The sequence below is a fragment of the Fringilla coelebs genome (assembly GCF_963513975.1).
Source record: "Fringilla coelebs genome assembly, chromosome: 28".
Taxonomy (NCBI): domain Eukaryota; kingdom Metazoa; phylum Chordata; class Aves; order Passeriformes; family Fringillidae; genus Fringilla; species Fringilla coelebs.
In genome coordinates, this window is record NC_140054.1 from 318746 (window position 1) to 382500 (window position 63755).

At 55.2% G+C, this 63755-nt stretch overlaps 1 protein-coding gene across 2 annotated transcripts; it reads left to right on the forward strand.

Annotated features, from left to right (window-relative positions):
• Positions 1-1250: 1250 nt before the first annotated feature.
• On the forward strand, positions 1251-57926 carry PTPRU (protein tyrosine phosphatase receptor type U). 2 transcript variants are annotated; one of them, XM_084222856.1, is made up of 31 exons: positions 1251-1396; positions 16723-16851; positions 22302-22573; positions 22646-22727; positions 23410-23525; positions 23716-23890; positions 24798-25091; positions 25654-25962; positions 29377-29486; positions 29792-29993; positions 30845-30947; positions 31058-31331; positions 32933-32969; positions 33517-33655; positions 36336-36493; positions 38661-38851; positions 40040-40112; positions 40252-40328; positions 41060-41077; positions 41865-41901; positions 42209-42306; positions 42393-42509; positions 43086-43240; positions 44550-44685; positions 44778-44927; positions 45032-45205; positions 47583-47723; positions 49106-49231; positions 51581-51738; positions 52812-52947; positions 55131-57926. In XM_084222856.1, the coding sequence occupies exons 1-31, from the start codon at positions 1324-1326 to the stop codon at positions 55191-55193; spliced, it is 4323 nt and encodes a 1440-aa protein (XP_084078982.1). In that variant the 5' UTR covers positions 1251-1323; the 3' UTR covers positions 55194-57926. The 2 variants fall into 2 exon arrangements, with proteins under 2 accessions (XP_084078982.1, XP_084078983.1); XM_084222857.1 differs by lacking the exon at positions 41060-41077.
• The last annotated feature ends 5829 nt before the right edge of the window (positions 57927-63755 follow it).

Below are 63755 nucleotides of genomic sequence, written 5' to 3' on the forward strand. Positions count from 1 at the left end.
CCTGTCACCGTCCTGCAGAGCTAAGCATCCTGTCCCTGTCCCTCAGGGACATCCAGCCTGTGGTGGAGGACCAGGGGAGTTTCAGGGTCCGAGGACACCCTGGAATGGGCAGGAGGCTCTGTCCCCAGTGTCCAGCCCACAGGGTCTTCTCTCTGCCCCACAGCCTCGGGCATAGCCCAGGGGTGATGGGGGGCACACGAGGGCTGGGGAAACCCCCCCGAGAGTGGGTGTCACCATCACCTGCCTCTGTCCCAGCCTCCTCACAGCACCGGTCCTGCAACTGGAAACCCCGCAGGATCCACTTCAGCTTGGTGGGGACCCTACAACTGGGACCCCTGAGGACACCCCCTGCATTTGGGGGGTGGTGGGGACTTCTGGAGGCAGGCCCCCCCCCAAGCTGGGGACCATCCCTGCCTCCCTGCACACCCCGAAAACCAGGGATCCCCCACCTCCCAGAGCCTGGCAGCCTCCTGCCCGCAGGGAACCCCTCTTTCCCCCTGCAGCTGGGCCCCCTCCGCTGCAACAGGAGGCACCGCAGCAACGGGGACTCTCCGCACAACGGGATCTCCCCGCAGCCGGGGACCCCCGTGCTTTCTCCCGCATCCTTGCGGGGTCTTCCCATGCACCACCCCGTAAGCAAGAGGCGCTCCCGGGCAGCCCAAGCCGCTCTCCCCCGGCACCGGAGACCTCCCCTCCCTTAAGCGTGCACCTTCCTCAGCCCGTAATTCCCGGGACCCCCCATTCCCCGCCTCTACTGGGGCTCCCTCCCCCTCTCTCCCGGTACCGGATATTCCCCTCCTCCCACCCCCCGGTACGGCCGGCCCTCCCGCCCCTTACCCACGCACCGCCCCCCCCTCCCTTAACTCCCGGGACCGCCCATCTCCCCGCACCCCCCAGTACGAGTGAACCTACTCTCTTAACCGAGCGCCGCCCGTCGCCCCAGCTCCCGGGACCCCTCCCCCCCTCCTCTTCCCCTCTCCCCCGGTACCAGAGAACTCCCCCAGTCCCCCCGTAACTCCCGGGACCGCCCCCCCCAACGCTGCTCCAAAACTTCCCCCGCGGCGCCTCCGCTCGTGTCCGCCAGGGGGCGCCGCCGGCCCGCCCGCCGTTGCCGTTCCCGGTACCGGCGCCCCCCCCTCCCGCGCCCCCCCGCGGGCGGCGGTGACGTCACGGCGGGCGCGAGCCGCCGCCGCTGGTATTTGAGGCGCGGGGCGGGCACGGGGGCCCCGCTGCGCCCCCGCCGCGCCGGAACCGCGGGCGCGCTGCGGCGGCGGCGGCCACGGCCCCGCCGCCCCCCGCTCGGTCCCCGGCACCGGCCGCACCATGCGGAGCGCCCGGGCGCTGCTGCTCGCCCTCGCCCTGCGGGTCTACGCGCTGGACACCGAGACGCCCGCCGGTAGGAACGAAGCGCGGTGTGTGCGCCGGGGAGTGGGGTCCTGCTCGCTCGGTGCGGTTCCGGGGTTCCACCGGCCTCGGTGCCCGGAGGGTCCCGCCCGTCCCACCGCCACCTGTTCCTACCGGAGGGTGTCCGAACCGCCTCGGGACCCCCGTCCCTTCGTGAAACCACCGGAATCCCGCCTCCCTCTCCTCCGGGCACCGGTATGGGGGCTCCTCTCGCCTGCGCCCGCCGCCACCGGGGAAGTTTTCCCTGCCGGGGGTGCGGCGGCCGGGGGGTCTCGGCGGCGCCCCCCACCCCAAGGATGCTCCGCCGAGTGCGGCCCCATGGTTCCCGCTCGCTGCCGGTGCCGGTGCCGCCGTCCGATCCCCCCCCTCCCGCCCCACCCCGGGAGGGAAAACTTCCCCCGTGGCGGCGAGGGGAACACGGGCGAGAGGAGCCCTCAGGCCGGTGCCCGGGGCGGCGGGATCCCGGTGGTTTCACTGGCGGTTCCGGCGGGAAGCTGAGGACCCTCCGGTAGGAACAGGTGGCGGCCGCGGCGGCTTCGGTTGCAGCCTCCCGGCTCTCGTTTTGCTAGGGGGGTACTGGGAGAGTTGTACGGAGATACGATCGATCGATTAATTTGATTAATTTACGTATTTTAATTTTCCCCTCCTCACCCTGATCTACCCGGCGCTGAGCCCTGCGCCCCCCGGGACCTCCCAGGCAGGGGCCCGGGAAAAGCTGCTGCGGTGTGCGGGACGACGGCAACGACTTGCTCCCAGTCCCTTCGGGAAGCTGGAATGGGGTTGGATGCTGTGGAGAATGGGAATTTGGGGCTCCCGAGGTGCTACCGGGGGCCGCCAGCGCTTTTTTGAGAAACGGAGCCACGGGAGTTGGTGCCTCACTCCAAGGGGTCCCTGGTGCTATCGTCCCCAGCTCCTGGGTGATGCTGATCACATTAAAGTGTATTTTTGCCTAGTTCTTTGGTTTTTCACCTTTAAATCCAAGCTGTTCACCTGCACGCAGTCCCTACGGTGGTGCATTGATTTTGTTTTTTTTGGATAGTGGCATTTCTCCAAAGATTATAAATAGTGACACCCATCAGCAGAAAACAACAGCGGCTGACCCGTGCATGGGGGATCGAGAGATGATGGTTGGGGGGATGTGAAGCCATTCAGGCTCCCCCGGGTCATGCAGGCTGGGGGAAATGGGGAGGGCATGGGTTTGCATTTTGGGGGAGAGGTTGTGTGCTGTGGGAGCTGCTGCTCTGAGCTTTGGGGCTGAGCAGGGGGCGATGGGGAAACTGAGGCATGGAGCTGCTGGGGGGCTGGTGGAGTAAGGGGCCTCTATTCCCCCGGTTTCAGAGGGGGGTTTCGGGTTTGCTGCTCCCCAGCCCTGGTGTGTGGTGCTCTCCTGGCTCTCAGGGCTGAGCTGCTGCAGCCCGCGAAAGGCTGGAGCAGCAGTGGTGGGGATGCACTGGGGACTGGGGTGAATTTGTGGGGAGAGTCCCCTCCCAAGCAAACCCTTTTCCCTCGGTGGGGTCCCTTCCCTGCAGGATGGCATTGGCGAAGGGCAGGATCGAGCCTGCTCCTGGTGTAAATCAGGAGTGTGTTTGCTCCATTTCCCTGGTAGATGCAGAGCAGGCTCAGCTCCGCAGTGGAGCTGAAGGGACCGGATCCAGCTGGAGGTGAGGGGTCTGCTGCCGGCCCCTCCGCTCCACTGCCGGCTGCTTTTCACCTGGATCTGCTCTTTGATCTGCTGATGTGGCTTGGCCGGCTGTCGGGAGGTTGCCTGGCTCATCCCTGGGGCTGCACAGTGGGCAAGGGCTGGGAAAAAATATTGAAGCCATTTGCACGTGCTCTGGGCCTCTGGGGGGGACACACTGCTTGTCTCGGTGGATATTTTCAGAAGATGGGGGTTTTTTTTAGCTGTGCCCTTGTGAAGAAGAGGCGTAGGTGGTCCCTTCTACAGGTGGGGAAGGAGGCACAGGGGGGAAGTGGGGTGCCCTGGTTACAGCCCACCATGGCCTTAGGGTGTTCTTTGCGCCTTCCTGCAGCCCTCAAACTTCTTGTAATTCATGAAGGTTTTGCAGTGACTGAGCTGTCATTGCTGGCCCGTTGTGCTTGTCACGGAGGGGACCTGAATGGGGTTGAGAGGCACTGGCTGACCCCCAAACTGTGGGTGTGGGGGCTCGTGTAGTGTCATCAGGCTGGGATGGGGACCTGTGCTTGGCACCAGCGGCCATGGCAGCCCCATCTCTCCTCCCTGGGCTCTTTGCAGCAGGAGCCTTTCCCTGCTGGAAGGAAGCCCGTGGCCGGGAGCCGCCTGGCTCACAGGGCTCCGCGCTGGGCCCGGGGGCAAGAGGTTGTGCAGGCTCAGGTATTTCCCTCCGCTTTTTCCTTCCTGCCGGGAAGGGAAGGGAATGGGGAAGCGTTGGGGGCACGGCTGGACCCAGTCATGTTTCCCAACCTAAATGATTCCATGGTAAGGTGCACCTCTGCTTCTGGGTGTTGCACCCCAAGAACTCAGCAATGAGCTGCCCAGGGGTCCCAGCCCGCGCTCCGGGGCTCCTTTCCGGCCGTGGGGACACAGCCGCCTTGCTGCGTAGCACTCCTGCCGGAATTATGCGGAAGCTATTTGCGCTCGGCTCCGACTTCGTTAGCAGCAATTAAGCAAATAAAATATTTGGGTTTGCAGCTTCCAGTTGGGAGGTTGGGACTGCCAGGGAGCACTGGACTGGCGTTGGTGGCGTCTCCGGGGGCACTCAGACTGCCGGGGGAGGCGGCTGCCGGCTGTGGTGACCAGCTGGGGCCAGGCAGGGGGACGGGGCCCCCCGAGCGTCCCTGTCCCCGCGGCAGCGCTGGCAGGAGATGGCACGGGTGACCCTGCCCCCGACGCGGCGGTGCTGTCTCGGTCGAGTGAATGGGAGCAGCCGAGCAGACGCCGTTCCCGCGGCGAGGATTGGGGTCGGCAGCGGGGCAGCCCCCGCCCGTTAACGGTCACGGGGGCTCGGGAGGTGCTGGAGAAGGGATGAGTAGGGGATGCTCGGGGAAGGGGGGGTCAGGAGCAGAGATGTCCCCGGCTGCTGCTGGGGGACAGGGTCAGTGTTTCGTGCCCTCCGGGTGCTCAGGTGCCTGATGCTGCTCTTCCGGCGCTTTTCCCGGTGTTTGTTTCCCTCCATCTGGCTGTCTGTGAGCTCTCCCATGCCAAGGCATTTTTGTTCTCCCCACTCAGCCTCCGCTAACCACATAAAATGTGCGGAAACCTTACATTTTCCTTGTCAGCTTGTTTCAGGCTACGTCGTTTGGTGTTGTTTTTTTTTTTTTTCCTCTCCTCTGTCGTGTCAGGGAAGAAGCTCTTTCTCTTGTTTGCTCCTACGTGTGTTTTAATGCCCTGAGAATGCCATGCCCTTTCCCAGAGCGCCCAGACAGTGCAAACACCCTTGAGGCATTTGTGTCGAGATGCTCCGGAAAATCCTGTTGACGTGCCCAAGTGGGCCCAGGGCAAAGGTTTCTGGCTCCTGAGCCCTCGGCTCTCCAGTATGTGCAGAGGGACACTGGAGTGTGGTGGATTTTTACCATCCATGAGGGAGAAGCAGAATTTAGGGAGGCTCAGAGTGATGCTGATGCTCCTGGATGGACCTGTCCCTCTGGCTCTGTATTTGCAGCTTCATGGTACAGCCTGGCAATGTCTGCATTTTTTTCCTTCCCCATCAAGACTTGCAGTTGCATTTGTTTCATTTTTACCCTCTTCTTGTTGCAAAACTCCTGTTTTATGTTTTTCCTCTGGGTTCCTGGACCTGCCCTGGCCCGGGGAACAGGGATGCTGGTGAATCACCTCCTGGCTCGAAATGCACATTTTTCCCTTCGTTATCCAAACTAAGCCAAACCAGCCCTATTCCAGCTTCCTTGGGAGCTTTCCCAGAATAAAGTCTATTGGGATCAGGGCTCTGGGGGAGGAGGGACACCCCCTGGAAAACCAAAGCAGGTGTTTGTTGGTGGCTTTAACCCCCGTCCTGGCTGTGACCAACCTCTGTTGCTGCCTGTTGATGTTGGTTTTTCCCTTGACTGCACCTGAGATGGAACTTTTCCATCACTTCATTATCCAATCCTTGCTCTGCAGAAAGGGCTGGGATCTCTGAGCACCTCAGAATGCCCCATATGAATCTTCTCCTGGCTGCAGTCCCTCTGCAGGGATTTGCTGCTTTGCTTTGGGCAATCGAGTGAGGGTTAAGCACAGGGGGCTGGAGGCAGAGGAAGGCAAATCCCTGCTGCATCCCTGGGAGCTGAGAGGTAGCACAGGCTCTGGAGAGCCTTATCACCATGGCCCTACCATCTGCCTGCTTAAACCTCCATAAATAAGCTTTTAAATAATCTATTATTAACATGCAGTATAATTGTCTTATTAGACATGTCTGCAAACCTTTAGTTTCTGCGTGATTAAATGTCAAGATTCGCAAACCTCTTCTCCCCCATGGCAGCTTGGGATTTGCTTTGCAGCTTTCCTTGGATCCTTCTCTCTCATTTCAGCCTAGAGATCCCTCCTTGTACTTGGTGAAACTGAGGCCTTCCCCTCTGGACAAGAAGGATTCCCAGCAATTAATTCCCTGAAGCTAATCGCTTCCTCGTTGGCAGCCTCAAAATAAATAGGTTCTGGATATGGAGCTTTTCCTTTCCACTGCAGGTGGCCTGGCAGGAGCTGCTGCTGCTTTTACCCGTGCTGGGGTGGATGTGGGTGGGTGATGAGTGGGTAGGGGGTGCCAGCCTGCGTCTGCCTGGAGTGGTCCTGAGACACGGGATCTGCTCCTCTTTGCCAGGTGAAGGGCATTTCTGGGGAGTGGCTGTGGAGCTGGCAGGTGTCAGAGGGACTTTCCTGGGTGTTCCTGAGCTGTTGCTTTCCTGGCCCTGGGAGTGGCAGGTTCTGCACCCTCTGCCTGGATCAAAAGCCAAAGTCCAACTCTTCCAGCTGCTGGATGGCAAAGGCAGAAGAGCCCTCGCCTGTGGAGCAGCCCTTTCCCCCTCCCTGCTGCCAGCACTAGGGGCTCACATGTCAGTTGCCCTTTGCGGCTGTTATTTTATGGTTTTTTTTTAAGATCAGAAGTGTTGTTCCTGCTTGCTGGATGGTTGCTGGCTGCAGCTCATTCCCAGCTGCTTGTGTGCTGTTCCATGTCCTGCCTGGGTGTTGCAGGTCCTGCCTGGGCACTGGTGGGGGAACATACTTACTGCATGTTTAAGGGGCCCAGGCTTTGCACCCCAATTTCTCACACCTGGAGAGTGAATCCAAATGTGGATTGTGGTGAGGCAGTGGTCCCTTTTTCCTGTCCCTGGATGCCTCTGCCAGGCCCCAAATCTGGGTGCTGGTTCTATGCTCCTGCAGGAGCAGGACAGCAGAACTCCCCCTGTGCCACGGGGTACCGAGGGCTGCAGGGGCTATTCCTGTGGGTGCCTGGCCACTGGGATGCTGCTTGCTCCAGTGAGGAGGCTGGGCTGCAGTGGGAATGCCAGGAATGTGATGCTCCTGCAGTTTGGGGCCCAGTGGAGTCTCTGTGTGTCACCTTGACTCTGTGTGACAGATGCACAGCTGGCAGGAGCCTCTTGACTGGCTTTGGCCATAAATTTATTTCCTGACCTTCCTGCCTCCCAAAGTGCTGAAGATGTTGAGGAACAGGAGGGGAGGTAAGGTAGGGTGCTTGGTGCCCTTTTGGCCCCTGGCTGAGCCCAGTGTCCTGCAGCAGGGATGGTGGGCCCAGCTTGGGGGGTGGGGGGCTCTGGGCAGCCCTGTTGCTGAAGGCAGGGATGTGCCTGCCATGCCCCTGTTACCTGGGGACCCCATTGCCCACCCAGGGGGGGCCCTGACTGGAAGCTGGGAAAGCCCCTATCCCTGGCAGGGATGCAGTGGAGCAGAGCATGGCACTGCAGCTGGGGGGTGGGAGTATGTTGCAGCTGGAGCAACTTGTGAATATTTTTGTCATACACAATTTTTTGATGCCTTTTTTTTAATTGGGCTTGAAAAATGCTATCGAATCACCCATGACAGGGTAGCTGTGCTGGCACAGCCCCCCCCAGCTCCCTGCAGCCTTCCTGGACTGCCAGAGGATCCATCCTTGCCTGTTCCAGGGCTGTGCTGGTGCTGGGGAGCCCTAAATTGACCAATAACTGCTTTGGCTCTCCATGTGGATCCAACCTTTCCTGACATTGTTAAGTTAATCAGGATTGTGGCTGGGATGGGGAGGCAGGAGATGCTCTGAGGATGAGGGACGGGGACATTGATGACCTGATGACTCTTAACGAGGCCACTGTCCCCACGGCCCTGCTCAGGATACAATCCCTAGTGACGCCTGGGTGTTTGAGCCTGTGTGCTGCTTTGTGCTAGAGGCCTTCAGCCTAATTAGCCCAGTTAGCTGAGCCAAGGAGCACGTGTGGCTCCAGACCCTCAGCTGCTGGACACGCTGCCTGGAGCAGGCTCCCCCCGAGCAGGATGGCACCAGAGGCGAGTGAAGTCAGTCTAGAGCAGGAGATGAATCACTTGCTGTGGCCCAGCTGCTCCCCCAGAGCGTGAGGCTTGACTTTGGGGGGCTGCCTGAGGGGTCTTGCTGCTGTGTCCTGACAGGAGGTGTGGGAATGGCTTTTCTCCGGAGGGGACGGAACATTGTGCCACTTGCTTATGGAGGTGAGAACAGGTGGACTGATGGACTGCAGCAAACTGCATTCCCTTGCTTGGATGGATTTGGAGGTGTCTATGGAGCTTCTGTGGTTTTGGGGGTGCTCTGTAGGGCTCCTCACGGTGCAGTCCCTCTCTGTCCTGTGTTGTGGGACCCTGGAGCCTTGGGTTCCTCCAAAAGCTGTGACGAGGGAAGGTTCAACAGGAGCAATTTTCAGGGCTGGTCAGGAAGTCCAGGCAGATCTATGCAAGGAAGTGTCTCCTCCAGAGTCCTTCCCTGCTGCTGGCACACCTGTGGGGGCCAAGGACCTGTCACAGCCCCACACACTCTTGGGTGCCAGGTCCTCATTCCCTGCCAGCACATCCTGTCTGTTAGCAGAGGTATGCTGACACCCTGGGTAATTAGCTGTGTGAATGCTCTTTCTTTAATTACCAGGTGCTTCAGTGTGGTTAGTTGAATTAGCACAGATGGGTGATCCTGGGCACCCCCTGGCACCTTAAGGTCTTCACTGGGACATCTGGTTCTGTGGTTTTGGTGTCAATGGGGCACCTGTGTCTTCCTGTGGAGGTGGGTGCTGGGGCTTTCCAGTGTGTTTTTGGGGAAGGAGCAGCTTGGGAGTGACTTTGGAAGCCTCTCAATGCCAAGGCAGACTCTGAACTCTTCCTGTGGTGCAGGTTCAGCCACTGCCCTTCTGGGGCTCTTCCCAAGGACTCTCTTATTTCCGTTATTATTTCTTCTTATTTTTACTGTCTTTTCATCTGTCTGCTGAGTGATAATATCCCATTGATTTTCTGCAGCCAGCAACCAGCCTGCTTTCCCTGGATTATAACAATATTAAACCAAAGCACTGCATCTCCTCATTGGGTTATTTCTCTTTATATCAGCTGAACTTTTTATTTAGTCTCTCACCTAGGCTCCTGTCTGGGGACCTGCTGGCTCTGTGACATTTCTCTGTTTGAGAGGCTGTATCCTGCCTTCCTTCGCATGGAATGGTGGCTGCAGCGGGTTGGGGATGGGAGCTGGAATCTGTCTGGGGCAGGGAGTGTACAGGCAGGAGGTGGAAGGTGCTGGGTATTGTGGTTTCATGGTTCTCTCATGGGGTTGCAGGGTGTTGTGTGCACTTCTGACACTGCAAGGACTCTTCAGTTAGTGTTAATCCCAGAATTTTTGCTGGAATGAATTGAGGGTTCTCCAGGTCAGGATGGATGGATGCCCAAGCCAGTGCTGATGGGGGTGGCTGAGCCAAATTCATGGACTGGTAAAAATAAACTTGTTTTTTTTTCCTGGGCTTGATTTGCCATTTCCTTACCTTTGCCTGGCTGAAGGGTGCCTGGCATGGTCCAGCATGTTCCCCAGAGCTGTGACAGACCTGCTGGGCACACAGCTCCTTATAATTCCTCCCGTGAGGGCTCCTGCCTTTAACCTCCCTTACCACAGCAGAGGTTCAGCTGAGCCCTGGTGCTGCTGATGGATGTACCCATGTCACACGTTGTCACCTTCCAGCCCCGCGTCAGCCCACACTGCTGTTCCTGGCTCTGCTGGTGGCACAGGAGGAAGAGGAGGATGGTGGCCTGGATTTTGCATGGCACTGAGCCTTATTCCTCTTCTCCCCACCTTTATCCCACCTAGGGCTGGCTGGGATGCTGGGCACGGTGGGGATGCAGCGGCCCCGTCTCTGATGGGGGCCGAGGGCTCCCCGACTCTGTTCTCTGCCCTGGGATGCCATCAGTGACCCTCGGAGCTGCCTCCCAAGGCCCTCCCAGTGCTGGCACATGCTCCATCCTGGGAGGATGAGCCTCCCAGTTCCTTGCTCCCACATCCATCACTGCAGAGATGTGGGACCTGCTGTGGGAGGGGAGGCTGACGGTTACCCCCTTCTTATCCCCTGCACAATGGGGTTGGTTTGGAAAACTCGCTCTTTCCCATGATTTCTGCAGCTGATGTTGGAGTCCCCCAGGGCTTTGGTATGGTACTGATGTGTCCTAGGGCAGCTGCTTTTCCTGCCTGTGTTCCTGCCAAGGGAGCATCTCTGTGTCCTCAGGTATCCCCTGAAAGCAGTGTGTGCCTCTTGGGGCTCATGGTCCTGGTCTCTGTGTCCCTGGCATATGGAGTGGATAGTCTTCAGCAGAGACCTGGGGGACCTGATAGTAATAAAGGAGTGAGAGGGAGAAATGAGCTTGGTTACCCCTGCCTTTTCTAGTTTATTTTAATTGGTTCCCATTTTTTTCCGTGAGGTGTCGCACAGCTCTGCAGCCCGTGAGCTGTAATTGCACAGGGTGCGATCAATAACGGCAGGACAGAGGTTTCCAAAGGTTTCCTGCCTTGTTTTTTTTTTTCCCATGGAGTCCACCAGGCAGCACTGACAATGTTAATTAAGTGGTGGTTCACTATTAAAGCACTTGTGCAGTGGGTTAGTGGCCTCCTGGCAGTGCAGCTTTTTGTGTTGCAGGACCTCTCTTGAGCAGGGCTCAAGTAACAGAGTGATGCTGGTCCTTGCTTGGGAGCAGCACTGGCTGGATCCGGGTGCTGGGCCCCAACAGCCTTTGGATGGAATGTTAAATCCCCACATCCCCTCTGGGCATGGGGCTGAAGCCTCCTGGCCTGTGTCCCCCAGCATCTCCAGGGCAGCCAGGGAGATAGACTCCGGGGAGGCATTCTTGGTGCCACCTGCAGCAGGGTGATGCAGCACCCCGGTCCCAGGAATGCTGATCTCTCTGGAGCTAAGAGCACGTGGAGCTGCAGTTGGCAGCTGGGTTTGCCCCAAGGAATGATTCTGGCAAGATTAATTATTCCCCCTTTGCTTTTGAATGCATTTTTGCCATGCAGTGATGTATGGCACACTTGGTCCTTGCCCAAGCACGAGCAATCCCTGTGGCATTGCAAAGTCTTCGGAGTTATATTTTCCCAGTTGTATTTGCTTCAAAATGCCTGTAATGAATCCAGATTTGCCAATTCTCCCCCATCCCTGGGGTTTCTTGGAGGCTGCTGGGACTGGGTACTCACTGCGGGAAGTTTGACAACTCCTTGGGGACCTGCAGGTAAAAGCTATGAGGAGTCTTTACCAGTCAAGAAGAAAAAAAAAGGAAAAAAGGAGATTTATGTCTTCTGTAGTTGCTGGCAGATGGATATTGTTCTCTAGTCCTGCGTGTTCCAAACACTGAGGTTATCAGGCATAAGTGACTTATTATGCAAATCCTCCGTCTTAATATCTGGCTGTTCTCTCCCTGGAATTGCATTGGCCAAACCCCACACGTTCCTGGAGCTGCTAATGTTTACACATTAGCTTCTCTGGCTAATATACAAGGCTTCAAGTTGCAAATTGATGTTTCTTACAGCTGAGCAAATTATTTTTTCTATTAAATACAATATTTAAAATGATTTGGAGAACCAAAACAAACTACTGGTGAGAATTCTAATAGTGCTGCTTTCCATATTCTTCCAATCAGCTTTTGTTGGGGCTGAGAAATCAGTGATATTTCTCTTAAAAGTTTCTCTTTGGCAGAAGTGGGGAGCAGAGGAGCAGCGAGAGCATTTGTCATCATCTCTGGGGTGTGATGCACAGAAACACTTTCAATGTTGTGCCGGTGCCCCAGGCCCTCTGCATGTGCCAAGTGCAGCTACAGGGAGATTCAGCTCCCCTTTGCTTGGGCTGGAAGAGGTTTTCCCAGTGAAATCCTGGGGTGTTTGGGCTTGGCCATGGAGCTGTTGGTGTACCAGTGTGGCAGGGGTCCCCATCAGTGTGAGATGTTGGGGTGCTGGCACACAGGACCTCTCCCTGTCTGGATTTTCCCACTGAGCTGGATTCCTCAGTGCCAAACAGCCGCTGTAACATTCCACCCCTGGGAATTTGAGCACGCTGCAGATAGAAATGATCCTGGATCCCTTAACCTTGCCTGGGAGCCTGTGGGGTGCTGTGTTCAGGATCTCACTGGCTGAGAAGTGCATCTAATTTTAGATGAGTTGCAGAATGTGCTCCCTGCCCCGCCGTGTCTGCCGGCACCCGGAGGGAAGCAGCTCCTGGCGTTTCCTTCCTGGGGCACGTTCCCATAGGAGTGTGCCAAGGAAAGCACCTTTAAATAGCAGCTGGGATCTGGGAGGCGGAAGGCTGGCTCTGCTCCGGGGGTGTTGGGAAGGAATGGCACCTTGGTGGGATCTGCTGAAGCTGTGGTTCTGTATCACACCCAGCTCCCTGGGCTTTCTGCCATCCCTGGGGTGATCCCAGGCTGCCGGTGTTCCGGGACTTCACCACATCCCTTCTGTGCCTCGGTTTCCCCATTTGCAGCAGCTCATTTATCCTGTATAAAGAGCTTCATCCTTTTGTGCAGACAAAGAGCATCTTCCTCACGTGCATTTAAGAGGAGAGGTCTTGGATGTGATAATTTGGGGGTGTGAAACTGTAAAGCCTCCACCTCCATCCCTTCTTCTGGGAGGCAGTGAAAACTTTGGATTTGATGGCAGGAGAGCTCTGCTCACCCCCTGCCACATCTTGCTGTGGTCCGATGATGGTTTCACACTGTAGGGTGTTTGTACTTGGCAGCCAGGGCAGCATGTTGTGTGTCCTGTGGGTACCCAAATCCTCCCCATTTCCTGCTGAGAATTACTTGGTGTGGAGGACTGGAGCTGCTGGATAAAGCCAGGGATAAAAAATTTATTTTGTCTCTGAAAGATGACCAGTGTTATCTCCCCTGGCTGATGCCTGTGCCATGGGGTCCTGTGGCTTGTGCTCCCAAGATGCTGCACCCCAGAGATGACCATGGGGCTGATCCAGTCCTGGCTAAGCCAGGGTAGGAGCAAAATGGGCTTTTTCCCATCAGGACTGGGTGTCCTGAGTGGCTGCACTGTATTTTGTAGCTCCGGGGAAACAGCACTTGCTAAAGTTTTGGTTATGAGCCCATTTTTCATAAAGCCTGTCCCCCTTTTGAGACATTATTGGTGTTTTGTTCCCATCAGATGATACCCCAGAGGGTCTTGGGTGGGGGAGAGCACAATCCTGTTCTGGATGGTGCCAGGCTGTGGTCCCAATCCTGGATGGTGCTGGGCTGTGATCCCAATCCTGGATGGTGCTGGGCTGCCCTTTGGCACAGGAGTGTTCTCAAGGCTGCTCAATAAAAGGCGAGAGAAGACACGGATCGTGTCCCATGGTGCAGGAGGTTAAACAGGGAAGGTTTAAGTGTGTAATTAACTTGGAAGCGAGAGCAGTGTAGACTCTGTGGATGAAAGAGCACGGGGTGGGCTGTAGGCAGGCAGCCACGTTCCTCGGTGGCCACGGAGAATTAATTAGATGCTGTCCTTTGTACTTGGCTGTTTGGTCTTTCTTTTCCTCCCTTTTCGTTGTGAATCACTAGTCGCTCCCCTCCCCAGATTTCCTCCTCTTCATCCCTGTAGAGGGGGATGCTGGGTGGCAGTGGTGTCCTTCCTGGTGAATCTACTAAACCATCTCCTTTTCTTTCTTTTTAAGAATTTTTAGTCCATCTGGTGTTTAACCCTCACATTGGTGCCCGTGCCTCTGCTCTCTGTGTGCCCTGCTGCAGTGGTACCCAGGGGAATGCTGAGCCTGCTACCAGGCTCTTTGACAAACCCCTCCAACCACCTTTTTTGCTTTCTTTCAAACAATTTTGCTTCATCTGGTGTTTAACCTCTACACTAGTGCCTGTCCCTCTGCTCCCTTCTACCTGGGCACGTGGTGGGTCCATGGAGGTGGCAGCAGTACCTGGAGGAGGCTGAGCAGCACTGGTCCCCATCTCCGTAGCAAATCTCTCAAACTCCCTCTTTTTAGTTTTTTAAAAAAATTCTGGTCCATCTGGTGTTAAACCCCCATGTTGGTGCTCATCCCTCTCTGCCCAGGAATGCTGTGATGCTCTGGGGGGTTTGTGTGGGGTGTTTAATGGGGCACGTCTCATCCTTGGCACAGGCTGCCTCTTGTGCATGGGGGAGGCTCTGTGTTGGGGGGGATTTAGGCAGCTTTGGGGTGTTCAGGCTGTGTCTCGGACACGTCCCACCCCCGGGGGCAGACCCCCAGCTCCCTGCAGTATTTTTAGCTGCTGTTGCATTGCGATCGCACCTCCTGCGCTCGCTGCCTTCACCTCGGTGCCTGGAGCTGCTGTCACCCTGGCCTGGAGCCAGCTCAGGGTACCAGGGGTTCCTTGGTTTGTTTTTAGGATGTATCCATATCTGGAGCAGTCTCACCCAGCTCCCACAGTCCTTGTTCTGCTGCCCTTGGGATGGAATAACCCTCCCGCTGCTGCAGGTGGATATTTTGGGTTGCAGCCTCCCTGCCCTCCTTGCAAATGTTGTGATAAAACATTAATTTTTTGCAGGTTGCTCTGGGTTTCCCCTCTATGACTTTCCACAGCCGCTAGAACACTTCCAGCCACCCCCTGTGGAGTTGGGATTTAATTGCTCAGGTGTTAATTTTTATGCCCTTAATCTTGTGATGAGGAGGGAGAATCTGCTGGAGGTCGCGCTTCTCCCAGCCCTGTCCTTGGCTGGGGAGAAATGGTGCCAGAAGCATCCCATAACTCATGGAAACCAAGGTTCTGTGAAGCCCCTTTGGCTTTTTATCCTGTGTGTACAAATCATGGACAAATTAGTCAGGGAAATGGAGTGGCCAGTCAAACTGCCTTTGTTTTGTGCCGTGGATGGGAGGGAAGGCTCGTGCCGGGAAAAGCCTTGGCAGTAAACCTGTCCGAGGAGGGAGATGGATCAGCTTGGCCAGCACATATCTGCTCTGTAATTGCATTTTAAACTCCTGGAGCCCGGGCATCGCCTCGTGGGTGGCTGAGGATGCAGGTGTGGGATGATGGAGCCGTGGGTTGGTGGCAGTGGCTGTGCTGGGGATGGCAGCAGGATTTGGGCGTGGGGCTGCAGTCCAGGAGGGAGGAGTAGGGTACATATCTCATTACGTTTTCAGTGGCTGGGGATAGTTTATTGGGGGTGAAGGAATCACTTTTCCCTGGGATATGGGGCTCTGCCAGCCTGAAACATTGACTCTGCTCTGGTTTCTCAGGCCAGAAAAAATCTCCCAAGAACAAATTTCTGCCTCCCAGAATATCCCGCTCAGCAGATCTTGGAAGGAAACACTTGGGCCTTTTTTTCTTTTAAATCACTTGGCACTTAGTCTCCGACACTGTTTTATTTTGAAATTTATTTTATTTCCTTTCCTTCCTGGAAAATTTTGACAGATTTGTGCTTTTCCTCCCGTTAGAAAGTGCAGCCAAGTTCCAGACTCTAAAATCTGACACGTCTCGTGGTGAGAGCTGAGGACCAGGGGCTGCAGTGCGGGGGCACATCCGCACGTGGGCTGGGCAGACGCTCCATTTTGGGAAGGGCTTTAAGAAAGCTGTGATGTCTCAGTGCCTCCAGACATATGAATAAAAGAGAATTTGCTTAGAGGTTTTTTAAAAGAAGTTTCTTATGGCTCTGAGAGGAAAAAACAGTTGGTGACGGAGTTGGAATGTGCCCTTGTGCTTTAAAAAATGAGTGTAAAGGGGTGAAAAAAGCCACAAATGTCTTCTTATATATGAAAGAGTTGGGAATTGAAATTTCCTGAGCATCTTATGGGCTTTTTTCCAGTGTTTGGACTCGTGTTTGACTAAATGTTGCATCCAAGCATCCCTGAGCACAGGGAGGCACAACCCGTGCCAGCAGCGAGGCCATTAACCGCCAAATCCCCAGGTGGCGGGGGGAATTACTTATGTAATTTGGGATAAAATAGGAAGAAAACAGCAGAAATAATCCCTTGGCCCAGCTCTGTTTTCCTGCCGGTGCATTAGGGGATGTTTGCTGTTGTTCATTCCGCTTGCTCAGGGTTTCCTGGGGCCCCTCGTGAGCCTGGCCTGGTTAATTAGCGCTGTGCCCTGCTCCCTGTAATCGTGGGTTTAATGGGACAATGGGGCAGTGTGAGCCAACAGCCCCCAGAGGCCCCTCAGCAAAGCCGACCTGAGCTCCAGGGTTGGATGGATGTGGGATGATGGGAGGGCTGGATGGGGGAGCTGGAAAATGGGGGTGGACTGGAATGTGGGATCACAGGAGGGGGCTGGATGCTGGATGCGGGATGGGGGGGCTCTCTCTGTGTCACCTCCCGTGGGAAAAAGTGGCCTTTTGGCATTTGCTGCACTTCTCTGTGCTCAGCTGAGCCTGCTGTGGACCAGGGAGGTGCTGTGTAAACCCCCTTGGACCCCCAAAAGATAAATCTGTAATAAAATATGACTGCCAAAAGGACTCAACAGTGCCAAGGGGGGGTCTCAGGGCTGTGTTCAGGGTTGGAGGTCCTGGCTCAGAACTGCCACACTCACATCAGGCCATGGAGAGACCCCCAGGAGCCCAAGCCACAGGTGGAGGGTTGGGGTCAAAGCACAAATTTTGTGTGGCCACCGCAGCCAAATGCTGTTTCTTGGGGGAAACCCCTTGTGCTACCGACCCCCGAGAAGCAAAGCTGGGAGCTGCATCCTGCTCCTGCTGCTAAGGCCTCCCTGGGACCTGAGACCTGCCAGCTTGTGTCATTGGTGAAGCTGCACAGGAGCCGTGGGGCCCTGGCAGCACCCAGGACCAGACCCTTGCTCACGGTGCCCTTGGGGAATGCCTGGAGTCCCCCAGCATTCCAGGGTGTCACACCGTCCTGCTGGGCTTTTGGGGAGGGAGCACCACTCTGGGAGCTCAGGGGCTGACAGGTCTGTCCCCACAGCTGGCTGCACCTTTGAGGAGGACAGTGACCCCAACCAGTGCGAGTACAGCCAGGGTGAGGACGATGACTTCGACTGGGAGCTCCTCCGCAGTTACCTGATGCCTCACCTGGTTCCTGACCTGCCTCACGGTGAGTGCCGGGGTCCCCCTGGGGCCCTCTGTCCCTACCCTGCCTCTGTGTCCTGCAGCCCAGGGCTGGACTATGTGGCTCCTCCTGGTTTAATTCCTGCAGCGTTTTAGACTTTGCTTCTGCCTGCTTATGTGGGAAATGGAGAAAAAGCCTGTTTTTGGCTTTTCAAGTGGGAAGGGCTTGTGAGTTGGAGGCATCTTCAAAGTCTTGGGAATGGTAAGGAAGAAAATGAACTTTAAAAAAAATCTCATTGGTTTAAAACTGGTTTTTATTGTTTTCTGGGTCCATGTCCTCTGTGGTGGCTGGGCTGGGGGAGCAGACCCAGCCAGGCAGCTGTGAGGAGCTCCCCTCTCCAGGAGGATGGTGTGGGCACCATGCCTGGGTGCATTTGGGGGCTTTGCTCACTCCCTGCTCTGAACTCTGTCCTGCTGTGACCCCCTTGAGTTGTCTCTGAGCCCATTTGCTCAGTGAGGTTCACTGGACTTGGGATGCTCCTTGTTTTTGGGACTGCTGGCTCCTGCCTGATCCTGAAGGGCCAGTCCTGTGCTGAGGATGGGCAGAAAAACAGGAGAGCTTGTTTAGAGCTCAACAGTAAAAATCACCTCTTCTGTTTATTAAAATGTTATGCGCTTTCTAGGAAACTCTCTACTCTTCCATCAACCTGCCTCCAGCTGTTTATCTTGTGCCTTGTTGATGCCAGGGCTTAATTTGGCTTTTCCCCCCTCCACTAACTCTGCTCTGCCATTACCTTTCACCATCACCTTCTCCTTCCATCCTGTCCCTCCTGGCATGTCCTGGGTGCTGGGCGAGGGCAGGACCTGCTGGCAGATCCCTGCTTCTCCCTGGATGATTTTTCCAAGTAATTCCTTTAAACGAAGCTATCCTAATTGGTGTGTGTCCAGGGGGTTTCCTGGGGAAAGCAGAGCTGGGGGTTCAGGTGGCTTGTGATGGAGTGTCTGAAACTTGTAATTAGTTGAGTTTTCTGCTCAGTATTCAGCTGTAATTTAAAATCTACAGTGAACTACTTGAGTTTAAAGCCTGGGAGCTTGCAGGGGGCTGGAGGGTTGGGTGGAATGGGGCTTCTCTCCCTACTTGAGGAAAACTGTGGCTCAGCAGGAGATGGGGTCTTAAAGGAGCACAGAGAGTTTAAGGGATAAACTCCAGGATTGACGGGGAAGTGGGTGTGACATCTCGGGTTGGAGGGTGCGAGCATTGCAGTGTCACCCCAGGAAGAGGATACCTGTCCCTGTAGCTCCCCTAAGACCAGGTAATGCTGTTTGCTCTTGATCATGGGGCACCAGGGGGGTGCAGGGACCCCGTTTTTGGGTGGTTTTACCCTGTTTTGCGTGGGGAGCTGTGCATGAGGCTCTTGCAGCCCCATCACTCCCTTGGTCCTTGCAGTAGCTCAGGGGATCAAAAGGATTTCACAGTGCCAGGGCCTCTCCAGGGAGCACTTTCCAAAGGAGTCTTGTGGTCTCAGATTAAAATGAATTTTTATTGGAGATCAGCCAGTTTCAAGAAGTGTAGGATTTATTGGAGTGGGTGCTGGCTGCTGGCCACCTGCTGCTACCTTTCCATCCTACTCCCTTCTTGCTTTCTTGTTTGGTTTAGGGCTCTTTCACCCCCTTCTCTTGACTTATCTCTCTTTCACCTAAAGATGATGGATGGGTCTCTTCCATGTTGCAATCGTGATTTTTTTTTTTTTTTGTCTCTTTATTGTTCCTTTTTTGAAGGAGCAGCTGCAGGAAGCTGGGTAAGGCAAGTGTGAGCTTGTAATCCCAGACTGGCTTGGGATGGAAGGGACCTTAAAACTCATCCAGTTCCATCCCCTGCCATGGGCAGGAGCACCTCCCACTGTCCCAGGCTGCTCCAAGCTCCATCCAACCTGGCCTTGGGCACTGCCAGGGATCCAGGGGCAGCCACAGCTGCTCTGGCAATTCCAGCCCAGCCCCTGCCCACCCTGCCAGGGAACAATTCCCAATTCCCAAGATCCCATCCAGCCCTGCCCTCTGGCACTGGCAGCCATTCCCTGGCTCCTGTCCCTCCATCCTTGTCCCCAGTCCCTCTCCAGCTCTCCTGGAGTCTCTTTTGGCACTGAAAGGGGCTCTAAGGTCCCTCACTCAAAATATTAAAACAACATATTTGTGGGTGGTTTTTTTCCTCAAATGTGCTTTTTCCTAGATTTTCCTTCCGAATTCACTGACATTAGGAAACCCCCTGTGCATCAGAGCTTCCCAGTGGATGGAGCTGCTGTGTCCCTGCGCACCCCGGTCCCTGTGCTGGGCAGGACTGCGTTGTTGTCTCCACCCTGAAGAGCTCTGATGTCTCCCCATCCCATCCAAGGAGCTGCTCCTTCAGCTCTCAGCTCCAGCACTGCTTCCCAATCAGCTCCTGCTGCAATCATAAAACCATTGAACAACGAAGCCTGATGGTTTGCTCCCATGGGAATTGCTGCAGTTTGTCCAAGGACCCTGTGGTGGTGGGAGATCAGCCCTTGGTGCTGGGGCTGCTTTGGGAGATGCTCGGCACAGAAGTGGGGAGTGAATGGTTCCCTGGTTCCTGTGCTGGCTGTGACACAGAGAAGGATCCGGCACATGTCAGCTTTGTCTTCCAGTGGGATTTCCTGGAGGCAGATGCTGCAGTGCTCAGACCTGCTCCCCTGGCACCTCTTGTCTGCCAGTGCCGCCCTCTCCCTGTCAGCCTCCTGCCTTCCCTGCCTTCTAATAGCTCTTTCTTGGAAGCTTTTTTTATTTATTTTTATCTCTCAGTGATTTTGTAGGAGGAAAAACTCATCAAGATAGGGAAGTGGGGGGAGTGGATTCTTCCCTCCCCTTCTTGCAGGGCTGTTTGGGTTTTTCCTGGAGGGATGCAGTGGCAGGCAGAACCCTGGGGATGGGCAGCCTGATGGGAAGAGCTGCCCCGTCCCATGGGCAAGCAGGGCTGCAATTGGCCGTGGGCACTACCAGGGATCCAGGAGCAGCCGTGGCTGCTCTGGGCACCCTGTCTGTGCCAGCCCCTCCCCACCCTCACAGGGAACAATCCCTTCCCAATATCCCATCCAACCCTGCCCTCTGGCAGTTGGAAGTACCTTTGCTTCTCTGATATTTATAAAAGAAACTCAACCTACACCCTGGGCTTCAGGCTAATGCCAGATATTTACAGCAGAGGAGGATAAAATTAGCACAAAAGCGAGTGGTTGGAACCTGCTTTTTCCAATGCAACACCAGGAAGAAAATTAAGAGGGGAAAATAGTGTGTGTGGGAAGCCCTGCCTGATGAGGGATGCTCAGGTGCATCCCTGCTCCCAGGTGACCTTATGGGCATTCTCTGTCTTTTAAAATAACTCATCAGTGGTTTAATTTTAGTCTTGGCCTCTTTAGTTTGGTCCTGTGGCGTTTTGTTTGTAAAGGGAGGGCAGAGGAAGGGCCTGTGTTTGTTAACGAGAGCCCATTCATTAATGAGGTGGCTTTTGGGAGATGTCCCCTGGCATGGGGTGGGTCAATAGTCTCTCTCCACTCTGCTGTTGCCTGGACCAAATGGGGCTGATCTCATTAGAGCAGAAGTAATTTTGCTGGGGGAAATGAGAAGAGAAAAAAGAGAAGCATGGACATAGTGCCTTCCCCTTGGTGGGTGAAACGAGCTGTGCTGGACTCTGAGGAAATAAATTGTCATCGTTTTATTTCACCCTGAGTAGCCACCCCAAGGGACTGGCAGGGCCAGGCAGCCACACAGGTCAGTGGTGTGGGGAAAATTTCTCTTTTAGGGATTTCTTTCCCTTGCCCCAGCTCCCGTCCCTGAAGGATGCGCTGGGAGATGCATCTGGTACTGGCACTGTGTCACCCCAGCGAGTGCTGTGAGCCCCTGGAGACCCTGGTCCTGGGTCCCCCCAGGTGCAGGTCCCAAACTCCGGGGGAGTAGGTGGGTCTCCCCTGTGATCTCAAATGCTGCATGGGCATGGATGGGTGCCCCCTGCAATCCCAAGTGTTGTCCCCTACAATTCCCCTTCACCTTCCTTTGGCTTTTCTTGGAGCTGCTCAGTGGGAGTCAAGGGGAGGAAAGCGCCTGAGCTTAGAATTAATTGATAATGAAGAACTGACTGTCAGGAAAACAATGGTAGGCTTGAATAAATGGCCCAGTTTTGTTACTTACAGCTTCTACTGGTATTAAAATGGAGATTAATAATCCCCTTGCCTTTGAGGGGGAGGATTTGGTGGGGCAGCTTCCCATCCATCCTATATCCCATCCATCCTGTATGGGATGTCCCCATGGCTGTGGTGGACAGCTCTGGGAGCTGCCATGAGAGTCTGGGACTCCTGCATCCCCTTCCTGCCTCCAGACTGCCTGGCTTGGAGTGTGCAGGACGGGGAATGAGCTGCCTTTGGGATCCTCTTTGGGATTGTCATCCTGCCTGCCCTGTAAATACGGCTTCAAGGCTGTGCTGGGGCTCCTGGTTTTGCTGCTGGTGATGTTGGGTGGTGGGAGCTGGGATCCCAGGAGCAGCTGCTGGTGGTGGGGCAGCTCTGGGAATGACATCCCAGGCACCCCCAAGAGCTGGGATGCTGCTGCTGCTCCTTAGGCCAAGGAGGATTTCCCTCTGCGAGTGCCTGCTGAGCACAGCTGAAATGTGGTGACAACTGTGTGGTAAATGATACCAGGAGCTGGGAATAGAGGTGAACAGCTGGGGCCCAGCTGGGGGTGGGACTGATGCAGCCAAGGCTGTGAGAGTTAAAGGAGGGCTACCCCAGAGCCTTTGCTGACCCTGGGGCCCTGGGGAGGCAGCAGCTCTGATCCTCCCCTCCTCATCCAGCAGTCAGGTCCCACTGCAGTGTCCTTCTGCTGCCCAGAAGTCATCTGCTCCTGACTCCATCCCAAGTCCCTCCTGTCCTGCACATCCTCACTGTCTGTCATGGACCAGTGCCCTGGGGCACATGGGCATCTTTGTGGTCCCATAATCCTCCACCTTCTCTATTCCTGCTGGCAAAGCTCAGGAGAGGTGGAACAGAGAGATTAGAGTCATAGAATCTCCTTAGTTGGGAGGGACCCACTGGCATCATCCAGTCCAACCCTGTCCCTGCCCAGACCTCCCAATAAACCCATCCTGGGCATCCCTCCAGTGCTGTCCAAACACTCCTGGAGCCTCGGGGCCGTGCCCATTCCCTGGGCAGCCTGGGCAGTGCCAGCAGCCTCTGGGGGAAGAACCTTGCCCTGATCTCCAGCCTGAGCTGCCCTGGCCCAGCTCCAGCCGTGCCCTGGCTGCTGTCCCTGTCCCAGAGCAGGGATGGGAGCTGCCCCTCGGGAGGAGCTGCAGACCCCAGCGAGGTCTGGGCTCAGTATCCTCTGTTCCATCTGAACACACCGAGTGCCCTCAGCCACCCCCGTATGGCCCCTTCAGACCCTTCACCATCCTTGTGGTTAACTCCACTGTCTCCCCCTTCTCCCCCACTGCTGCAGGCTCCTACCTGATGGTGAACTCCTCTCAGCACACCCCAGGCCAGAAAGCTCAGCTCCTCTTCCAGGCACTGAGTGAGAATGACACCCACTGCCTTCAGTTCAGCTACTTCATGTTCAGCCGGGACGGCCACAGCCCCGGCACCCTCAGTGCCTACGTCTGGGTCACCGGGGGCCTGCTGGGTAGCGCCGTCTGGAACGCCTCCGGCTCGCACGGCCGCCAGTGGCACCAGGCAGAGCTGGCAGTCAGCCTGTTCTGGCCCAGCGAGTACCAGGTGAGGCCCAGCAGCCCCCCCGGCCCCAGCCCGGCCCCCCTGGCCCCGGGTGACCCCTGTTTGGTGCCGCAGGTGCTCTTCGAGGCGGTGGTTTCCAGCGAGCGCAGGGGGTACCTGGGCCTGGATGACATTTTGCTCCTGAATTATCCATGCTGTGAGTGCCACGGGATGGGACCTGAGGGGGGCTGCTGCTGGGCTGGGCTGGGCAGCAGGGCTTGGAGCTGGTGTCCATTGGGATGGTCCTGGGGAGAGTGCAGGGTCTAATGCCAGGGTGCAGCCTGGTGGCACCTGGGTGTCCTGATGTTACCTGGGCTGGTGGAGCTCCATCTCCTGGGCACCTCTGAGGCTCCTTTTTGCATATCCATCCCTATCCCCACCAGCTGCAACATTGCTTTTAGTTTTTATAAAACCTTGGAAAAGCACAGATTGAAAATCACAAGGCCTGAGGGTCCCCATCAAGAGGGGCCACCCAGGCTGGTGGGGATCCAAAATCCCAGAGTGTCCCAATACATTGGCTCTTGGGGTCATATCCTATTTCTTCCAGGCTGGGCAGGGGACCTGCCCCCTCTATCAGTCCCATACCCTGTATCTGGCACCAGCACTGTGGGGTGCTGTAGAGAAAGGCTCATCCCTCCCTGGGCTGGTTCTGTGGGGACAGGAACACATGCCTCACTCGGAGCCAGGCTCTGAGGGTGGGCATTGGGCCTGGCCAGAGCTCGGCTCTGGTGTGACATCCTGGGTGGGTTTTTGGGTGGGGAGGGATTTTTGTGGCAGTTCTGCCACGGGTCTCCTTGGACCTCAGGTCCTTCCTCACCTCTTGCTTTGTCCCTCGGCAGCAAAAGCGCCTCATTTCTCCCGTCTGGGTGATGTGGAGGTGAATGCGGGACAAAACGCCACCTTCCAGTGCGTGGCCGCTGGCAAGGCTGCTGAGGCCGAGCGCTTCCTCATGCAGGTGAGGAATGGTGGTGGTGAAACAGCCACAGCCAGCCCCACGCACGGCTTTCCTGTGGGACAAAACCCCTCTGGGCATGGCGGGAGAAGGGCTATCCCCCCGCTTTTAAGCAGACATCATGTGGGGAACCCCTGGTGGCTCTGAAGGTGCCACCGTGCCCTCTGTGACTCCGTGTGTGTCCCGTGGGCAGAGGCAGAGCGGCGAGGTGGTCCCTGCCGCCTCGGTGAAGCACATCAGCCACCGGCGCTTCCTGGCCACGTTCCAGCTGGACGCGGTGTCCAAGGCGGAGCAGGACCTGTACCGCTGCGTCACCCAGTCCGCCCGCGGCGCCGGCGTCTCCAACTTCGCCGAGCTCATTGTCAAAGGTGGGTGAGCTGCCCTTGCCCGCTCTGTGCCGTGGCAGGCCGCTCCTGCTCCGCTGTGTGCGGAGGAAGCTGGGATGCCTGGAACACTGGGATTGCGGTTTCTCACTGTGGAAGAGTTGCTAAACATGGACTGCGCAGCATAAAACCAGAAACTCCCTTTCCTGGTGGCCTTAGATAATTTATTTTTGATTGCAGTAGGTGGGAATTAATTAACTATGGTGAAACTATGCGGTACCATGCTGGGCTGTGTGACTTATAACGGTAATTAAGGTTTGATCAGATGAAACCCTATTGCAGCTGTTGAAGCCTTCAGAAAATGATGGAGGGCACAGGCACAGACTGAAGTTTGAAGACTGGATGGTGACGTCCTGTACTTGAGTGACTCCCATGTCCACTGGGTGGGGAGTCCAAATTTGTTCTGTGCTCTGCAGCACGAATCCCAGAATGGTTTGGGTTAGAAGGGACCTTAAAGCTCATCCAGTGCCACCCCCTGCCATGGGCAGGACACCTTCCACTCAATCAGCTCAGAGCCCCTGCTTGGACACTTCCAGGAATGGGGCAGCCACAGCTTCTCTGGACAACTTGTGCCAGGGCTTCCTCACCCTCACAGGGAAGAATCTTTTCCTAATATCTAATCTAAACCTACTCTGTCAATGTGAGGCCATTTTCCCTTGTCCTGTCACTCTCCATCTCTTTTGTAGCCCCTTTCAGATGCTGGAAGGCCTCAGTTAGGTGACCCCAAAGGTTCCCTTCTCCAGCCTGAGTGTGGTGGGTTGGTGTGGGAAGAGACACTGAAAATGTATTGACTGCAGCCTGTAAACAATAAAATAAAAGCGTGGCACCTGTGGTTGTGCCAGCACTGGCCTGGCTCTGGGGATGTTCCACCTGCCCCTCTGCTCTCTTCCAGAGCCCCCCACCCCCATTGCCCCCCCCCAGCTGCTCCGGGCCGGCTCCACATACCTCATCATCCAGCTGAACACCAACTCCATCATTGGGGACGGCCCCATTGTGCGCAAGGAGATCGAGTACCGCATGACCTCGGGGCCCTGGTCGGAGGTCCACGCTGTCAACATGCAGACCTACAAGCTCTGGCACCTGGACCCCGACACGGAGTACGAGATCAGCGTCCTGCTCACCCGGCCCGGTGAGGGGGGCACCGGCAAACCGGGGCCACCCCTCGTCAGCCGCACCAAGTGCGCAGGTGGGCCCCATGGCATCCCTGGGGACGGCTCTCCTGGCACCCCAAGCCCTCCCCCTCCCTGTGCCGAGGAGAGGAGCTAACCCAAGGCACCTGTGTGTGTGTCTGTGCGTGTGCTGTTGGCAGAGGCGCCGCCTCATTAGCTTCTCCCATTCACTCCAATTAGAGCTGATTAAACTCCCTCCCACTGCTGGCACTTGTCCCTCTTGTCTCGAGATCCTGACTTGGGTGTGATGGCATGACAAGGGCCCTCGTGGTGCAGGCACCTTTCTCTGGGTAGCTGGGGCTGCTTGTGGGGCTGGTACCCTGCTTCATCTCTACAGGGAAGGATGAGCCTGGGGCAGCTTCAGGGTTAGTGCCTGAGAGATGTCCCCAGTGGTGTCCCCAGCCCTGTCTGCAGGGCAGCAGCATTCCATGTTGGGGTGGTCCCAGTTTTGCAGTCAGGGTTGCTCTCTGCACTCATCTCTTTTGTCCCTATGGACAAAAGGGTTTTCCCCAATAAGACACATAAATCCATGAGATGTTTGCCTCCTCGCTCACCCCTCCCTGTCTCTCTTCCCCACAGAGCCCATGCGAGCCCCCAAAGGCCTGGCTTTCTCTGAAATCCAGTCCAGACAGCTGACGTTGCAGTGGGAGCCGCTGGGCTACAACCTGACCCGCTGCCACACCTACACCATGTCCCTGTGCTACCGCTACTTCGTGGGCAGTGGCCACAACCAGACCTTCCAGGAGTGTGTGAAGATGGAGCGGAACGCCAACCGCTACACCATCAAAAACCTGCTGCCCTACAAGAACATTCACGTCAAGCTCATCCTCTCCAACCCTGAGGGGCGCAAGGAGGGCAAGGAGGTGATATTCCAGACAGATGAGGATGGTGAGTCTGCGCAGGGAGATGCGTCATCCCCAAAATTGGAACTCTGTAGCTAGTGAGCTGCTGGGGTTTCTCCTGTGGCATGGTGTGCATCCCTGGCTCCTGGCCTATGCGCATGATGGGAATATCTCCTGAGCCAAGGGGGAGGTGAAAAGGATCTCACAGCCCCAGAGATGTGCAACAGGACGTGAAGGAAAGGGGCAGTGATGGTGTTTGGGGAAGGGAGATGCCTGGGGCCTGGGAGGCTCAGGGATTGGATGGGGATGTCACTGTGGACTCACTGCCCTCATGCTTGGAGCAGAATTTTACCCCTGGCTGGTCCAATGGAGGGTGTGGGAGTTGGCTCATACCCAGCTTCTCTCAGCACAAGTTTTCCTCACTCACCTGTTATTGGGAACCAAAGCCTGGCAGCCATAATAGCAGCAATTAAAACAATTAATGCTTTGCAGCCAGGTAACATCTTTTATCTGCTTGGTTTCTGATGGATGGGGCACTGCTGCATTTCTGGGAAAGTGCTGTTTGCCCGGGCAGGTGCAGCTTTTCTTGGCTTCCCTGGTGCTCTTCCCTGGTGAAGTTTGCTCTCAGGTTGGTTTGGGTTTGTGCAGAGAGCTCTACAGTGATAAGGCCCCAGTTTCTGGCAGCAGCTTTGCTCCTGTTTTCCCCCTGTTCTGGGTTCCCTGTCACCTGTGTGGGAGGACATCTTTGACGGATGCTCCAGCATTGCTCTGGGACTTCTTGGTTTTGGAATCTCTTGCTCTGGTGAGCCCCTCCCTGAGGATCTGCTCAAGCTGAGGCTGCTGGAGAGGTCTCCCAGGTCCGGCTTCACCTGCCCCTCACCCTGTCTGCAGCTTGCCATCAGCAGTGCCTGAGTCACTCTGGGAGATCCAAGGGATATGCCAGGAGCTACAGGACAGAGCTGGCTCCGTGTCCAGGGCCACCCATCAGTGACAGGCCACATCCAGGGCTGGCCTCTCCCCCTGCAGAGTGTGGCTGGAGCATCCCTGGCTCTCACAGAGTCATCTGTTAAGCAAGAACAGAATTAATCTCCAAAGCACTTTTTAGCATAAAAAATCAGCAATTAAAGGGAAGGAACTGGTAATTGCAAATGATTGAGCTGCCTCCAGAACCCCGGAGGACCCCTGAGGAGAAGCCTGCCATGGAATTCCCCTGCACAGGACTTGCCATTACCTGTGCAAAGCTCACTCCTGTCTCCCAGGCTGGAAAGCAAAACCTGAAGAGCTGGAGAGGAGCTGAAAGCATCTCCAGATCCCTTTTCCTCTTCAAAGCCTAAATCCAGCACCTTCCTCTGTACACTTTCCACATGCCCAACCCTCAGCCTGACCCAGTGGGGGCACCCAGCTCTGCCCTGCCAGTGGTTTATTTTCCAGCTATAATTGCTCCAGTTGTTCTCACTGGGCTGTGACTGCTCCAGCTGTTTGCTTATGGAATATTAATACAGGAGCTCCAGATGTCTTTTTGCTATACTATAATCACTCCAGCTGCTTTTTCCTGTGCCTCAATTAACTGGGGCTGCTGGCTTCCGCCTTGGATTGAACTTGAGGCTGTGCATACATTCAGTCTCATGGTGATGGATTTATGGATATCCTCCTACAGATATATGGCAGATACTCCTCACGTGTCTGGCCCAGCCTGCCTGGGAGGATGATCAGAGTTTGAGCTCCTAGAACTGCAGGATGAACAGCTGCCCCTGCAAGTAAACCAAGGTGCTGAAAGCTTCATAATGATAGGACCCTTAACTGTGGTTTATTCTGGCAGAAGGCCAGTTTTGGCAGCAGCATCCCCTGGGGCTGCTGTTGGTAGGCTGCAAAGATGCACCTCCCCATCGTGAGTGGTGAACCCTGGTTTGGGGCTGCAAAATCTAAGTAACTGGGCCAAACCAAGGCTGTTGTTTACAGCATCCTTCTTGTACCCGAGGCAGAGCTGTGCTGGGCTATGGGCAGGACACTGAGGGAAGTGTGCTGCATCCATAGGTTGTGCATCCATAGCTGGTGTTTCAGTGCCCCCCATGGATCCAGGTGACCCACAGCTGGAGACTTCATTCTGTGTGTGCATGAAATGATGCAACTCAGTCCCAGGGACCTGTGGAAATATCCCTGCAGTGTGATGGTGCTGCAGGGAGCCACTTCTCCTGGGAGCAGGCAGGGTGCATGTGATGCAAGCCAGGATAAATATATATAATTCTGTAAATAAATACATTTGTGCAAATATGGATAGCAGAGGGGTATGTGCACACCGGGGAGCTGTTGTGTGCATCCTCTGCCTCTCTCAACCTGGGATGGAAGCACAATATCTGTACTTGAATATATAAATGTGTGTGTATGTATATGTGTGTGTGTGTATATATATATATATGTGTGTGTGTGAATATATAGGTGTTGTAATATTAAGATAATATATAAATTATCCTCTAGACAATAACAATGATACAACATATAATAATAGAAAATAAGATGTAATTGTCTATATATAATAATAGAAAATAACATATAATTATACATAGTGTAGGTGCTGTATATTAAAACCCAATCTCTGTAGGTACACACTTTACTGCCCTACAGGTTTCCATAATTCTTCACGAATTTAATAAGTGCCTGTGTACACGTGTAGGACACAGTGCCTCTGATTAAATTAACTTGTAAATCAGGTGGAAACGGTGCGTTTGCACGGTGGGAAGCACGGGAGGTGATCCCTCTCTCCCAGTCCCGTAATTACACCTGAACAAAAGCTGTGAAAAAAGTCATTCAGAGAGAAGAGCTGCTGTCCCCTGCAAGGTTTGGGAGTGGGGGATGCTGCCAGTGCCTTCCTGAGCCATTGCCTTTCCTCACTGACCACCTCGGCTGCAGAAATCCATCATAAAGGAGCGGATATTGATCCTGGCGCCGCTGATTGCCGTCAGTGATTACAGTTATTATTGTGGTTGTGTTAATTAGAGGGGAGGCCGGGCCACGTCAAGCCTGTCTGCATGTGAGGATGTTGCTGCTTGCTGGTGGTGTCTCCATAGGATGCTAATGGCTCCAGGGGGAAATTGGGTTGTGGGGGAAAAGGGAATTTATTTCTTTTCCTCATGCTCGAAGCTTGGGCACCCTGTGCTGCTGCCGGTGCCTGAGCTGAGGTGCTGGAAGTGGTACTTGTGGGGTTTGTGCTGGTGTAGGGACCTCCCCCTCCCATGGCAAAGTGTCACCAGCATCCAGGAGCATCAATGCCTTGGGTGTTTCCCTGGGGAACCACCAGTCCTGTCTGGTGGCACATGCTGGAGGTGGGTGACATGACAAAGGGATTGTGGTGGCTCAGTCACAGGGCACAACTGCCACAGCCACCCAGAAGGGTGTCCTGGAGGATTTCTCCTTACAGACTGGTTTCCAGCTGCATCCAAGCACATCTCCTTTCCTTCCCCAGTTCCTGGTGGCATTGCCTCCGAGTCCCTCACCTTCACCCCGCTGGAGGACATGATATTCCTGAAGTGGGAGGAACCAGTGGAGCCCAATGGCCTCATCACACAGTACGAGGTACATCCTGGCTGGTGTGGCACACCTGGGGTACATGGGGACATGGAATGGTCCTGTTAGGGAATGTGTTGGAAGTGTCTGGGACAACCTCTGCTGTCAGCCATGAGGATTAGAGACAGCTGCTGCTACTCCTGCGCCCTTTGGCTTTTCCAGTGAACCTCTGCTTTTGTTTCATCTCAAAAAGTCCCTGGCTGCCTCCAGGCTGCCCCATGACCCCCCCCCTTTCTCTGAATTCTTCTTCACCTGAATCTGGGCTCTGTCCCCTCTCCCATGGCCACGGGTGATGCTGTGCCCTGTCTCTGCAGATCAGCTACCAGAGCATTGAGTCCTCAGACCCCGCGGTGAATGTGCCGGGCCCGCGGCGCACGGTGTCCAAGCTGCGCAACGAGACCTACCACGTGTTCTCCAACCTGCACCCCGGCACCACCTACCTGTTCTCGGTGCGCGCCCGCACCGGCAAGGGCTTCGGCCAGACGGCGCTCACCGAGATCACCACCAACATCTCCGGTAGGTTCCCCCAGTCCGTTCCTGCTGCTGGGGCTTCTCCTCCACTCAGGTGTCCTACTGTGGTGTGGAGCCTCTGGCTCACTCCTGGTTTTGGTGGTTTTGGTGACTGGCAGTGTTTTGGTGGCTGGACGCTGTCATAGAAAGACGCTCTTGGTAGCTGCAGCCGTGCTGTGAGCCCACGGGCAGTCCCCAGACTGGTGGGTCCCTGTCTGGGGAGCCTGGCCAGCCCAGGGCTGGTGGCTGATGCTGTCTGAGCTCTCAGTCTATGAGCGAGGGATTAATTGGGCTTTGTTAATAAGCTGTGCAGTACTCAGGGCTCTTTGCTCATGTCCGTGGTGTCACATTAACTGCAGCAAATGGACTGAACTGAGTGTGAATGGGGGCACTGGGACATAGCAGCTCAAGCTGGACCCCTGTGGCTACCAGTGATGGTTTGGGGAACCACAAGGTTATGCCAGGCATGAGGGGGGTCCCCTACCTTAGTCTGGGGGTGCTGCTGGGCTGACTCAGGTGTGCTTCTGCCATGGGGTGGGGGAAGCTCACACTGTGCCAGTGATTCTGAGTGGTGCTGTTCTTGGGCACATCTCAAGATTGGAGCATTTGGGTCCTGCTGAGGTTGGATCCCACTCTTGGTTTCTTCCCCTCTGCCAGATTGGTGTTGGTAACCTCCCTTGTGTACACCCAGGGGTCATCTCTCAACTCTTGTTCAAGACATGGAGATGTTTTTTACTTTATTTGCAATAATTCATATGATACCACTGGGTGATGCCTTGCCCTGGGCGAAGCTGCTCATGCCTCAGTTCCCCCCTAAGCCAGGGGAGCCCCAGGACTCACCTCAGCTCCTGTTGCAGCTCCCACCTTCGACTACGGGGACATGCCATCGCCACTGAGCGAGTCGGAGAGCACCATCACGGTGCTACTGCGGCCGGCACAGGGCAGAGGGGCTCCCATCAGGTAGGTTGGGGCTGCAGGAGAGTGAAAGCCCAAAATGGGGTGATACAGCAGGGTCCAAGGATGGGCAGGACCGTTCTTCCCAAAACTAATCCATGCCTGGCCCTCACCAGCACCTATCAGGTCATTGTGGAGGAGGACCGGCCCAAGAAGCTGAAGCGGGAGCTGGGGGGGCAGGAGTGCTTCCCGGTGCCGCTCACCTTCGACGATGCCGTGTCCCGCGGCTCCGTGCACTACTTCGGGGCAGAGCTGCCCGCCAGCAGCCTCACCGAGGCCAAGCCCTTCACCGTGGGGGACAACCAGACCTACAGTGGCTACTGGAACCCACCTCTGGAGCCCAAGAAGGCCTATCTCATCTACTTCCAGGCCATGAGCAACCTCAAAGGGGTGAGTATCCCTGGCACCCTGCTCCAGCCAGGGGCTGGACCAGGTGAGGGCAGGCTGGGGTCTGGGGGTTGGTAAAAATGGGACTACTTTTAGATTGCCCTCCCCTGGGTCACCCTCTGGGTTCACCCCTGATGTCCGACCAGGGGGCAGTTGGTGCTCCAGGCCACCCTTGTGGCATGTTGAGATGATGGGTGGGTGTCCTGCTCCAGCACCCCTGGTGGTGCCTGTCCCCATCCCCATGCTGATGATGGGGGTGGAGTAGCCTAATTTTCCCCACCCACTGCAGTACCAGCCAGGACACCAACAAGCACCAGTGCAGGGCAGCCCCTATTCCTGGGGCTGCTCCTGGCTTGGAGAAGGACTGTTTGGGCAGCTAGAGCTGTGTGTCATTGCTGGGACCCAGCGCTGGCAGGACAGCCAGTCCCAGCTCCAGAGAACTCCTGGGAGCTCCCGGGCTGCCCTTCCCTCCCTGCTGCTGCCAGTTCCCTCTGTGAAGCTGCACCCCCCGGGCTGATTCCTCCAAGGCACCTGCAGGACTACCGAGACCCTGTGGGGACCCTTCTCGTCATCACCTGCTCCAGCAGCTCCTGTCCGACCTGCCGGAGCATCCTCATCCTGCATATCTACGTCCTGCTGGAATGTGGTTACCTTTTCTTTGCTCTGGGGTCATTCACACCTCGCTTCTTCAGTTGTAATTAGAGCCGAGAGGGACAGGGAGGGTCCTGGCTCGGGCTTCCTTGGCACTGCTGGATGATAACTGGTGGCTGATGCTGTGTTACATCTTTCTTGCTGGGAGGTAATGGATTTATCCCAGCAGACATCAGATGTAGAAAAACACTGGATCGTAGCTGGGGTTTTTCATGGGTTTTGTGCTAGATGAAGCAAGAAGAGGAGAAGGAAAAGCTGGAGATCCCAGAGAGAGCAGTGCTGTAGCTGGCCCTGCCCTGGGCATGCGGCATGGGCAGGTCTTGGGCCAAGGGTGGATGGAGCACATTGGTGCCTGGTGTCTTGAGAGACTGGAGGATGCTTGGAGAAGACAATACTGCCAAAGTGGTACTTTTTGTTTTGCAACAGAAGTTGCGTGGAAAAATGGAATATTTTAGCTGAACCCATCCCTAAATTACAAATGTTAAAACTGTTGGAGACTTAAGCTGGAACATCATGGCAACCTTGGCAGCAGGTGCAGAGCACTAGGACTGGGGCTTGAAACTGTGACTGATGGAAGACAAACCCACGAAGCTCTGGATGTCACCCTGGGAGTGTTTCAGCTGTAGCTGGTGGCACATTGGTGACACGTGGCTTGGCTGCGTCTGTTGGGTTCTTCATGCTCTTGAGCTTCACCATCTCCTCTGTGCAAGGAGCAGTGGTGCCAGCTAAACCTGGGAATGCTGGGGGCAGATCATTCAGCAGCATCTCTTGGGATGTAGGTTCCCAGGAGCAATTTGGGTGCTGCAGCACAAATCACCCATGGACTCCCTCAATTTGGGGGCTGAAGCACCAATGGATCAGCCCTGTGCCTACCCAGCCTCGCTTGGGTGAGAGTGGGGAGCGGAGCTGCTGGGAAGCTCCTCCAGCACTGACCCCCCTTTTTACCTCCATAGGAAACTCGGCTGAACTGTGTCCGGATCGCTCGCAAAGGTGAGCCCTCCCTCTGCCCTGACCCCCCCAGGGCTGCGGCTCCAGCCCCATGGCTGCTCCGGCGGTCAGGGCTCTGCCAGTGGGTTGGGACCAGCACTGGCGGTGGTTGGGCTGCATGTGATGGGTTATTCCAGCTCCACCCCGCACTCTTCTGTTTTCCACTCTCTTTGGCATCTGGGGTTTTTCCCTTGGTTGAATTTTCCTTCTTAATGCTGTTACCATGGTGGAGGTGGGGCTGGAATGCTGGTGCTGGATGCTGAATCCAGGGATGGATGATCTTACGTGGGGTGTGATGAAAGGTGCACAAAGGGACTGTCCCACTCCACTGGAACTGAGAGAGGGACTTGTCCATGGCCATAGTGAGGCACTGCAGAGCCCTGTAGTATCTTGGTTGAATAACTGGTGTTCATGGAGAAACCAGCATCCCATGGGATGAATCCCAGTGTTTTCATGCCGGATGTTGCCAATCCCCCTGGAGTGGAGTGTGGTGGGTGCTCACAGCACCCTCATCCACCCACCCCTCCTGCCTGTCCCTGTCCCCTGGCAGCTGCCTGCAAAGAGAGCAAGCGTCCCCTGGAGGTGTCCCAGCACTCGGAGGAGATGGGCCTGATCCTGGGGATCTGTGCTGGAGGGCTCATCATCCTGATTATCCTGCTGGGTGCCATCATCGTCGCCATTCGGAAAGGGTAAGGAGTCCTGGGCCGGTGGCTGGTGCTTCATCTGTCCTTCCCTCCCTCCCTCCCAGCTCAGCCCTTTTCAACCACCCCAGCACTAACTGGAGTTACTGGTGGGGATTCAGCTGCGCTGGGCAGGCTACAGACGCTCCCTTAAGCTGAGTCTCCATGTGCCTGTGCATCTCACTGGGCACAGAGCCCTCATGCTCTGTGATACCAGGCATGGCAGGGCACATTGGGGACTGAGCAGCAAAGTCCTGGGGATGTGCCTACCCCCTCTGCAGTTTTGTTCCACTGTTCCTCTCCCCCATATTTTTTGGTTTTTTGCTTCTTTTCCTGCTGGTTCATGGCTTTGTGCTGTTCTGGTGATCCTGCATGGATGGAAATGCTCCTGGCCCGTGCCCGAGCTCTGCACTGGTGCTGAGCCCAGCTGTCCCCATCCCACCAGCCCTTCCCTGCCAACAGCAGCCATGGGACCCCAGAGTGTGCAGTCCTGCACCCCCACCCCAAAATTACAAAAATCAGCTTAATCTGCACTGAGATGTTGCCTCTGGGCTTCCCTGCTGCCTTGGCCAGGCCAGCAGGAGCACATCCAGCATGGATGTGGCCATGGTCGTTGTGGTGGGCTGGCACTGAGGGAGCTCATGGGGTGGGAAGGAGGAGGGCAAGGGCTTTTCGGGCCACTCATCCCCGGGAGCGCTGGGGATGCGGCCGCTGCTTTTCACGTGGCTGCAGCGCCCTGGAAAAGTGGCTTCTTCTGTGCAGGGCCGGGGGGGCTCTCAGAGCTGGGATAAAGGACAGCAATTAAACACGGGGCTTGGGAGGATGGAGCAAAGTACGTGAACAGCCAGAGGGAGAGAAAAACAGCAGGGCAGAGCCTCAGCCCCCGTAAATCTGCAAAGCTCTTTATGGCTGTGTGTACCTTGGAAGGATCCTTGTGGATTTATGTTGCTGGAAGAGTGGGGCTGTAGCATCCCTGCACACTTTGAGGTGCGGGGCTGGCTCATGCCTTCGCTGGCTCCTTCCCTGATGGAGCAGATGCCAGCAGCACTGATGTGTTTTGGGGAGTGATGCTGTGGGTGAGAAGCTGTGAGTGTGGCTGCTGCGTTCCCCTTGCCAGTGCTGCCAGGCAGGAGGAGGAGGAGGAGGAGCAGCTCTGCTTCAGCATCCTAGGATGAACCTGTTGAAGGATAAACCAGAGCCACAAATTACATCTGATGTTGAGAAGCCTGAATTTGGGGCTGTTGGGAAGCTGGGATGAGCTCATAAATCTTCTCCAGAGTGCTTGGCTATTGAAGAAACACTGATGTGGTGGAATGGAAACGCAGCCTTGGAATATGTTTGTCTCTAGTAAATGGTGCACTGGGAGTGTGACATCCCAATGCCATTTCCCCCTCTGGGCCCCTAACCAACAGCCTGATGGCAATCCCTACATTTGGGACATCTGTGTTGTTCACTCTTAAAAATTATGGAATAACGCCTTGGACAAGAGTGCTGTGGACACCCACCACAAATGTGGTCATGCTGAGAGCTGATGCTTGTGCTCTCCTGCCAGGATGTTGGCTCCTGCCTGGAGTAAATAACCTGTGGGTGCCACAGGGGAGCCTGATTCCTTTATGGTGCATTGAATTTTCTGGCAGCTGACTTGCCCCTGTAACCTCCCTTCTCAATAGTGGAGAAAAGCTGCTTATGCAATTTCTGCTGTTCTCTTTGCACGCTTGCCAGGAGGAACTACTATTCTTACTCCTATTACCCGTAAGTAATTGTCATTCTCCTGCTTTACCCTCCTCCCGGCCACCCCCCTCACCCCGCTGCTCCAACAAGTCCTTATCTCTGCCAAGTGCATTTTAAGGGTCTCTTTGGATCAGGGAAAATAATGCTGCCAAGCTTGTTAGAGACAGAAGGTAGTGTAAAGGGGAAGGGTCAGCAACTCTGAGTTGAATTCTGGATTTTAGCAGTGCCTTGCAGTGTTCCAGCCCCACCACAATGCCAACATGGGCTCAGATCTCCTGTTCATCCTTCTGGCTTAATCGCAGCTCTGGCTTTCGAGCCTGATGCTACCTCTCAAAAGTGTTCATTTGGGTTTCTTTGCCTAAATGACTTGAATTTGGGATGGGAGGTTCTGTCCCAGTGAGAACTCTTGGGATTTCCCAGCATCTTCATTAGGTGCCTAAAGAGACCCTGCACGGAGGAAAAGCCTCTGCAGTGGGTGCTGAGCATGGGTTTCCTCAGGGGGGTCCAGCCCACCCCTTGGGATGGATTTGGCCCCTGACATGGCTTTAAAATCACAGAATGATTTGGTTTGGAAGGGGCTTAAAGCGCATCTCATTCCAACCCTTGCTATGGGCAGGGACACCTTCCACTAGACCAGGGGGTCATGCCTGGAGAACTGGGGCTGGGGAGGGCTGGGGCAGATCCATGTGATGGGAGATGGCTGGAGAGAGCATTTGACTGCACAGGGAGCACACCTGGCTGTCCAAGGGCAGGGGACAGGAGGGAACACTGAGGTTGAGCAGCTGGAGTTGCTGCAGCCAGCGAGGGATGCTGCATGTGTGGCTGTGACTGGCTTGGGACAGCAGAGAACCAAAGCATGATGACCACAATGCTGCAAATAATCTGTTCTGCTCCTGGATTAATCCGAGCCCAGGAGCTTTGAGAGCACCCTGCTCACTTCTGCTTCTCCCCATTGCAGGAAACCCGTGAATATGACCAAAGCCACCATAAACTACCGGCACGAGAAGACACACATGATGAGTGCCATCGACAGGAGCTTCACCGACCAGAGCACCCTGCAGGAGGACGAGCGCCTGGGGCTGTCCTTCATGGACACCCACGGCTACGGAAACAGAGGTGAGGGTGGGAGCCTGGCATCCCCTGTTATCCTTCCACAGCTGTGGAAACAGAGGTGAGCATCCCCCTCCTTCCATCCCGCAGCTGTGGCAACCAAGGTAAGGATGGGGACCCTGGCATCCCCCTGCTTCCTTCCAGCCTCAAATGACCCCAAAATATCATAGAAACAGCCTGCCAGAGCTCAAGGAGTGTTTGGACTATGCTGTCAGGCACGGGGTGGGGTTGTTGAAGTGTCTGTGCCGGGCCAGGAGTTGGACTCAGGGGTCTCTGTGGATCCCTTTCAACTTAGGATATTCTGTGATTCTCTTGAAGGCTTGGTGTTACATCTCTTTTAGACTTATGTGTGTGGCATAGCAGGCTCTTCCCTGCCCTGTGTAACTCCCCAAGGGCATGGATTTCATCAGTGTTGGAGCTTCTGCCACCGTCCAGGCTGTGCTGAAGGGGAAGCTCTTGTGGGGAGCTGGATCTCTGTCTTCTCATAAAGATCTGAGCTTGTGGCTGGGCCGGTTGAGGCCATTGGTGGGCTCAGGATCTGGCTGCAGCCCCCTGGAACTGGGTGAATCCCACCTCCTGGGTTATGCTGAGGTTGGAAGCTTTTCCCCAGCATTCCCCACACAGCCTGGGCATTGAAGGGTTAAAGAGCCCCTGCGCTCCCATCAGAGGGTGAGTGATAACTTCACACCCACCGGAGGATGTGTTTCCATGCTGATTTAGTTGTAAAATAACTCTTTGGCTGCCCCAGTTTGAGCCATATGCTAATAACATCTGTTACTGTAGCTGCAAGATGCTGCCTGCACGCGGCTCTTCCGCACAGGCTGCGGGACTGATGCGCTTCCTGCCATTGTCTCATGGATCATTAGAGCCCAGAGGGCAAACTTCTCCTCCTCTTAACACATCGAGCTAGGTTAGGTCTGTTTTTTCTTTGGTCGCTGTCCTTGAAACTCTCTAAGGCTGGTGGGGCTGAGCTGGGGAGCTCGGGCTGTCTGCCGTGGCTGGGAGAGTCTCCATTGCCTGTGAACATCCTTAATTAACGAAGGGAAATTAATGACTTGGTGACTGGTTGGTGGCTGTCCCCCCCCCACTTTCAGTTTCTATGCATTTAAAAGAAAGTCACTAATCCTCATGGAAACCCCAGTGGTTCTTCAGCTTGTGGCTGTGGCAGCACCTTGCAAATGCCAGCAATTAATGAATTCCTCTTTAATCCCAGCAGCTGATGAGCCCATTGGTCAGGTCATGGGGTGTGGGAGGTTGTCTTCTGGGTTGTCCTGTTGGTTCCCACTGCCAGAGGGCAGGGTTAGATGGGATATTGGGAAGGAATTCTTCCCTCTGAGGGTAGTGAGGACCTGCCCCCACAGGCTGCCCACAGAAGCTTTGGCTGCCCCTGGATTCCTGGAAGTCCCCAAGGCCACGTTGGACAGGGCTTGGAGCACCCTGGGACAGTGGGAGGTGTCCCTGCCATGGCAGGGCAGGCACTGAATGGGCTTTAAGGTCCCTTCCAACCCAAACCATTCCATGGATCCCTGCCTGCCCTTCTCTGGGAGTAGCTCAGAGCACCAGGTTTTGTGCAAACCCAAATTTTGGGATCTGGTGTGGGATCTTGCCCTGACAAACACAGTTGAGGTCTTAGCCTGGCTCTGCTGGTAATGACACAGCAAAGGCATAAACCAGGTAAGTACTGCACAGGCTCTCCATCAAAGCAGCCAGCTCCATTTGTGGCAGTGTGAGGAATCCAGTGCTGGTCTCTAGCAGTGAAGGAAATGAACTGTTCAGCTGTGCTGGAGACTTTGGCAAGGTGATTTTTCAACTTAGGATCTTGTGTGAATATTTGGGCATGAAGCTCTTGCTTGTCTGCATGGGAGCTCATTGTTCCAGCCAAGGGGAAATGAGGTTATTATCCCCTTATGGCCTTGCCCACTGATTTCTAATTGACCTGCTGAGGTCCTAAAAGGCTGTCCTGGGCACTTTTGGCTTTGTGGTGTAGGAGGAGCTGTAGAGAGCATGATGGGGTGGGAGTGGGATTGAGGGCTGGATCCCTGGTGGTCCCCAGAGAGGGCCTGCAGCAGCCGCATCTCCCGTGTATGTTTCCCCAGCCCTCTGTGGGTGTGAGGAGGATGCAGCCCAGGGCTTTGCTGCCCTGCTAGCCCTTGGTTGTCCCTCCCTTGTGCAGGTGACCAGCGCAGCAGCGTGGTCAACGAGTCCAGCAGCCTGCTGGGGGGCTCCCCGCGGCGGCAGTGCGGCCGCAAGGGCTCCCCGTACCACACGGGGCAGCTGCACCCAGCTGTGCGCGTGGCCGACCTCCTGCAGCACATCAACCAGATGAAGACGGCGGAGGGCTATGGCTTCAAGCAGGAGTATGAGGTGGGGACAGCTTGTGCCAGTGTCTCAGGGGGAGCGGGAGGTAGGATGGACGGGGGACACGGATGGGATCCGTGCGAGGAGATGATGCTCTAGGTCTGGAGCTCTGGATGGGAGCTGGAGCTCATAGCTCTGGGCTGGCATTGTCAGCATGGGGGGTGTTCCTGAGTCAGGATTGAATGGCTGGTGCTGGCGGCTCTGGGTTATTTCGCAGCTTAAGCAGGTCCCTGAGATGAGCCAAGCCAGCCTGGCCAGCCCAGTCTGCAGTGCGTCATCCCAGCTCTCCTGCATGGGCCAGGGCTGCTCCTTCCTTTCCCTTTCCTTTCCCTGGGCATCACCATGTCACCTTCTGATCTCCAGCATACTTGGCCTGTGATAAGCATGGCCATAGCCTAGGAACAAGCAAATCCTCTGCAATCTGGCAGCTCCAAGACCATGAAGACCCTGGGAAGAGGATGCTGGGGAGGGTAATGCCAGGCGAGGGATTTCTTTCCCAAGAGTTGTTGGTGGCATCATGTCCATCCCAGCTGGCCAGGTCAGAGCACTCGTAACAGAGCAGGTTATTTCACAAGTCTCTGCCTCAGCATAGCCAGCGGGGTCATTTCCTGACTCCTCAGTGTCCCACAGGTCTGGAGATTGAAATTTCCCAGTGAAATTACTGTTTAATGCTCAGCTGTTTCAAGAGCAGGAGCTCTCCCCCCCTTTCATGCATTGGACAAACCAGGGCTTGCGATAATCATTAGTGCTCCTTGAAAAGCTGCTGTATGTTCTTAGAACTAGTCATTTGAAAGCACTCAGATATTATGGGAGGGGAGAAAACATGTAATTTCCTTCCACTTTCCACCTCTTACGCCAATCTATGAATGTCACTGTTATTACACACAAACCTGTTCTGTGCTGGGGAGAGAAAGGAGCTGGGCAGGTTTAGGAATAAAAAAAACTACAACCAACCCTAGGGAAAAAAAAAAAAAAAAACCCAAGCAGTCTGTAATTTGCTGGAAAATGGGCTGTTTTGTGGATGTAACAGGAGTGTGTAGCTGGCAGAGTGTGCTGTGGAGGTGGAGATGATGCTGCAGGAGCTGTTGGGGTGGAGGGATCACCCTGTCTGTCCTGATCCCCAGGGAGCTTTTGGGGCTGGGGGAACCCTAGAGTCCTAGCCCTCAGCTTGAGATGTCCATCCTTTCCTTACAGAGTTTCTTTGAAGGCTGGGATGCTTCAAAGAAGAAAGACAAGACCAAAGGGAGACAGGATCATGTGTCCACATGTGAGTGCCTTTAGCAAAGGCTTAGACACCCCAAACAGCTTCAGAATCCCACATTCTGCAGGTTCCTGGGCCAGAGTGATTGCCCAGGGAGCCCTGGTGGGTGAGCAGGCACTGATGGCTCCGTGTCCCCTTTCCCCAGATGACCGTCACCGCGTGAAGCTGCACCCGCTGCTGGGTGACCCCAACTCCGACTACATCAACGCCAACTACATCGACGTAAGTGGGGACAGGGCCCGTGTCCCTGGGACTCTGGGCTGTAACACTGGCCTGCTGTGGCCTCTCAGGGTCTGTCCAGCAGCATTTGGAGGACTTTGGACAGCCCAGGTGGGCTGGTCAGTGCATCCCTGGAACACATCATGGAGGACCTGCCTGATTTATCTGTGTTCATCAGCAGTTTCTGCTTGTTGCATCTCTCTCTGGTCTGCTCTGTCCCTCCTTCTCATTCCCTCTCTGCTTTTCTATCCTCTTCCCCCTCACCTGCTCATGTGGCCGTGGATCTCCCTCTCCCTGGGTGGGGGATGCAGAGGTTGAGAGGACCAAAGGACCATCTGGGGCTCACAGTGGAATATCCCTTGATCCTGCTGGTGTGTGTGAGTCTGGGCTGAGCCCAGCCCTAGTGTCCTCTGAGAGGAGTGTCCCCAAGAGCCATGTCCCCTGCCACCTCCAGCAATGCTGAGACCAGTGCAGCTGCAGGAAGGCTCCAGCATCTCCTGGAAGCAACAGCAAATCTCACTTTTCCCTCCTGCCCAGAGGGTGTTGTCTGTCAGTGTGGCCTGATCCCAGTGCCCAAGCAGTGTCCCTAAACCTGTCCCTGTGCCCTGTGTCCTTTCTGCCCTGTCTCTCCACGGCCTGCTCCAGGGCAGGTGCTCTAACCCCTCTCTGCTCTGTGCCTCACTAATATCTCTGATCTTTTTCTCTCAAACCTGTGTCCCAATGGGATCGTTAAGATTCGGATTAACCGAGAAGTAAGTAGACTCTTCCCCCTCTCCTCCCTCCTCTGCTCCCATCTCCTGCCAGGCCTCACTGTGGGCAGTGTGTTCCAAATACCATCAGGGAGAGGCAGGCTGGGAAAATGTGTCCATAAACCTGGGAATGTCCAGAGAATGGGAAAGCAAGGTCTGTGTGGCACTGGGACATAGAAAGCAGGGCCCATGTGCTCTGAGAAGGGGTTGAATTTGACCCGCAAAAATCCCCTGTGAAAAGACCCACAGGGGATGGAGAAGCCACTGTCACCTCCATGCGTGTGGTGTGGTATAACTCTGCTGGAGCCGTGGCCAGGGTGTGGGACACAGTGTTCACAGCCCCTCTGGCAGCAGCCTGGCTGGAATGTGCTCTTTGGCATGTCCTTGTTAAGGGCTGAGCAGCTGGGATGAGGGAGGGGAGCGGGGCTGTCTCAGCACCAGGTGGCTGCTGTGCAATGGGGAGGGGTCACTAATGGGGCTCTCCTGGCAGCAGTGGGGTGGCAGCAGGAACTGGAGTGGAGCTCGTGGATCCCTCAGCGTGCTGATAAAGGATTTTGCAGACCAGGGGTGAAAGGTTGGGCATTACATAAACCTCTTGTGGGATGCAGGAGATGCACCATCCTAGGACAGGGTGTGCTGAGTATGGGATGGCTGCTGAACCTCCTCCTCCTGCAGTGGACTTGCAGGACCTGGCCCAGTGGCTGTGGGGAATTTCTAGCAGTTGGGTGGCTGGGAAGTGTCTAAGGGTCTGTGCCCCAGCTTGGGAGTGATGTCTCTGCTTCCCTTGCAGGGCTACCACAGGTCCAACCACTTCATAGCCACACAAGGTGAGTCATGCTCTGCCCTCTCAGCCAGTGGTTCCTCAGCTCCTGTGTAGCAGCCAGGTTTTATTCCTGGTGGAATTAAACCTTGCAGGAGCAAGAAAGGAAGGGAGGGGGCCAGTGTGGAGCTGCTCCTACCCCTCCTGCCTGCCCTTGGCACTGCACAGCCCTGGGGAAAAGGACTCTGAGGTGCTGTGGAGCAGTTTGTGCCTCAGAGGCAGGAGGGAGGACATAGTGGCATTGGGCCACTGCCAGGGCTGGGTTCTGCTGCTGGTGCCCATCCATCTGTGGGGGCTTTTACTGTGTCCTACAGGGCCCAAGCAGGAGATGGTGTACGACTTCTGGCGCATGGTGTGGCAGGAGCACTGTTCCAGCATCGTGATGATCACCAAGCTGGTGGAGGTGGGCCGGGTAAGCATCCCTGTTCCCATGCCATGCCATCCCTGCTGGAAGCCACCTCTGCAGAGCCTAGCCCCCATCCTGTGCTCTCCTTGCAGGTGAAATGCTCCAAGTACTGGCCGGATGACTCTGAGATGTATGGGGACATCAAGATCACGCTGGTGGAGTCTGAGACACTGGCTGAGTACGCTGTGCGCACCTTCGCCCTGGAGAGGGTACGGCCCTGCCCCTGCCTGCCCCTGCCTCGGGGACAGACCCCCCCCCAGGCTCTTCTCACACTCCATAGCTTGGCATTTACAAGTATCCTGTTTATTTAACCCAATATGGGGTCACCAGTCCCTTCCTCCTTTGCCTTTTCCCTGGCTCTGCACCCTGTGCCAGGCGAGCGGCTCAGTCCCACCTTCATTTGGACAGTGAGTGAGTGTTTAATTTTCGTGTGAGTGTGGTGGGGGTGAAGGATGCGTTCCTCTCCTCTGGGCTGGAGGTGACGTAGCCATCACTCTGCAGCATGGTAACTGGAGATGGAGCCAGTGCAATTTACCCCTTAATCTACAGGAATGTCAAATTACTGTCTGGTTATAGGGCAGGGACACCTGAGGCTGCTGCCACCTCCTACTTTTTCTCCTTGGTGGTTTTTAACCCTCTTGCAGCCAAGGGGAGAGGGCTGTGGGGCTGCCCGAGCATGTGACTACTGTGTGGTCCATCTGCCTGGATGCTGAGCTGGCAAAATCATGTATTCCTGAGAAAATCAAGTGTTTGAGTGACCTTGCCCTCTCACCCTTCCCTTGCAGCGGGGTTACTCGGCCCGGCACGAGGTGAAGCAATTCCACTTCATGTCGTGGCCCGAGCACGGTGTCCCCTACCACGCCACAGGGCTGCTGGCCTTCATCCGCAGGGTGAAAGCGTCCACGCCGCCCGACGCCGGCCCCATCGTCATCCACTGCAGGTGGGGGCAGGGCACGTGTGACGGGGGGGTGGAGGGGACCTGAAAGCTCATTCCCCCACCATGGGCTGGGACACCTCCCACTAGTCCGGATTGCTCCAGCCCCTGTCCAGGCTGGCCTTGACGTCCCTCTGCGATGGCATCTGTCTGTGAAATGTCACCACTGGGCTGGTGGCAGCAGGGCCTGGTCCAGGGGGACAAGCAGGGAGCAGCACTGTTCTGGGGCTGCCCCAGCCTGTTACTGGTGACAGCTCTGTCCCAGTGGGCAAAGGTGAGATGGCAATGGGCAGCTTGACCACTGCTGATGGTCAGGACGTGGGGTCTGGCTAAGAGGAGAGGCAGGGGGGCAGCAGGACAGCCCTGTTCCCAGGGTTACCCACAGGGCTGTCCCTGCAGGGCTCAGCCACCAAGATTCCAGAGCTGAGAGGACACGAGTGACACACCTGAGCAGCTTTGGTGGCTTTCTATGCACTGAGCAGGCATTCCCACATGGTGGGCTAATGGCTCTTCCTCCACTGGGCAAACCAGGAGGAGCTGATGAGTGGGAGGCATTTTTTTATTTTTTATTTGATTTCTCCCTGTCATCTGTCTCATCAGCGTTCATTCACCAGCCAGTGTGATTAGTGCCCGTAGCCTGTAATCACTGATAATCATGACGAGTGATTCATCAGCCCCAGAAATTAGTATTTCACTGGAAAAGACTCTGTAGGAAAGGAACAGGGGGGTGGCTCTGTTCCTGACACATCGGTGGGGGGGTTGTGTCAGGGCACAGTACATCTTTGACTGTGACTCCAGTCATGCCGAGGCCTGGGATGTCACCACTGCTGGACTCACTCTGGGTACCCTGCTGGGTTTAGCCTTACCCTGAGGGTCTCACCTGGTGCATCCAGACCTACTCATGCCAGGGGAGCCTCCCTGCTTCTCCCAGGGCTCAGAGCTGAGCCCTCCTTGGTTCTTTTGGGCTGGGATTCCAGGAGACTGTTGACACTTAGATGGTTTAGTTGTTGGTTTTGTTGCAAAAACCATGAGTTCTTCTGCCTTAAATTAAAAATAAGCTTTAGACATGGGTGCCCACCTGACCTTCATGCAGTCTTGGGGCTGCAGCAGGGGTGTTTGGGCAGGTTTAAGGCTAAACCAGGCTCTGGAGGTGTGTGAGGTCCTGGCAGCTCTGCGGGGTTGCCGGGTACAGGATCTGTGTGTTGAGCCCTCGCCCACAGTGGCCTTGCTCGATGCCCAGCAGCCTTTTGGGCTGTGTGTGGATGCCAGCACAGAAGACCAGGAATGTGTTTACTGTTTCCCCCTCCGTCCCCAGTGCTGGCACGGGGAGGACTGGCTGTTACATCGTCCTGGATGTGATGTTGGACATGGCCGAGTGCGAGGGCGTCGTGGACATCTACAACTGCGTGAAGACCCTCTGCTCGCGGAGGATCAACATGATCCAGACGGAGGTGAGCGGCCGTTGGGGACAGCTGGAGACACCTGGGGCTGCTGCCATCAGCCGGCTCTGGAGGCTCAGCCCTGTCCCCTCCCCTCCCCAAAGGAGCAGTACATCTTCATCCATGACGCCATCCTGGAGGCCTGTCTGTGTGGGGAGACCAGCATCCCTGCCAGCGAGTTCAAGCCGACCTACAAGGAGATGGTGAGGATAGAGCCGCAGAGCAACTCCTCGCAGCTGCGGGAGGAGTTCCAGGTGAGTGTCCCAAAACCTCTGCAGCTGCCCCTTGGCCTCACCCTCCCAGTGCCCACCCGTGCTGGGGCGAGGCAGGGCTTTGAGGGGGACCCACGTACCCGCAGACCCTGAACTCGGTGACCCCACACCTGGATGTGGAGGAGTGCAGCATCGCGCTCCTGCCCCGCAACCGGGAGCGCAACCGCAGCATGGACGTCCTGCCGCCCGACCGATGCCTTCCCTTCCTCATCTCCGTGGATGGAGACAGCAACAACTACATCAATGCGGCCTTAACCGACGTGAGTGTTCCCTGGGGGGCAAGGGCTGCTTCCTCTGGGCTCAGGCAACTTTTCATGGCAAAACTTGGTTTGGTTTGGATTTATGGCCGCATTTTGCACAGGAAGGCTTGTGGCAGCTGTGTGCAGGGAGGGAAGGATTGGGATGGTGTCACGGGGTCCTGCACCCCTTCTTTTGTATAGTAGAACCCTGCAAGAGTTTTTCTCCTGCTCCCACGAGCCGGGCACTGAGGGACTTCAGGATTTTGCAGTGACAGTGGAGCAGAGGAGGAACAGGAAGCTTTTGGGGGTGTTGGTGGCATTAAGCCCCTCATGTGCTGCCAGCTCCCCCTGTGATCCTCCTGCCCCTCCTGGTGCAACTGCGGCAGCTCTGAGCTGCTCGCAGAGCCACCATGCACCCCCTGACGCAGTCAGAAAGGACCTCATGGTGACAAAGCAGAGCAGAGGGTGCTGCAGGCTCCAAGCCCACCCTGAGGGATGGGCTCATTCATCACTATAGCCCCACTTTGCGTTCCTTGAAACGCTTTGCATGGGCAGCACAGAGCCCCCTGCACCTCAGGCATCTTCCCCGGAGCCTCCTGGTCACAGCTGACCACTGGCACCCAGCTGAGCCTTATGTTTCCCATGCTGTGGGTGATTTATCTTGCTGGATCTCTGTGCAGATCCCATCTCCCTGATTCCTGCTCCTACAGCAAAAGCAGTTTGTAAAGCAGAGTGAGCTGCTGGTGGTGGGGAGTGGCTCTCATAGTGCTGCAGTGGGATGGGAGTTTTGTTTCCAGCTTGCTTGCTGTTTGCATATCCATTTTATCTTTATGCATCACTGAGCCTCCCTTAATCTCTGCTAAAGGGTCAGTGAATGAAATATTTTTTATAGACAGACAAAGTCCTTTGGATGAAATTCTTGCTGAAGGGATAAAATCTATTTCCCTCTTTGGGTTAAAAAAAAAAAAAAGTCTCATTCTCTTTAAGTGCCAAAGTCGTTTGCTCAGTCAGTCTGTCCATCTGTCAGATCAGCTTGGCCTGTGCCACCCATCAGTGGTGCTGGTGCCAGTGGAGCCGTGCCCTGCTCCACACCCAGCTGCCATTTACACTTGTGCCAAGAGGAGGGTGCCAAGGCAAGCCTGGGCAACACATGGTGAAATCTCTTTCCCCCTGCTGTTCTCGTGCCCCTCTGTGAAGGTGGAAAGTTCTTGCCTGAGTGCTGGGGTCTCACTGCTGCCCATGGACAGGGCTGCAGGAATGGTTCAATAAGGTAATTTCTCTGAGCTCAGTCAGGAGGTCCTGCAGCAGGCAGAGGATCCCCATTAGCAGAGAGCTGTGCTGATTCTGTGTCTGAAGAGGCTTGAGCCAAATTGTGTTAATTTAAGTGTGCCTGATGCAGCGTTGAGCTCAGCTGTCCCTTGGCAAACCAGCAGCAGGATGACCACGGGGATGTATCTTGTTCAAAGCACAAACTAGAGATACAGTAATTTCCTTCCCTCCCGCTTCCTTCTTGCAATCTCTAGTATTGTTGCAGGGACTCCCCAACGCAGGAATAACGTGCATTGATTTATGATTTCAGAAGGCTGAACAAATGCTTTATTAAGCTATACTATATTATCCTATACTACTACTATACCACAATACTAAAAAAAACCTGTGACCCTTTCAGACAGTCATGACACAGCTTTGACCTAATTGGTGAATCAATCTAAAACACCCATCACCAGCGTCCAATTAAGAAATCCCTCTTCAGTAAACAATTTCCATAACACATTCCACATGTGCCAAACAACAGGAGCAACAAATAGAGATAAGAATTGTTTTTCTCTGAGCTTTCTCACTGCCTTCCCCAGGGTTTTTCCTGGGAAAGTTGTGCCTGCTGCTCTCTGTGAAGAGAGCTGTGGTCACACTCTAGGATCTTTTTCTGGGGGGGCTTTCTTCCTCCCCACAAAAAAGAAATAAAGACCCAGCTTAGTGATTGTCTCTGCTGCTCTCAGTGCCTGGTGGTGGTGTGCTGTGGGTGGGGGTGATGCTGTGGGTGATACTTCCAGTCAGGGCCAGGTGCAGAGCTGGGATCTGGGGTCTTCTGGGAGCCATGGCTTCTGCTTGTTCTTTGCTCAAAGGTGGCATATTTCCCTAGTTATTTATGCAAAGTACTCTTTCCTGTGAGAGCAAAATATGTGTGTTTTCATCCTGACCAAGGGCAGGGATCACTTGGATCTCACCATCACCAGGGCATGGAGGAACTGAGGCTGTGCCAGGGAGACCAGCTCTGCTTAGGCATGGAGAAGAGGGTTTTGGTCCCACTCATCTGTTGCACTGATTCTTTGGGGTGTGACAACAGGAGCTCCAGTGTCACCACTGTGTCCTTACTGGTGCTTGTCTTACCTCTCCCCAGAGCTACACCAAGAGCGCTGCCTTCATTGTCACCCTGCACCCGCTGCAGAACACCACCACTGACTTCTGGCGGCTGGTGTACGACTACGGCTGCACCTCCATTGTCATGCTCAACCAGCTCAACCAGTCCAACTCTGCCTGGGTGAGTGCTGCTGCCCTGGGGCTGTGCCATGGGTGGCTTTGGCCTCCTCTGTCCCCATTGCCGCAGCCCCTTGCCTTGCTCACTCAGCAATTTCTCCTCTGCAAGAGAACACGGGCCTATATGCAGCACTCAGGATTTGTGCCCTGTAAGCACAGGACTGGCCAGTTGGAGCCAAAGAGGTCTTGAGCAGCAGCCCAGCCTGGGTGCATGGTGCTGGTGTTGCACTAACATTGAGTTGGCATTGGTGTTGCATTGGTGTTGACATTGCTCCAACAGGTCCGTGTTCCCCAAGCTGGAGGCAGCTCTGCAGGTGGGGTCTCACCTGAGCAGGGAGAGGGACAGAATCCTTTCCCTTCCCTCTGCCATTTTTCCTCATTACTCAGCCCTGCCTCTCTCTCGCTGTCTGTTCTTCAGGGGTGTCTGGGTTACAATATTTAGCTGGATCATAAATGTTTACTGGTATAAGACCAACAGGTAATAAATCAACCTTTCCAGCAGGCAGCTTCGAAAGGTGACTTTGAGGGTACAGCCCTCACTTGAACTACGCCTTGCCAAGGGAAGTTTTAATATCCAAATTATAGTTCTGAGTCTGGAAGGCTCAGATCTCAGAGATTTATAGCCCCTATTAATAACCAATTATTCCTGAGACGCGTTTGCCGTGCAGTTGGGCCCAGGCCGTGACTGACCTGCATTGCTAAATGCCCTGTGAAAGTGTGGTGACAAACATCATATATTTTGTGTCGGTGCTGGTTTCCCAGCTGTCACACTGTGAAAACAATCTCACCCATGCTCCAGGGACTGAGCCATCCATCAGTGCCATGATAGACACAGGGAGGGGGAGTTGCTCCCCAGAGATGCAGGCTGGGATTGCTTTGGCTTGGTGGGATGTCCTGGCCATGGGATGAGGAGCACTGACATCCTACCTTGCTGTCACTGCTGGTGGCAGAGTGGCTCCTAAAATCAGCAGGGCTTGAGAGCCAGCTGGGAGCAGCCCAGCCCTGCTCTGTCGTTGTGCAGGATCAGGTCTGTGCTGGAATTGGGGCACAGCCCATCCTGCATCCTCCTGGAACGGCAGTGTCCGTTCCAGGCAGTGTCAGCTGTTGTGTCCGTGCAGCGTGAGGGGGCTGTGTGGGTGCCGGGGGTGGAGCTGACCTTTCATCTCTGATCCCTCAATAAGCTGTGATATCATCCAGCCGTTGATGTTCTGAGTGAGAAATGGCATTGTGGTCCAGCACCCCACCCTGGGGCCGCCATCCCACCCTGGGGCTCCCCCGTGCCAGCAGCCCCCCAGGATCCAGCCCCAGCCGCTCCCTTCCCGGGAGTCTCCCGGTGCCCTTCCCTGTGTCCCAGCCCGCATTTCCAGGCTGTGCTTCTCTCTGCAGCCCTGCCTGCAGTACTGGCCCGAGCCGGGACTGCAGCACTACGGCCCCATGGAGGTGGAATACATCTCGGGAGTGGCGGATGAGGACATCGTGTCCCGGCTCTTCCGAGTCCAGAACATCACACGGGTGAGCTGCTTTAGATGAATGACAGAATCCCAGGATGCTTTGGGCTTGGAAGGGAACTTCAAAACCATGTTGTTCCTACCATGGGCAGGGACACCTTCCACTATCCCAGGTTGCTCCAAGCCCATCCAGCCTGGCCTTTGACACTTCCAGGGATCCAGAGGCAGCCACAGCTTCTCTGGGAAACCTGTGCCAGGGCTTGACAACTCTTTTGGTGGAGAAATTTTCCCCTAATGCCCCATCTAAACTTCCCATGATGCAGCTTGGGGCTGTTTTCTTTTTTAATCACTTGTTACCTTGGAGAAGAGACTCACCCCACCCAGCTTCAACATTTCAGGGAGTTGTTGACAGCAGTAGCATCTTTCCTGACTGCTGGGGTCTCCAGCCTAACTCAGCTCCTGCAGAGGAGACAGCCCCAGCCAGAGAGGAACTTGTGAAATTGCTATTGCTCCATCCAATCTTTCCGGAGTTCACAGGTCCTTGAAAGGTGTTAGAAAACTGCTGGAAGACCTTTCTCCTCCTGCCTGAAGCTCCATCTCTGCCCTGCCACACACATAGCACAGGATGGACACTCCCCACATGGGCACAGCAGCTCCCCTGGCATCAGCAGAGCCCTTTCCCTGCAGAATGGGAAGATCCACACAGATTTTTACCCTTTGTCAGTGTTGCATGGCTGGTTAAGCTTGCCTTGAAAGAAGACAAATGCAGAGCAGCAGGGAAAGGATGTGGCAATGCAGAGCTGTACACAGAAAGAAGCAGCTGATTTACCTACAAATGCCAGCTGGGAGGAGATGGCATCCCTGATGTCTTTAAACTCCTAATGGTTGCCAAGAGGCTGAGGCCAGTGCCCCAGTGCAGGTCAGTGGGCAAATGGGAATTAGGGAGCTTGGAAGGGAACATGTGGCTTGGCTGATGCCCCGGCTGGGAAGGTGCTTCGGCAGGGTGGCCGGGGCCAGAGGAGATAAATCCTGATTATCTGAACTCTTAACACAAAGAGAGTTTTGGTTCACGCTCCCCGAGGGAGCATCTGGCATTTCCTGGGTGTCAGCACAAAATCCTACACCAAATATGCTCAGCTCTCAGGTGGTAGGATATACTCTGGGCTAAATTAAAATGCAGCATGATGGAAATCTCTGGATCGATGAGGAGATTCCTCCAGGGAGCAGATTGCTGGAACAGGGCTGGGAAATGCATGGAGCCACTTTGTGCCAAGCCTTGCTGGATTGGAGATGGGCATTGGGGGTGTCACAAGCCCTCCAGAGCTTTCACCTCATTTCAAAGCAGATCCCAAAACTTTCATTCCCAGGCTGTCAAAGGAGTTTTCTTCTGTTTTAACTCCATTTATTTGTTTCCTCTTTCTCTTCTGCCTTCCTGGCTACCAGCTGGAAGCAAAAACTGGAGCCTAGGGTGGTCAGGCCATCACAGGCACATCACCAGCTCATGTCAGACCTCCCAGAAAGGTTCAGGAAAGCTCCCAAAAAGGTTCAAATGTTTGAAATGTGCAGGTTAGAGTGGGCACCAAATGCCCCCAACTCTCAGTCCCCAGGAAAAACAACTCCCCCACAGGAACACCTGGTCCTGCTGGGTGGAGAAGATCTGGTGCTCATCCCACTCAGCAAGCACCTGGAACTGCATGGATGGAGCCCTCCAGAGCTGAGTGTCCCCCATCTGTGCCTGACCCCTCATCTGGTCCTGACACCCCCTTTCTCCTCCACACGCTCCCCACACATGAGCTGCGAGCCCCAGGATGGGGCTGTGGGGTGACTGTGGTCTCATCCCATCCATCCCACTCAGGATGCTCCCAGTGCTCCAGAGCAGGAGTCCCGCATCTGCCCAGCTCAAGCTTGCTGAGCTCCATGGATGTAATCCTCCTCCTGGATCCAGCTAACCAGATTAGCTTTCCAAACTAACCAGATTACCAGGTATTAAGCTCCCGCCTCCGTGGCAGCCTCTCAGCAGCCTCCTGGTTTACAGCAAGCACGACAGAGCCACATCCCATGGATCTTGGGCATGCAAAGAGGAAGGTGTGATGGAGAAGCCCTGGGGAGGCTCAGGGGCCTGGGAGCAGGTTTTGGGAGATACAGAGAGCCCAAGATACTGTGAGGTCAAATAAACCATGTCAGTGGAGTTCTCCTGGGTGGGATGGGGTGGTGGAATGAGTGTGAGCTGGAGGCCAGGGCTGAACCATCCGTGTTAAAGCAGCAGGAAAGGGTTTTCCTCTCTGCCTTTATTGTCCATGTGTGGCAAACCCCTCCTTCCCTCCATCAAACATCTCCTGCCCTCCGTCAGATCTCCAGGGGAGGCAAATGAGGGCAGCCCATGGGTTCCAGCTGATGAGTTTCACTTTTCCAGTTGCAGGAGGGGCACCTGATGGTCCGGCATTTCCAGTACCTGCGCTGGTCAGCCTATCGAGACACCCCGGACTCCAAGAAGTCCTTCCTGCACCTCCTGGCCCAGGTGGAGAGGTGGCAGAAGGAAAGTGGTGATGGCAGGACTGTGGTGCACTGCTTGTGAGTGTCAGCTGGGGAGGAGCAGGCTCTGCCCAGGGAGAGATGCCTTCAGATTCCATGTCCACAGCACTGCCTGGAGGTCCTCACAAAGCCCGCACTGGGGTGACTTTGTCCCCAGATGGGGCTACCTCTGCCACAACATGTGTTTTGGGTCACAGCAGGGGTGACACCAACCTGCCCTTTGTGCTGGTCCCCCACCCTTGGCAGAGGTCCCAGCCCTGTCCCCACATCCCGTGTGTGTAACAGGCTCCGCAGGGACGTGGCAGGAGCTGTGGCACTCCCACCACTTGCTGCTCATTGTGGGGGGGACAGAGAATCACGGAGGGATTTGGCTGGGAAGGGACCTTAAAGCTCATCTTGTTCCAGTGGGAAGGACACCTCAGGTTGCTCCAAGCCCTGTCCACCCCTGTCCTCCCAGTGGGATTGGCTCATGAACACCATGTGTGTTCCCCTCGGATGGGACCCAGCACATTCAGATTGGGAGAGACAGCAGGCGAGCCTTTAATCAAAAACTAATTACAGCCTTGTCCATTTTCATTAGCTGAAGGATAATTTGAGAACATGCTTTATAAAGCTCTGGCATCGTGTTCTCTCTTCCTCTCCCATGTTCCCATTGCTGTCAGGCTTTAGGTGTGGTGGTGTGGGAACAGGGGTTCAGCCCAGGATTTTGGGAGGTTCCCAATGCCCCGTGAGGACTGTGGGGCAGTTCCTCCAGGCAGCAGCACCACCGTGTCACCAGCCCAGGGTCACCCTGTGCAGGGCAGGAGGGACACAGCAGCTTCCCCAAGGTCACAAGGAGTTGATCCATAGCAGGGCTGGGACCTGAGCCCAGATGTCCAAGATCCAGCCTTGGTAATCCAAAAGGGTATTTTCGTGCTCTTGTGAGGGTTGGAGGGCAGGATCATTGTCCTGCCACCCGTGGGGCAGGTTCAGGTCCCCTGGTACGGGTACAAGCCCCTGCTCTGGGACATCCCCTCACTGCAGGATCAGATAGAGAAAGGGAGACTTGGAGGGAGCAGGAAGGTGCTCTGATGCCACCTTCTCACTCCTGACATCTATATTTGTCCCCCCAGGAACGGAGGTGGCCGGAGTGGCACCTTCTGTGCCTCCACCATGATCCTGGAGATGATCAAGTGTCACAACATGGCAGATGTTTTCTTTGCTGCCAAGACCCTCCGCAACTACAAACCAAATATGGTGGAGACCTTGGTAAGCACCAGACCCTTCCTGTCCACCCTGGCTTCCAGTTTTGTTACAGAGGAGAGGTGATGGGGATGCTCACTTCCCAAAAGGCTGCCTTTTCCACCCCAAATCCTGATCAGCATCATGGGCATCCTCATGCCAGCGCTGTGCTGGGGTGGGCTGGGAAGTGAGGCAGCTCCTCAAAGCAGCCTTGGGCTTGTCTTCATCCTGCTGTGCCAGCACAGCCCTGGAATCAGTGCTGGGATTGTTGGAAATCCTCCCCAGGAGCTGTAAGGCAGAGTCACATTAACCCATGGGATGCAACTGTGGTTCTTTGGAAGGTTTGTGGCATTGGGAGCAGCGCTGGTGTGGAGTGAGATAAATTCCTGTCAGAAATATGAAAGGGAATGAGCAGCACTTGGAGTGAAATGAATGGATGCACAAGCTGCTGGGAGCAGCAATGGAGTGATGTGTCCTGAGAAGGAGGCTGGAGCTGGCAGCAGGTCAGGGCAAAAAGCCCCTGCCCTAATTCAGGCCCCTGATGATGTAAGGGGGGGGAAGTGGGCACTTGTCCGCCCCCGTGGTGGAGGGATCCAGGTGCCTCATGATGTTTTAAAAGCAAGTCAGCTGGAAATGTTTACCCTGTTTAGATTATAAAATCCCTAAGTTGCAAAATGAAATGGTTTTGAGGAGGGGATGTGATTTACATTAGGAATTAAAAGAGGAGAAGGAGAGGGAGGGGAGAGGGGAGCAGGGGGAGGGATGCAGATAATGGAAAGATGATGTGACAAGCATGAAGCCACCAGACCCATTGGGCTAAATTGCAAGGGTATTAAAAAAAGGTAACATTTCCCATCAGGACACAAGCCTCCTCCTGCCTCAAATGAACCTGAACTGGCTATTCTGGGAATCTCAATCTCCCAGAGTCACCGGGAGGCCTGATCCATGCCTGGTGTAAGGAGCTCAGCCCAGCAGAGAGCGCTTCCTGCTGCCTGCGCCTCTTCCCCCTCTGTTTGCCCCGAGGGTTATTTTTATATGATGATAAATGGAAACAATCCCTTTGCTTAATCCAAAAAGCATTATGTGCTTTTAATCTGGGCTGCTGCAGCCTCCTCACTTTGAAGTCCTTCTCCCCCTCTGCCCACTCCCACCTGGCATCCCGTGGCCGCCCACCTGTGTGGGATAACAGGATTTTCGTGCCAGTGCTCAGGCTCCAATCCCCATCCTGTGGCCAGGATCTGCCCTCTCCCTCCCTGCTGTCATACCCAAAGTGCTCCCACCTGATGTCCCAGTGCCAGCAGCACCAAAATCCTGATTTGTTTGGGGCTTTGCTCTCCTGGGATGGGCACTGCCACGGTTGGAGCTCTCCTGAGGATTTTGTGCTGTCAGTTGTATGAGGGTGGGAGAGCACGGGAAAAGGTCATGGAAAGGAGGACAGGGATGGATGAGCCTGCCCTCACAAGCCCCAGTACAGGAATTTTTGTTACAAAACCAGAAGTCAGCCTCTTTGGGGTTTCCCTCTGTGCAGCTGACGGGGAGTGAAGGGTGGGAGGTTGCTGACATAATTCCTGGATGTCTTACAAAAAGATGGGAGAGGGAGCCTAGTCCTGCTGGGCAAGAGAATTTATGATAAAGGAATGTCCTGGCAGCCAGGACAAGGCATCTCCGTCCACTCCAACCATGGATATTTGCCTGGCTGCTCTCCCCTTTTCCAGTGTCTGCTGAACTCAGAAACAAAAACTCCTGGATTTCCTGCCTAATGTTTTATTGTGGGCACCTCTGACCCCAGACTGCATTGTTCCCATGTCTCTTCCACCATTTGATTGACAGATGTCAGTCACCAAGGTGATGAAGTTGCTGAGTCCCCAGTGCTGGTTGTACCTGGGATGGTGAATAAAGGGATTTTCACAAGAAGGGGATGTGGCAGTCCTGGTTCCTCCCTCAGGGCAGGGGACGGTGCCGTGTGTCCCCAGAATGCTGGATTTGGGTGCGTGTGGAGCTGTTGGATCTGGGGCACCATGCCCCTGCCCCAGCAGTGGGTGTCGTTTGCCAAGAGTGGAGTTTTTCCTGGCTGTGGCTTCAGCAGAGCTGTCAGGGGCCCCAAGAGGCTGACAGGTGTTTCCTTAGGGCTGTTGACACGCGTTTTTCCTCACAACTTTGGGAAACGGTTCCTGCTGGATGGTAACACCCTCTCTGCTCTCTCTGAACAGGAGCAGTACCATTTCTGCTACGACATAGCACTGGAATACCTGGAGTCCCTGGAGACCAGATAGCACCTGGCCACGAGAAGGGCAGCAGGGGCTTGTGCAGGGCCGTGCCAGCCGCGCTTCCCAGCTGGGCGCTGTGTCGCTGCTCGGGGTGGGCAGGGAGACAGCAAAGGACCTGCCAGGAAACTTGGGATCCAGAAAACAAAAGGACGTGGAGATGTGTTGGCCGCTCTCCATCTTCATCCTCCGCTCTCCCTCTTCCCTCCCTGCCCTGGGCGTGCCCGAGTGGGTGGATCCCACAACTCAGCGGTTCCTCGGAATCTCGGCCTGGGGTCGGTGCGTGCGGGATGCAGTGCTGCTGGAGAGGAGGCCAGGGAGGGTAGGAAGAGGAGGCCGCAAGGGGCTGAGGCTGTTTCCCATCAGGGAAGGATGGACACTGGGAGATGTTGCTCTTTGGTGTGTAGAACTGAAGCTGCTCCTCGAGGAGCCTGGAGGCTGCCAGGGGTTTTTCCTCGGTGGAACTCGCTCTGAGCCAGAGCAAAGCCCCCCTAGGAGCTCTTGAGTTTCTGCCCGTTGGCACCATGAGTTTGATCCTGTGTTAGTTCTGTGAGTTCCAACCCTTTGTGTATCCAGCCTTGGACAGACAGGGATGAGGGATGGGGGGCACTGGCCATGCAATGTCCCACTGCAGGGACTGACCTGGACCCTCCTGGTGCTTTTGCAAAGTGTTGGAGGGGATGGTTCCCCAGTGTCTCCACGCCTTCCTCTTCATCTGTAGCAGTGAATTCTTCCTGATGTCCCACTGGCACTGGCCCATGGGTCTGTTTTTAACCCTTCCTTTGTGCATCACTGCATTTGAAGCAAAATCCTCAAAATTCAGGTCCATCCCAAATACTTCCTGGATTCCACCTCTGGGCAGTTGCCCATCGATGCTCTTGCCTTTTGCTGGGCCTGGTGGGGCAGGAGGATTGACTTTGGGGTGGTGTTGGCTTGGGCTGAGCTGGGCCAAAGCCATGGCTGTGCATTGGGGCTAGACAGGGGAAGGTCCCCACGCTCCTTTGTCACTGAGGCTGGTGGCTGAAGGTACCTGAGGTGTTTTAGCTCCATCCTGCTGCAGGTGGGTGTGAAATGGCACTTTTCCCATCTGATGTTGTGGTAATTCCAAGGATTCTGCTCTCAGCCTGGTTGTAATAAAATAAATGGCCTTGGGAAGGTGCGTCCAGAGGGATCCAGGTCTGGGAACTGAGGGGAGGTTGGTTCTGTCCCGAGGGCCAGGCAGAGCCCTTCACCATCTCCTTTGTTGGGGATGGAGCAGAGCAGATGAGAAACTGTTCTCCAGATGCTGGAGGTTTCATGTGGGCAGCGTTGTCCTTCATCCATCTGTCCCCTTCACCTTCCATCTGTGTTCCCCCTCATCCTCCAGCCATGCCTCCCCAGGGCAGGGGCAGCTTCCCTGCCCTGCCTGCCTGGGGCTGCCAAGCCCCTGCCCAGAGAATTCTCCCTAGGGAATCATGAAGGCTGCCCAGCTGAAATGGCCAGAGGAGCAAACCCAGGAGCAGTTTCCATAAACCTTCCGAGGGTGAAAGAGAGCAGGAAGAGCCATCCCTGCCCTCTCTACCCTTGGACAATGTGCCACTGCTGTGGTGATGGGGATTTCAGCACCATCCCAGACCCTTGGTTCTGCCACCTCCTCCGTGAGGCATTCACAGTCTGACAATAACTTCTTCCAAGGGCTATATGACATCATTCCTTCCCTCTTTCCATCCCTGCTGTCTCATCTGCAGTGCCCATTCTGTCTTGTCACTGAAAGGTCGTTTTTCCCCCCAAATGGTCCAGTAACACCAGTACCTGGCTACACCAGTACTCACACTGGGATAAATTTGTGTCCTTTTCCCGGTCCCCATCTCTCCATAGGCCTGTCTGTGCTGTCCTAGGGAAGGTGCTGCATGGTGGGTGCAGAAATTGTTTGGTTTTTATGAAAATGGCTGAGCTGAGCCTCCAAAATCCCTGGGAATGGGATGGGATGCTCTGGGGGCTGTCCAGTCCTGGGAGCTGGAGGGATGCTGCTGCCTGGGCCACCCACGTCCTGCCTGTGGTCCAGAGAGTGGGAGCATCCCACAGGGCTCTGCAGGTAAAGTATTGCCAGAAAGAGGAAAAGGAGGAGAGTTGAAACCCCACTTAGTTCTACAGAGACAACAGAGACTGGACGAGTTGTATATATGTTTTAAAATGAAGAGTTTTTCCTTTTTATTTTATTTTGATACCTCCTTGCTGGGTGTCTTCTCGGTTTTTAGGGCATCTCTGGTGAAGGGCAGATTTTGAAATCCAAGTGCTATAAAACCCAGCCCATCTCCAGCTCCTACTGACATGCTCCTCTGACACAAGGCAAGGACATCTTGTACATAGAAATATATATATAGAAATCTATATATAAAAATATAAATACTGTTCTTAAGATGGATAATGTTTATTGGTATTACAGATTGGAGTGGTGCTTTTTTTAAAAATAAAAACAAAACAAAAAAAAAAAAAAAAGGAAAAATTAAAACCCAAGAAAAACACCAAATTGGAACAATTTTGTCTATATGCAAAGTGATCCTAAAAGCTGGCAGCCTCCCAGAGCTGGTGCCAAAGGGACTTGGGACCATGAGGCAGCTCCACCATGGACGAGGATGGAGCAGTGGGACCGAGGGAGGGACCTGTCTGATGTGGATTGTGCCACACACATCCAGCTGTTGTTAATGGTTTTTTTATTATTTTGTTATATTATTTTTGGCTTTCTTTCCTTTTAAGAAAATCAGTTGCATAAATAAATGTTCCAAATTTGTGATGGCCTCTGGAGTTCTTTCCTGGCTCTGAGCTGGGAACTGTGATGTGGGGAGCCCTGAGGTGCAGAAAAAGCCTCTCTCAGCCCTGTCTTTTAAAGGGTATTTTTGGGAATAGATTTGCAGGGCCAGGTTCCTACAAAGCCCCCGTGGCACAGAGGAGATGGGGCTGCCTTGTGCTTCCAGAGCTTTGCTGTTGGTGCCCTCCTGCAGATCTTGGGCTGGGCAGGGCTTACCTGGCACCCTGGCTGCCCACAGCTCCTGCTGGAGCTTCTCCCTTGCTGGAAGAGGTGGTGTGGAGGCAAAAGAGCACCAGAGCATTTCCCAGCTGGAAAATGAAATCCTGTTGTAAGAAGAGCTTTCAGGAAAAGTTCCTGCGTTGTCTTCAGTGATTTATTTATTACGAAGCAGCCTTCAGTTAAATGTGTTGTGATATGAAACACTTCCAGTAACACTTGAGTCTTAATTTAATGGAGACCAAGGAAAAAAAATCTAATTGACTTGTCAGGATTGTTTTTCATCTTTAATTAAGGCTCGTGAAGGAAGCAGTAATTACACTTTACTGATAAATAATAAAAATGGGGATCATGCAATTAAAACCAAGTTCTGCCCTTGGGAAGGGCTCTGGGTGTGTGGGTTCAGTCCTGGCAGGGGTGTCCCTGGGGCTCAGCTCTGTGTCCCCAGGGTGTCCTGGAGGGTAGGGTGGGCTCAGACTGGTCTGAAGAGAGAGACAGCAGCTGCTCCCAGCAGGAACCGAGAATTGTGGCTGGTTAAGGTAAAAATGGGAGCAGTTCTGCGGGGACAAGGGTGGTGGCCACTTGGTTTGGTGGTTCTCCGAGGCCCCAGGAGCTCAGGGGCGTGGGTGACATCAGTGTCCTTCCTTACTTCATTCCTACATCTTTTGGAAGAGGCATGGACAGCCCAGAGAGCCAGCAGGGCCTCAGAGCCAGGACAGGAGCAGAAGTTCAGGTGGAGGTGTCCTGTGGAGGTGTCCTTCCGTCCCACCTCGGACTCATCAGCATGTCCTGGTGAGTAACCTGTTGGGGGCAGCTGGGGATGGGATGGGAGGGGATGGGATGGGACCTCTGTCCCCGTTTTGCAGAGCCAGGAGAGCTTGGCATTGGAATGGCTTGAGGCATCCAGGTCCTGCTGCTGCTCTGCCAGGCCTGGACGGATCAGAGCCGCTTCAAGGGAGCACTTTGGATGTCACTATCAATCCAAACACATGTCCAGTGCCCAACTCTTGCCCCTTGGCAATTGCTTGCCAGCTCAACGCCTCCTTTGTGCTGTTATCTTCAGCACACATGCCCGGTAGAGCTGGTAATAATTTCCCTAAGCAAATGTCATGGTATTGTTGGAGGTGGCCTGGATATTCTCATTCCATCCACGGGCTCTTTCCCTAATCCTGGCTGACAGACAGCCCTGGAAGTGTTGGGGAGTTCAGCTCCAGCCCAGGGGCATCCAGCTGTTGCTACAGAGGTGGCAGGTGGGAACCCCTGTCCATCCCTCTCCACCTGCCCAAAGGGGCTGGTGTTCCCAGAGGATGCTCAGTTTTGTCCTCACTCCCCACCGTGGCCATCCTGCCCCTGGAGAGCCCAGAGCCCCAAAACCTCTGCAGGACACAGGGAGTGTTGTCAGGAGGGTGCCCAGACCTCGCCCACCCCAGTAGGGAGAGCCGTGCCCAAGGCTGTCAAAGGAATGGTGGGCAGGGATTCCTCTTCCTCTTCCTCTTCCTCGCTTCCTTCAGGAGAAGCCAGACCCTCCTCAGGGTGGGGGTCCCACCTGGAGCATCCTTCCCTGTCCCTCCAAGCAGCTCATGGCACTTCAGCCCTCTAAAGTTTGGGCTTGTTCCTTTTGATGTGGCATTTTGGAATCTGCCTTGAGCCAAGGGGCAGGCCAGAGGCAGGGCTGGGGGAGGCTGTGTTAAACCCTCCTGATTACCCGTGGCAGATTAATTCATTAAAATGAAACCAAATTCAATTAATTCCAGCAGCCCATTTATCACCTGGGATGTCCCTGCAAGGCCAAGAGCTGCCGTGGCTCAGGCTGGGCTCATCCTCAGCCCCGCTCTGACCCCGGTCCTGCAGAGCCCTGCGGAGCTGCCCACGCCTGCCTGGATGGAACGGGACAAACCCAGCCAGGCTGGCCTGGGGCTGGAACGGGACAAACCCAGCCCACTGCTGGCCTGGGGCTGGAACGGGACAAACCCAGCCAGGCTGGCCTGGGGCTGGAACGGGACAAACCCAGCCAGGCTGGCCTGGGGCTGGAACGGGACAAACCCAGCCAGGCTGGCCTGGGGCTGGAACGGGACAAACCCAGCCAGGCTGGCCTGGGGCTGGAACGGAACAAACCCAGCTGTGCTGGCCCTGGGGCTGGAACGGGACAAACCCAGCTGTGCTGGCCCTGGGGCTGGAACGGGACAAACCCAGCTGTGCTGGCCCTGGGGCTGGAACGGGACAAACCCAGCCCACTGCTGGCCTGGGGCTGGAATGGGACAAACCCAGCTGTGCTGTCCTGGGGCTGGAATGGGACAAACCCAGCCAGGCTGGCCTGGGACTGGAACGGGACAAACCCAGCTGTGCTGGCCCTGGGGCTGGAACGGGACAAACCCAGCCAGGCTGGCCTGGGGCTGGAACGGGACAAACCCAGCCCATTGCTGGCCCTGGGGCTGGAATGGGACAAACCCAGCTGTGCTGTCCTGGGGCTGGAATGGGACAAACCCAGCCAGGCTGGCCTGGGACTGGAACGGGACAAACCCAGCTGTGCTGGCCCTGGGGCTGGAACGGGGCAAACCCAGCCAGGCTGGCCTGGGGCTGGAACGGGGCAAACCCAGCCAGGCTGGCCTGGGGCTGGAACGGGACAAACCCAGCCAGGCTGGCCTGGGGCTGGGCCCCATGCCTGTCCCTCCTTGCTGGGTTTGTTTTTGGGGCACAAGCATGGGGAGGGCAGGCTGGCTGAGATGACCCTGTTCCCACGGACAGCCTGGCTCTCTTCATCCACAGGGGGCACAGGGAGCAGAGACTGCAGAGCCCCACGCTGGGATGTGCCCATCTCCCCAACCAGGATCCCGTGGCACAGACACTGTGTTCTCCAGAGACTTCCCACCTCTCCAATGCTCCAAGTCCTGCAGGAGAATTTGTTTAAGCAGTTTTAACTGGGCTGTAATCTCTATGCTGCTCATGTCACCTCTAAATGTTCCATCCAAAGGCTCAATAGGAAGAATTTGTATTTTGAAATAAATATTTCCTCACGGTGTGCAAAATATCTAATCATGTATTTATCCTTAAGTACTTCCAAAAGTCAACATAATTATTCCAGTCCCATTAAGTTTAATTTGCAGTAAATTATGCATTTAGCTTTAAGTTGAGGTTGTTGGTTAGAGTCAAGATAAAGCTCTTGCTATTTATAAAGCAGTATTTCAGCATGGATACAAAACACAAATGCTTGGACAAGAAAATCCTGCTCTGGAAGTTTGGGGAGAATTTCAAATAGGGAGGTTAACAAAAATATCTGTAGAGTGTCTAATCACAGATGTGTGAGCACACTCAGTCATCTAAAATGAACTCCAAACCAGCTCCTGGAGGGCTGGGCTGCCAAAACAATTTTCCTCTAGCTAAAAAATTTTATTCTTTTTTCAGGACATGGTTTGGAAAAACAAATTAATCATTTAACTTTCTTCTGTGAGTCATGTCTTTGGGTTCACAGGACAGGGAAGGTGCTCCTGCTGGAAGAGGTGGAACAGCTCTAATCTGTGATGTACCTGTGCTCGTAGGTGTCTCTGCAGATTACCAGCAGCAGGGAATTATCTCCCCCTCCCTGAGCAGCCTGGGGCCCTTGGGGCCCATGGACACGATGGGAGCTCAGGCAGCCCTTCCACGTCAATGGCTCTGCACCCAGGTCTCCACGTGCCAGACCCTCTGCATTTCAGGGTCAATGGCCAAGGGATAATTTTTTTACGGTCCCAGGAGGTGAAGAAAGTGATGGGAGGATTTACAATCCCAGAGAAACTGTGTGGGTGGAGCCAGTGGACTGAGAAACGCCCCTTGGAGTTCCTTGGCCGCTCTGACCCGCTGGTGGGCTGGAGGCTGGTCCTTCAGGTAAGGCAAGAGTGGAGTTTGCCAGCGGTTCCTCGTGCACGTTCCGGAGATCTGTCAGTGCTGCACCTCTCCTTTCCTAAACCCAGCCTGACTTTATCTGACCTGCAGTGCTTGGGCTGCTCCCCTGCGTGTGGCATCCTGGGGAAGGGCTGAGGGCAGCCCCTCTGCCGGGCAGAGCAACTCCCAGCACTCCCTACCACCCTGGGGACGATGATGCTGCATCCCCCTGCCCCGCCCTGCCCCGCCCTGCCCCACCCTGCCCCGCCCCGCCCTTCCCCGCCCCACCCTGCCCCACCCTGCCCCGCCCCACCCTGCCCCGCCCCACCCCACCCTGCCTCGCCCCGCCCTGCCCCGCCCTGCCCCACCCTGCCCCACCCCGCCCCACCCTGCCCCACCCTGCCCCGCCCCGCCCTGCCCCTCCCCGCCCTGCCCCACCCCGCCCTGCCCCACCCTGCCCCACCCTGCCCCGCCCTGCCGGGCTCTGACAGAGCTCCTGGGCAAGGACAGGGCAGTGCCAGAGGCAGGGCGTGCTCAGGGCACCCTTGCTGCTGCTGCTGCTGCTGCTGCTGCCCAAGCAGAGGGCTCAGCAGGGTGGAGCTGCCAGAACTCTAAAGAGGAGGCAGGAGCCAGCTCTGGACGTGGTTGCCTGTCCCCCCTGGCCACAGTGGCCACAGTGGAGCCAGGTGCTGGCAGAGCCACTGTCCCCTGAGGGCCCAGCACAGCACCCAGCTCGGGGGCTGCCCCTTGGTCCAGCCCTCACCATTCCAGAATGGATGGTTGTTAAAACAGCACAAAAAGGGAATATGGAGCAGCTCATCTCTCCCTGCTCCATGGGACACTTGATGAGGTTTCAAGAAGGATTGGCTGACTCAGCATCTCCAGGATTTCTGTTTTTACAAAATCAGATTCATTAGAAATGTCTGGCTGGGAATTAAGTCCCATAGCCTGATTTTTTTCCTCAGGATTTAGACCAAGAAGTGTCTAGGTCACGGCAGGGAGGCTGGATGGCTGTGGAAAGGGCTGGGATGGGGAAGGCTGTCCCTGAGGATGTTCTGGTGGCTCTGCAGACCCCTGGGAATTCACTGGCTCTGGCAAGGGAGGCTGTTGGGATGGGACTCAGAAAGTTTATGATCCTGGGAAATATTAGAAAGTGTAAGAGCTTTTCCTATGTAGTCCTGGAATGACATGCTGCCGTACATTCACCCCAGCTTCCCTGGATCTCCCTTCTACCTCCCCTGCAGCTCACTCTGTGGAGGTGGAAGAGCACCAGAGGGTCAGGCAGGAGCCTCCTCTGAAACAGGGACTTAAGAACTGAAATGTAAAAACTTTTCCAGAATCATTTCACAGCAAATTTCACACCTTGATTTGATTTGGGTTTGGTTTGTACTTTTTTTCCCTTCTTTTTTATTTTATTTAACTTTTTTTAAAGGAGGACATATTTTACCCTGTCAGAATTTTCTCCTGACTTGCCACTAGAGACCAAACTCTTCTGGGCATCTCTTCAAGCACCCTTCCTGAGCCAGCCTCTGGCTCCTGTCTCTACAGCTGTCATGGGGATCTCCTACCCAGGCTCCAGAGATGCTGCCTGAGCCCAGTAGTTCCTGTGCTGTCAGAGCAAATGGGGGCTCTGGGAATGGGCTTGTGGAGGAGAGCAGGGCCATGGCCCCTTCCACGGATGTGGTTTAGTGGTGGATTTGGCAGTGCCA

Bases quoted from the DNA above. Each gene is read 5' to 3' on its own strand.
- PTPRU (XM_084222856.1), top strand. From the start codon at position 1,324: ATGCGGAGCGCCCGGGCGCTGCTGCTCGCCCTCGCCCTGCGGGTCTAC. The intron at 47,724-49,105 runs GTGAGTGCTGCT...TTCTCTCTGCAG, and splicing joins ACCAGTCCAACTCTGCCTGG to CCCTGCCTGCAGTACTGGCC. The intron at 49,232-51,580 runs GTGAGCTGCTTT...TCACTTTTCCAG, and splicing joins GAGTCCAGAACATCACACGG to TTGCAGGAGGGGCACCTGAT.